We start from the raw sequence: 72,089 nt of genomic DNA, 5'->3' as shown, positions 1-72,089 counted from the left end.
ACAGAGAAAAAATGCTTGAGATTGAAATAATTTTCTCCATTTCTAAGAAACTAAGCACATTTTCTGAGACTGCCAGAGGGGCCTGTCACCAACTGGGACTTACTGCTTTGAGTCCCTTTTAAAGGGAGGCTGGAGACTTGAAGATTGTACCAAGGTATGCTCCTAAAATGCCACTGGGAGGAGTGTCCTTTTTTTCCACTAGTTCAGTGATTACATTGCTTACTTGACATGGGGAAGAATCTTGTTTAATACCTGTCACAATGTAAGTAGTTCTTAGAGTACTCTACAGACAGACTTTAGTCATCTGAAGAAATACAATGGCAAAAGCCTACAGCATAGGTTGGTGTTAATTGATCAGGACCTTGAGGATCTACCAGCTTTTTGAGAATGTCAACACCTCCAGGGTAAGATGGGAAGGGATTAATGCTTCACTGCCAGAATATGAAAAGTATCAGCCACATTAGCCATGGAAGGACTTCTACAACTGCAAAATGTAGACAGCTTGTGCATCCGTGGGGTTTTTGGTTTGTTTCTTGTTATTATATTTTATAGTATCATAGAATCATAGAATGTCCTGAGTTGGAAGGGACCTACAAGGATCATGAAGTGCAACTCCTGTCCCTGCACATGACAGCCCCACAGTTCACACCATGTGTCTGAGGGTGTTGTCCAGTCTCTTCTTGAACACTGTCAGGCTTGGGGCTGTGACACCTCCCTGGGGAGCCTGTTCCAGTGCTCCACCACCCTCTGGGGGAAGAACCTTTTCCTAATGTCCGACCTAAACCTCTCCTTGCACATCTTCCTGCCATTCCCTCAGGTTCTGTCATTGGTCACTAAAGAGAAGAGTTCGGCGCCTGCCCCTCCTCCTCCCCACGTGAAGAAGCTGTAGGCCACAATGAGGTCTCCTCTCAGTCTCCTTTTCTCCAGGCTGAACAAACCAAGTGACTTTAGCCACTCCTCATTTGGCTTCCCCTCCAAACCCTTCACCAACTTTGTGACCATCTTCTGGACACTCTCCAGTAGCTTCATATACTTTTTATCCTGTGGCGCCCAGACCTGCACACAGTGCTCCAGGTGAGGCCGCACCAGTGCAGAGCAGAGCAGGACAATCACCTCCCTTGCCCAGCCGGCAATGCTGTGCTGGATGCACCCAGGACACGGTTGGCCCTCTTGGCTGCCAGGGCACACTGTTGGCTCATGTTCAGCTTGCCATCAACCAGAACCCCCAGATCCCTCTCTGCAGAGCTGCTCTCCAGCATCCCGTCCTCCAGTCTGTATGTACAGCCAGGGTTGCCATGTCCCAGGTGCAAAATCTGGCACTTGCTCTTGTTGAACTTCATGTGGTTGGTGGTTGCCCAGTTCTCCAGTTTGTTCAGATCCCTCTGCAGGGCCTCTCTGCCTTCGAGAGTGTTGACAGTGCCCCCCAGTTTTGTGTCATCAGCAAACTTGCTGAGCAATCCCTCAAGTCCAGCTAGTCTGGCTATTTTTTGATGTGTTGAGATCATTAAGTCTACAAGAGGGATTAGGAAGGGAGGAAAAAGTAATCAGTCTCCTAATTGTCCTTATGTTCAGAAAGCACTTGAGGACCAAACATGCATGAGGAATTCATGAAAATATCCAGCTCAGATTTACCTCACATGTCTGAAAGTGGTTCACAATGTGCACTCCTAGAAGCTGTAGTGTACCTAACATTACAGTGCAGTCTCATTACATCATAATAGCCATTGAAGCCAACTTTTCAGTTTTAAGTACTGATTTTCACTGGCTTTAAACGAATCTGAGATTCTCCAAATTAAGGTGGAAAACTGTGAGTCTTTCTTATAATTCATGTTATTTCTTGCACATCTCTTAAAAGGATCAAAACCAGTGGGTTTCTGTGCTATCCATATGAAATAGACAGCTTGGTGTGAATGATTTCATCACTTTCCACCAGTGTGAAAATTGCAGCCTAAAGCTAAGTTCTCCTAGCCTCAGAATTTGTATTCTTTATGGTGCAATGGACCATCATCAATAGAAAGAGGAAAGGCTATCCTCTCTGAAATAGTAAAAATCCTTTAGGCAGTCTAGGACACAGCTTTCCTGCTTTAAGCCCTGGGCTATTGTGTTACAGTCAATCAACTTCGTTAAGTACCTGTCTTCTGAAAGTAATCAATGCTTCTTATTGTGATTAAGTGTATCGGTGAAGAAATGCCACGTAGTGTTCCTGTGCACTTCAATCTCTACTGCATATACTGTTAAGTGTTCCAGTTTCCAGCATTCAAAAACACTAGGAGCCATTTGAAAGAGTTTATTTAATGAGGTCATCTTATTTTGAAGAGTTTAGACATTTAATAGTATGATGTGAGCGGTTCTGTATTAGTTACTTAGATGCCAAAGAACCGTCCTAGGTGTTTACTTCTGTAGGCAATAGCCTTACTGGACAAAGTTGCTTATTTCAGGGGCTTAACTCAAAAGAAAGCTTGGAAAAGAGGCACTGTGCTAGATCTCTTTCTATTTAACCAGCTCTAGTGAAACTAGACTCCCTGTTCAGTGTGCGTTCCACCAGTTGTCATGTTGGTCGACTCTTAGTTTTCTTAAAGCTTAATTACTCTTGCTATATTGCATGTAAAACTGTTGAATTAGGGATAATTCCCATGCTGAAGAGCTAAATGAAGTTGCAGGTCAACAAAAGCATTTTCTTCTTACATTATCTTTCAATCTATTGTATAACTGGCACAAGCAAGATCCACTTTAATTACCAGTAAGACAGGTGATGTGATATACTATTTCTGCAATTAGGAGCAGCAGCAACAGATATTGATTGATCAGAGTATGACCCTCATCATGGAGAGCCAGCATGAAAGCTGTAACAAAAGGCCAGGTGAGCAAAGACACTGTGCTCTCTTTGATGAGATGTGACAAAAATACCAATAGTGAAAGAAACCAAAGCTGATATCTTTGCCTATTGCTGCCAGTAGCTGTACTCATGTAATATTTCACGAAACACAAGAATTAATTCTGAGTCTCAATGGGGTTTTTTTGACAGAAGCAACAGCAAGTATTGTGAACATTGCTTGGCATTTTCCAGGGTGGAACTGACTAACAGAGCCGGAAATGGCTTCTGCATGAATGTTGATTTTATCCTAAGACGACTCATCAACAACATTCCAGCACTTCACAAACAGATTCATTTCTGTCTCAAATAAAAAAAAGCAGCTGCTTTTACTTCAACAACAATATAAGCAGCAAATTTTATTGTCTTGCTGTACTTCAGATCAGATGGATCTTGGCCCATTTAACCCCAGGAAAATGTTGTGATTCCTCCTTTGTCAGACAGATTTTTGGTATTTGATTGTGAATGAATCACCAGGGTTTAGAATCAATGCTAAGTTACACAGCACCATACTTCTTCTACAAGCCTTTTTATGTGTTATATATGTTTATATGTGTATATGGAGAGAAACATATCCATTCTTCTGCTGAATAAAAAATATAACTGTAACCTAAAATACATGCATGAAACATTAAAAAGGAAAAAGCTCTGAGACTGATTAATAATTCTGTGACTTTTATGTTCCTTGTTTACAGATGTCTCTAAATTTGCAATCATCAACACAAGCAAAGCCTGATAAGATGATGACATTACTCTGAATCAAAAATTACCAACTACGATCAGTTCAGTTGAGCTTAGCAGTGGAATAGTTCAAAACTGCTCATTTCCAAAATGTGTAAGTATTTGCAGCTCTTCTTGCATCCTCATTGAGCTTGTCTCTTATTTTTTCTGCCAAGGAAGTTATATCAGTTAGGAATTATATGTGATAATCACTTTGAGGCTAGTGCGAGTTCACAATAAGGTATTCATTTACCAGAACTTGTCTTAGGGACTTTCTTATATTTAAGATCTGTTGTGAGATTTCCATCTATAATCACAGTTCTCTGGTATCTGCTGTGCTACAAAATTCATCTGGTTTCTACGTAAATGTGAAAAATAAATTGAGTGGACACCTTTGACTTGTATTCCATAGGACGCAATAGCTTAATTAAAAATGCCTCTGTTTCTGACGTTTGGAAACGTTTATTTTATTTTTTCCTGTTGAGTGAGGACTCTCTGTTCTTTGTGTGGCACTAAAAATTTCCCATTTTCTCTATGTTTACTCTTTCGCTGAGGATCCTATGAGATCTTTTGATGTCATCCACCCTTCTGGCCAAAGGCAACAATCAGAGCAACTCAGAGCTGCTTCATAATAATCAATATTTTTGTTCTCCAAATTAGAGGAGTATTACTGCTAATAAAGTCAGCAACAAAACAAAATCTGTAAAATATGAAGTGGAAACTAACATGTTTCATGCCCAGAAAAAAAAAAAAAAGTCAAAAACTCCTTGAACAAACAAAAAAACAACCAAACAAAAAAACTCTCCCCCAAAAAATCCCAAGTACTCGGAAAGCTGTGGCTACTGCATGTGAAACAGAAACCTCAAAAAGTATGCTCCAGTTATTACTGTAACCTGAGAATCACCATAATTGTTCTTGTGAAGAAAGGTATTGAACTTCCTGAAACCTCTTTGCCAGCTAGGCTAATTGTATTAGAGCTGGAACAGTCTATGTGACTGGGCTGACTTTCAACAAAATAAAATACAACCTTTTAAAAGAAGATTTAATCACCCTATAGAAGTGAAGCAGTGATATGTACAGCCCCTGACAAAATGAGTTATCTGGGTGAATACATTGCTTAGTCATTGACTGCACTGCACATACAATACATATGTATTTTCATGTCTATAGATAGTACTTTTAGAGTATAGAGAGTGCAATGCTCAAAATCTTGTTATGGACGGAAAAGAAACACACCTCATAGATAAACTAATTTATTGTTAGTGTATTTAAAATCTTAACAGTTTCATTAATAAGTTATCATTGGTCCAGGTGTAAGTCTTAAAAAAAAAAAGAAAAAAAAAAGAGTAATATAGAAGGAGAAGAGTTAAAATTTTTACACACACTACCCCTTTTTATAGCATCATAGATTCATGTAGAATTACAGAGTCACAGGATGGCTGAAGTAGTAAAGCACCCCTGAAGATCACCTGATCCAACCCCACTGCTCAAAGCAGCGTGAACTACAGGTTGCTCAGGGCTGTGTCCAGTTGGGTTTTGGATATCTCCAAGGATGGAGACGCTACAGCCTCTCAGAATAGCCTGTGTCAGTGTTTCCCCTCCTTCATTTTGAATAAGTTTTTACTTACGTTTAAGTGCATTTTTCTGTATTTCATTTTGTGCTTATTGTCTCTTGTCTTGTCAATGGACACCATTAAGAATGTTCTGGCTCTGTCTTCTCTACTTTTCTTATGAGGTATTTGTAGACATTGATAAAGTCCTCCTGAACCTTTTCCAGACTAAACAGTCCCAGCTCTCTTAGCCTTTCCCTTTCATCATCTTCATGCTCCTTTGCTGGACTCAGTCCTGTCTCTTGCTCCATATCTCTCTTGTACTGAGGAACCCAGGACTAGACTCAGCACTTGATATGGTATCACAAGTGGGTTTTTTTGTTTTCTTGTTTGTTTTCTTGTTTTTATGTTGGTGTTGTGGTCACCCTTCCAATGCTCTTCTGGATTCTAAGATGAATGATTTAATTCTGGCATGTGTGGGAGGCATACAGTCAGCTCTCAGCATCCCAAAACCTTTGTTGGGAAAAGTATGACCATAATGATGTTTTCTTCTTCTTGACTCTAGGATCCATTTGGGCTCTTGTTTATTTACTTCCACTATACCTTGCTCTTTTGTCTCTGGTGTGCAAGTTCACATTATATCAGAATTTTCTTTATATTTTTCTATATATTTTAAGATAGCTGCTTTTTCTTCTCTTTGGTATTCCTAAAACTATTTTTGCCCAGCTTCATATCTGCATTTCTTTAACTGATCATTGCAAAGTTATTTTTAGACTTCCAGTTTCTAGATTTCCAGTGCAAGTCTGTGCCCATTTTCTTGTCACCCTCTGCCTATAACACCTTTACAGTGCATCTTGTGTCCTCAATTTGAAGCCCCTGCTGCCATACTGGGCCCATATGCTTCTACACTCCGTCATTATGGAAAGAGTGACTACATCACTGAACAAAGGAAGGGCTACAGATGTCATCTATCTGGATGTCTGTAAAGCCTTTGACATGGTCCCCCATCTCTAAATTGGAGAGATATGGATTTCATGAGTGTATTGTCTGGCAGATGAAGACATGCCCTGTTTCTGAAAATATTCAAGGCTGGATGGGGCTCTGAGCAACCTGATCTAGTTCAAGATGTCCCTGCTCATTGCAGGGGGGTTGTGCTAGATGACCTTTGAAGGCCCCTTCCAACCCAAACTATTCTACAATTCTAGGATTATTGCAGTGTCATAAATATTTCATTCTGCACAGACCAACTACTTGTTATTACTGTCTTTATAAATTTATGCTTATACCATACAGAGTTTAACAAAAGTAAAATAAATTATGCTTAGCCACCTGCTCATTAGAAAGAAATCTGCTACATCTAAATAAACTAAAACAAAGTGGCACACAGATTAATAAAATTTCAGACAAAGCAAGCCTTACAAACCTCAGTCCTAAGGAGCAGCAAACCCAGCATAAAGCCTGTGGTATGTTGCTAGCAGTGGCAATATATGAACTCCACTTCAGAGGATCTAGAAAGAATTTCTGGATCATGGTAGAAAGTTCTAAATGGTGGAAAAAAATCTGAAAAGTCAAGAAAAAAATTTAACATATCTAAAGTTTATGATTTTTCTCTGGCTTCAAATCAAAGTTTGCAGTGTGTTCTATAGTGCTGACTTGCTGAGAATGTGAAGAGGTCGTTGCTGTGAGATTTAGAGAGCAACCATCCATAGTTTAAAGATTAAACTTGATTTTTTTTTTTCAAGGGAGAACTTGAAGGACTGAAAAATCAACATGACTTGATTAATCAAGTTGACAATGTCAACAGAAGAGCCTTTTAGGCATCGTACTTGATGTATGTATGAATCACAAGCAGCAAAAGGTACATAGACTTGCAGAAAAATGCACGAAAGCCATTGTTTTGAGTTTTACAGCCTGAAGGAGATATCCCAACAGGACCTTTGTCAAATAACAGTGTTCTGCAGTGAATTAATTACATAGCTAAGTATGTCAATGTATTTATAGGGGTGGTCCTTGGTGCATCTGTTTCAGCTCACTTGGTGGAACGCATACTATAAACATCTCTAGAAACAATGCAAGATTTATATGCCTACAGGGATTGATCTCTGTCATTCTGTTCCAACAGTGCTAAGGCAAGATAAGAGCACCTCGGGCACATAGGTAAAGAAAATCAAACCTAACAACTCTTGTGTTGACTTTCTTGCAGTCAACAAAATTCTTCCCACCATGATCATGTTTGGAAACTTGTATTAAGGATGGATTAAAGGTGTGGCCTTTCATAAGGGCATCAGAAGTTGTTTGACTTACTGGAATTGCTTCATGGTTAGGCTATAATACTTGTGTGAACAACTTCTCTTTGCCATCAAGCAATAAGGCTGTCAGCAGAGAAGGTCTAACATGATTCTTCGAACCAGGCTGTAGGCTTTTCTAATGACTAACATTTGTCCTTAGCTGCTGATGCCTTCAAGAAGTCATTTTGTGTTCTGCACCTAATCTACCTTCTTGACAGCTCCAAGCACCTAAATGAGCAGAACTTTTCTCTCCTGGGGCTGAAACTGAATCTTTGTTTACATGTAACTTGATAAAAGCATTCATCAGAAAACTTACAGGCAGCTATTTCCTAGACATATGGAACAAGTTTGTCTTGTTTAAGACAGAAACCAAGAACAGTGCCTGAGAATGTTATGGACCCAATACCCAGTGGCAGAATTGTTTTCCTGATGGGATGGGAAAGAAGCGATCATATGTTGATTTATCAGAGCTGCTATTTGCTATGTTACATGAGTGGGTCATTTCAAAACAAATAGTAGACTTCTCCTAAGACTGTGCTTTCTAGGTGACTTTTTATTTCCCAGAAGCTCAGGAGTGTTGTCTCTCTCTGAATAGGAACCCAGGTTTCTTTATAAAAGCCCTGGCCATTCTCATTCTGTCTTCTGAATCAGGCTTCATTTCCACCACAGTGCCAAAGAAACTATCTTGTTAATATTTTTGGTCAAAAGGGATGATGGATTACATATTCCTGCAGGTTTATCTTTGTGTAGAATATCTTTTGCTGTGTGGAAAGATTTATCCATCGTCATATTCTTACGGTGTTTTGAAGTGTTGTTACTTTAAAAAGATCTTCCTACCTTCAAAAGGCTATACTACATTTTGTTCTTATTTGCAGTACTATAAGAATCTCAAGAGATTTACAAGAAAATATCCTTTCCCCTACAAATAGAAACCTCCATTTAAAAAAACTTGGGAACTCTTGTTCTGTTATGGCTACAGCCAGCTTTGTCTTCTACTAGAGCTAATTTAGCATTTAGAGGGCAATCTCTCAGTATGTACAAGTACACAGAAAGAAAATCTGACAAGGAATGAAGCTCCAGACTCTGACATAGCTGTACTAATGCCTCTTCTGTTCTGCCAGACCAGTTCAACTATCTTGCTTTTTCTTCTCTGTAGACTGAGAAGCTCAAATCTAATTAAATAGCAGAGAAAAATGAGACATGCAATTGATCTGTAAGAAGGGAAAGGGGAATAAATTAGCCCTGAAAAGTTTAAACTAAAAAGTAATTTCAGTGTATTTATCAGATTGGCATTTGAGGCAATCCATTTGTTTTGGAAGCCATTTTTACAGTTAGCCAAGACATAATCCATCATTTCACCCCCCACCATGCTTCTTACTTTCAAAAGCAGAAGTCTTGATACATCTTCAGAATTTATTTTACAGAGGAAAACAACAGCAAAAAAGAGCTTTCCTAACATTCCTTTTTCTTGTCCTTGCCATGTATCCAATATTCTCCCACAAGAGACATATCCTTGTCAAGACCTCTCTCATTCAACTGTGTTTTATGTCATTTCTCTTCATGAAGTGCCACCTGGCCTCTTAAATTTTGCTTTGGCAGAGTACTTTGAATATTCAGATAAGGTATACGTAACTCATTGAAGGGCCAAGTCTGAGTTTCATGATTCTTCCTGAGAAGCGAAGAATGAGATTAGAAAGAGCTTCGTATTATCATATTGTCATGTTTGAAGAATATTTAATATGTAAACACAATCAATCTTATTCTGAGTATAGTCTGCAGCATTATCTTTACAGATTATACAAGCAGGTGCACAGTGCACGTCAAAGTCCCATTTTAAAGGGGCTGTAATTCAATTTCTGCTTAGTGACTCAATGTACATCAACATGCAAATAAGGACACAAATCTTGAGAAGTAAATGCACAAAAACTTGGCTGTGAATGAACAAAGTTTCACAACCAGTATTCACAAGCAGTATTACTCAATATTTGGCACATCACAGCTGCTTCTAGTCTCTCTAATCTCAGCATGTTCAATGTCTCCAGAGCTTTTATTTGACTCACTCATGACTTATGATCAGAGATGTCATGAGATGCAGTTAAGCAGTGCAAATGAGCTCTGGGTGGGGATGCTCTTAGGGCTGTGGTAAATCATACTCTTCTTAATGTTTCATAATGTCCCCTTGTAGTGTCATAATCTCAGTGTCAAATACTATCAAATCTTCAAAGCTATGGGGCATAATGGATTGCCTCTGCCTTCCCTTGTATCTTTTAGAATAAGATGTTTTGCAAACCTCACAGACTTTCTTCAGCTTTTTATGCTATGAACACAACAGGATCTTTTGGTGCTTCAAGTAAGTTACCTGGGCAGTGGTATTAGACAACTCTTAAAAATGTAGACCTGGCTATTTTTCAGGACTTCCAGTAATTCATATTAATTCATTTAGAGGTGGAGGTAGAGCACAAACTCTCATACGTATGGAGAAAACATGTAAAAATATACTTTTCTTCTTCTGCCCTTGAAAGGAAAAATATTCCGTTTTAGTGATATACTGAGATGAGTTATGCAAAGATTGGCTGGAAAATGGGGGAAGAGGCCTTTACTCTCTCCTTCTAAGGGAACAAGAAAGAAATACAGGTATCTGCTGCAACTGTGAAAATGAGATATTAGCAAGGATGAATTACATACACAATTGGTGAATCATGCCGGAAAGCACTACACTGTGGTGGTGAAGAACATGTGGGCACTGGCTTTTGGAAACAAAGGGAAAAACAGATCGGAGGAAACCCTGAGCTATAGCGCACATATATCTTTGATTTGGGAATTTTCCTAAACACCACTGTTCAGTTCATATTCAGCTCCCAAAGGAATGTGCAAAATAATCCCTGAGAAATTCTATAATGAATGTCTCACTGTAGGCCTTGTTTTAATGTATAGAGTTTTACTTTGAATGTTTCTTACTTGCCTTTTTCACATGATGAAGTCACAAAACCAGTGACTGGAACTGAGAATGAGACAAAATTGTGGGTGTTATCACATTAAGGCTATAAATATCTACATTTATAAGAAGGAAAATGTTATTTTTCTAGTGATAATCCATAATTAAAAATTTTACATGAACATGAAAAGATGCTAATAAGATTTTCTTGTGAGTACAGAAGGGTGAGATCTTACTAAGGAGGCTGCAAAGATGTACAACACTTGCAATGATGTGCATCGTTAAATGAAGTTACAAAATATTTAAGTGGGTGCATACGGAATAATAGAAGACCCCTGTGGTCCTACTGCTCAGCTTTCCACTGTAAGTGATGAATTGTTATTTCTGCTACTGTGAGTCTCTGCTGGAAATCAGAGAATAAAAATATAAACCCTAGATTAGTCCAACATGAACTATAAATTTTGATTAGACTCATGATAATATAACACATTTTCAAGGGAATGGGATAGCATTCTTCAGACAGTACTTCACACTTCACAGGCACTTTTGATGTGTCTGGGTAGTTGCTATTGGGTTTTGATGATTTGGATAAGCTTTTCATCTACCTATTAGACTATTGAATTCGCCAATGAGTGTCCTACTATGCTTCTTTTACTGAAGGAAAGCTAACACTGTTTCTTGCCTTCTTCAGACTATTTCTATGGTATAGTCTCTCTGTTTGCTACTTCTTCCTAGAATTAGGAACTCAAGGTCTACCTGTTTTAGTCATACAGATCAACCACTGCAAATTTTCTAATAAATTGAAGAAGAACAGAGTTCACTTATCGATTTGCATGCACTGACACCATTGGTTTTATCTGGATATGTGAAAGAGTAGAGATTTGCCTTGGTAGTTTAGATCATAGAGTAATAACTATTTCACAGAAAATTTAAAAATAGAAAAAACCCCTTCTAACCTCTAAAATCAAGTGGATGATATATCTTCATGGTATAATTTTACTCATAACTGAGCTAGTGTAGGTGTGGGAATTTGGGATCAGCTTTTAAAATCGAGTCCCAGAGACTCAGCCAGAAATAACTACAAAGAAATAGTTTTTAAGTTTGGCTGCAACTGAAGATTATGAGGATGGAAAGGTAAATTTGTAGTACAGCTAAAACTGCATCGAAAATTAATAAAGTCATTAATATAAAAATGCACCTCCCCCACCAATATATTTTTTGGGTTATTAAGTTTCCAGGTGGCTTTCTTGCTTTCCTATATACCAAATAGGTAATGATGACTTGTATTAACTTGCTTATCACACAGAATTAAAAAAAAAAAAAGATACTTCTGAAATACTATTTTGGGCATCTACTGCTTGCCACATAATAAGTAACTTGATTGAAATGAAATGCTTTCATTATTAATGATTTACAGTGTTAGGATCTCTTTGTTTCATTATCTTATGTAGGACTTCACTGAGACCAAATAAATGTGATGTGCATATGCTGCTGTACATATGAGCTCACTTTGCTAGCTTTGACTCTTGGTAACTCAGTCACTTTAGGTGGTGATGCACTAACCGGAAGGAAAAATCTGATGGAAATGTTATGCATTGAAGGACTTTACACCAATGACAGAGGTGATGTTTTGCAGATTCATTTTGCTATTTACAGTATCATAATGTTAGGCAATATAATTTATAGTTTCGTTATTGCAGATGGTCAGGAATATATTTTGGTGGCAAATGAAGTTTTTGCATATGCACACACACATGTAAGGAAATTTCAACTTTCCACTATGAGAATTGCTAGAAAATATTTTCAGTCAATTTGATGTCAGCCTGAAGAATATTACTCGTGAACTGATGCGAAATGTTTTGTTTCAAATTATTTAATCAGAACATTAAACTGTATTTCTTTGTCAGTATTTATCTCAATCAGATTGTAGTTTGGTCATGACTTATTTTCAAAAGCCCATAGCCCCTGAAAACGAGTATCCCTCCCTAATGAATGCAGACTTTTCTTTCATAAGTGAGGAGGTCACAAGATCCATGAAGCTTTTGGTCTATTTTGAACTTGGCTTTTAGAAGAGCATGGAGGAATTATCCTCCTGTACTATGATTCACATGAGAAAATATACCAGAATGTTTAACCATGTTTTATGTTTAACTGACTAGAAAGGAAGTAAAGAATAAACATTTTAATTTCGGGTGAGATTTATTTTTGCTAGAAATTTCAGAAATGAAACTCTCGTATTTTCAAATCAAATTGTTGAGATTATGCATAAGAAATTTCATTTTTTTTCAGTTTTTACCCTGTATTGGAATAAAAGTCAAGGTCAAAATTCTCCCAGATATAATTTCTGAATTTTCTCTGAAGAGAAACAGTAGGATAAAAAATTAAGAAAAGAAAGATGTGGGACACAGAAACATAACAAAGGAAAAGTTGTAATGATTTGAGCAGCTTTAAAAACCTCGGATATAGTTTTTGTAACTGATAGTATGTTGAAGTTAAACTTGGACCTCTCACTTTATTCTAAAACAAAGACATGCATATTTTAAAACATTCTCTTGTTACTGTTGCTAGTACTGCTTATTGTAGGATTTCAATAGGCAAAAGAAAAAAAAAAAAAGATGGAAGTTAGCTGCTGAAACTTCCTGCATGCTTATAAAGAGAGACCCACCATACCTTAGGGCAGCATGCCAAAATGGAGGAGGTATTTCTGTGAACAGCTACAGACCAAATGGGTTCTGGAAAGCAGAATGTCAAGTGGGAAGCTCAGGCTAATGGATGAGATTCTGAACAGTTGTTACTGTAGGCGTATGCATCTAATGAGGAAATCAACAATAACATCCCTTAATTAAATGGACTATTTTTGAAAATTAGAGGTCAGACATTCAACGTGAATGGCATTCAGTGATGTATGTGGTATTTGCATACCTATTTCTTTCACCCAGTATAATTGTACCTCCTCCTGGGTTGAGAAATCATTATTCTCATTTTTATTTGTTTGTTTGCTTGATTAATTTGAAAATATTTTCTTTCTATATTGATATTTTTATGGTTTGCTTTACAATACTGTTAGAAACTCTAAAGGAAATCAGGCCCTCATTTTGGGATGTAATAAAACAGTCATAGAAAGGAACCTTATCTTCTCGAAGATATCAGAGGAAAAGAAAGAAGATTCTTTCATTAAGGCAATAATATCATTTCCAATGCAAAAATATTTATTTGCCCTGCTCTTGCCATTTTCGACATTACTTCTATGTTGAATGTTGAACAGAGGCATAAGCAGTTGCAGAGTACAGTTCAGGAAACTGGATGAAAAATATGTGTATATAAAGATAATAAATGCAGGCAACACTTCCATAACCACATAATGCCATTTTTTGAGATGTTATCAATCTTTGACCTATGCCTAATTTTTTCTTGGGGAAGCTAATAAACTTTGATAAACCAGCTGATGTACCTGGAAAAAAACAGACATGCTTTCAAGCAAGCAAATTTTCAGAATTTGAAGAAGAGCTACTGTGTCTGTTTTCTCTAACTGTGTCAATTGGTATAACAAAAGACGTTATTTTTTCTTATAAACATGGCCTTACTTATATCCTTGAAGACAGTTCGGATAACATTACTAAATTGTTTCTTAGGATGCTAATAATTTCCTTCAAATATTCCAGGTTTGGCTAGGTATTGCACTGAATTTCCAAATCATAAATACATTCCTTTTGCAAACTGTAGATTCCTTTTTGTAAGACTGACAACATGTTCCACCATTGAATACATATTCTCATGAGATGAGAATATGGATCATAGTCCATCTTGAATTTCTCTGCTGTAAAGGGAATATTACATGTGTTGTTCTTAAGTGGTTGAACATCTGAATTCCTTGGACAATAATATTTGACAACGTGTTTTTTCCCTGACTGTTACCAAGCTTATATACATACTGATATACTTATTCTAAGAAATAATTATAATAAATCTTACAATTTCTTTTTATTCAGTCTTTGAAAGGAGGCATATTGTCCTAAGAGAAAGTGTAAGTCCTTGGCAGATAATACCAACCTAAAAATAAATGGGTTTGAAGAAATATAACAGAAAGAGGGATCATTAGGAAACCAGAAAGCTGTTGAAAGAACAGTCAGCCAGACACTGTCATAAAGATTTGAAAGGCTGCAGTGTTTTCTTTTATGGCAGTTCCCATTCAGAAAGGTCATGATGGTATTGAGGATGAAGGGTTATCTTTTATGATCTCTAGCAATTTAAAATAGTGTAAACAAATAAATCTGGAGAAAGATAAAATAGTTATTAGTCTTCAGAGCCTTCACAAGAGTTTAGTTGCTACTGACGTACTATGAGTGTCATAGGAAGTGATGAAACGATCAGTAGCTATAACTATACTCTGCATATTTTAATACCTCAGAGGAATGTTAACACAAATTCCCCACAATAATAGAAGCAGATATCTAAAATCAAGGTATCATTACATAAAATACAGGGTGTTTAAAAAAGATGGACCCAATTTCAAAGCCTTGTGATTTCAAATTGGATCCATCTTTTTGAAACACCCTGTATTTCCTGAATTAATAGGCAGGAGGAAAGAAGAGTAGGGGTTACAAAATGGATGACATTCCTATGTAGGAAAGGAAGGAAGGAGGAGACCCTTGATAGACAGATGGGGTCAGACAATCTGTGGAGGGTAATGTTCTATTGATTATTTTTCCACAGCTTCTCTCTAATAAAACATCGCCATGGGTAATATTGGTAGCAGCTTCCTACTTCTGGCTATCAGTTCAAAAAAATTTGGTCATGTTTCAAAGGAGTCAAGTCCCTGTTTTGAGCATGGGCATAGGCTCAGGTGGTTGATGAGCTGTAAATACTTTTCTCAAAAATAGTTCCCCATTCCCTGAGCATGTAAAGCATATTTAAGCCCCACTTTAAGTAACTTCCTTAGCAAAATCGTGAGGTTGTGAGTTCTCTAAATGCAGCCAATGACTTATCATGCATTTAACATTAGTGGTTTGTTTAAGCATCTGTTAAACCCTCACCATCTGTCTCTAAAAGTGTTGTGGTCAACACTTTTGCAAAACTACCTGCAGAGAAAGGGAGGAAATTTCTTGAGAGCCTCTTCCTCTTCTCTCACATGCAGTTGCTGCCAACCATCCTCCCTTCACCTGGGCAAATTTTATACTTATTCATAATGTGGAATGACTAAATTCTTATGAGTACAGAAGGATAATGTTAACCTTTACAATTTTGTTCTGGAAACATTTTGAATCAGGGAGTATCTAATCTTCTATGAAACTCAAACTACTAAACTAAGCATAACAGGTATGTTATGGTACTGTGAGCATAACAAGCAAGAAAATAGTCTGACATGCAAATTTCATAGCTAGGTTCAAGTATGTCTTATAAATCAGGTTTTAAACAATGGCAAAACATACAGGTGTTTGTCTATATTTTTGTTGTAGAAGATATTTTTTATCTACAAATAAATTATGAGTGATAAAAAAGATTAAGCCTATAAGGCTGTATCCACATACATTTTCTTTTTTCTTTTTTTCTTTTTTTTCCTTTTTTTTAAAGAATGAAAAACTTCATTAATTCTTAATAGTGAGATTTGTATTTTTTGAGTTTACTGTTTTTATTGACATCAAAATAGCTGCGGTGAGTGGACGCTGTCAGCAAACCTACTCCAGTGTGGGCTCCTCTCTCCGTGGAGTCACAGGTCCTGTCAGGAGCCTGCTCCACCACGGGACGTCCATGGCGCCACTGACTCCTTCAGGCATCCACCTGCTCCAGCGTGGGGTCATCCATGGCCTGCATGTAGATATCTGCTCCACTGTGTTAATCCACGGACTGCAGGAGCACAACTTGCTTCCTCATGGTCTTCACCAAGAGCTGCAGGGGAATCTCTGCTCTGGTGACTGGAGCACCTCCACCCCCTCCTTCTTCACTGACCTTGCTGTCTGCAGGGCTGTTTCTCTCACAGTTTCTTGCTTCTCATTCACAGCTGACATGCAGTGTTTTTTACCCTTTCTTAAAAATTTTGTCACAGAGGTTCTACTAATGTTGCTGATTGGCTCAGCTTTGGCCAGTGGCAGGTCTGTCTTGGAGGAGGTTTGGAATGGGCTCTGTCCAACACAGAGACAGCTCCTTGTGTCTTCTGACAGAAAACACTCCTACAGCCCCTCATCTCGCCACATAAACATAATAAAACGGCTTTTAAGAGTTTGTCTGTGCTTGTAGTTTATTCTTTCATAAAACAGATGTATAATGTTTGTGACATCACTCCTCATTTCAGCAGACAGGATTATGTTGTTCTATAATACCTAGAAGACAATGACTTAAAATGACGAATGAATACATAAACTTCCAGAAACAAAGCTCACGTTTTTGTGCAAATGCCTCTAATAATAAAAGTATTCAGAAAAACAAAGTTGCAGAAAGCCTGAGACATACACATAGTTTTATCAGAAGAAAATATTTTTTTAGTGTCATCTGGGCTCCAGGAAGAATACATCTGAGTATACTTAAAGCTTTCAAATAGCATATGTATCAGCAGAATATCAGTATAATATAAGCAAAATCGTATTATGTGATTTTTCTGATATCCAAACAGGGAGTAGTCAGAGAAACATAGATTTTGATGTTTTCACAGACTGAAAAAATGTGAGGGCTTGTTAAAAAAATAAAAAGTTAAAGGGCAAGTGTAGAAAAGAGCTCATTACTGGATAGGTTTATGCGGCAGTGCTGTGTTGTAAGGAACCTGATCTGTATTTAGTTAAGCACTGACAGTTTTGTCTTTGAGTTCACCTCATATAACTTCTGTGAACATCTTAGACTCCTTTTCATTTATAGTCATCCTTAGTATCTTGAAGATAAAAACATTATAATGCTTATTTTTAGCAGACTACCGATTGTATTTTTAACCTAGTGTCAGCATACAATCATCATGATTACAGCAGAACCCTGTTCTGAAGATTTTTGAAATTAAATACTTGAATTTATGCTGAATTTTCATGGGAAGTAGATTACTCAATAGCAGAGAGAAGAGAGATTTTTTTTTTTTAATAGCCAAGGTACGTGGTAATAATCTGCCCTGACTAGAATCTTTTATGCACCCTCAAGGGAGACTGTGATTTAGTCACCATGTCCCTCCTGTTTCTTTTTGGTTGAGTATAATATTGCTAAATGCAAGATTTTCCTAATTCAATGGAAATTGTTGAGACATGGGATACTATTTTTTTTTTCTCATGTGCTCTTGGAGACGAATAAACAGAAATCCACTAAGATGCCTTTCACTGCCTATGCACTTGCATGGTTTTAATTTGTTCAATGTTTTTGCCCATTCCACACCACTGCCTTATTGATTTCTCTATATATGTTCCTGAGAGTATAGTTCTCTGCCTTGCATTCGCATGTCAGAAATTGACTCTGTTCCATTGAAATCAATAGCAACTCTCCTATAAATTTAAAATTGAGATGGCAATAAGTCTACTAAAAAAGAAAAACCAAAAAAACCAAAAAACCAAGAAACCTCTTATGGCTGTGTTGTTGTGTTCAGCCACTCTTGTCAGCCAGCCCAATGAACGTGAGTACACTAGTCTGCTTCCTTCATGCCTGCCCTGCAATATTGACTGTACCAGCCATGCCCAGGAGCATAGAGCAGTCTTGGACATAAGATTTGGTCCATTAAACTTGTGACATCTGCAGCAGAGACCTTTAAGGAGCAGTCTCAGTGGACCTGTTTTCCACAAGTCCATTGCTGGATACATACTCTTAGCCAACATCATTAAGAGGGGTTCATGATTTACTCTGATTGTTATGTCATACTTCAAAACCTCACAGATGACTACGGGTTTTTATGTATGAATGCTGGGGACACCAGTCTTATATATGATTGCCAAATGTTTTGCAACTGCAGCCTCTGTCTCCAGGGCAAAAATGATGCTCTGTTCCCACCAGACTGTTAACATTCATTGAGTAGGGATACCTGTATCATCACATCAGCTAGCTCTCCAAGTTATCTGTGTCCCCACTTTGATGACCAGAATATTCATATAGACTTCAACCACTCTTTCTTGCAAGCTGTTCAATGTATCTTGTGGTAACTCAAGACCTGTTATTTTTGCCTAGATGATCAAGTCTATAGGAAGACAGTCATGAAAGTCACTGTAACATGAGGTGCACTCATTTAATCTGTCCAGAGATCATCTACAGGGCAGATACACTACTGTTCCCAGCCCCGTGATAACCTTTGATATGGAAAGCCATGTGCCATCAGCACATACATCTGCTAGGTCACCCACTGCTGTCTCTCAGAATTTCTCTTAAGATCTACTCCTCCTCTTGAATTTCTTAGAGCTGTCCAGGAATTTTGCTTCTGCATGTACCTACAGAGCAGACATAGCAGAGTGAAAATGGAGCCCATGTGAGTACAAAATTAGTGCCTGGACTATTTTTCTGTTATAGAAATGAAAGTAAAGTAAGAATCTTGCTATATCTATTACCAAGTTTAGAGAGGCAAAGAATCCTTAAAGTTAAAATTTATATGTTTGTATATATGAGTTCTGCTTTTTGCCACTATGTCTTATATACAAAAATATGACTGGTGCCTAAGATGAATACTTTTAAATAATGAAATCTGAACAATTCTAAACATGATTCATGAATAATTATATTTATGGTTTGTAGGTACTTTTAAATAACTCATCTCTTGCACCTCGTGCATTTGTTCTGTAGACAGTTGTTAAGAAGACTTAATGCTGCTTTCTGCTTTAACCACATTTATCCTTGCAGATACAAATTAGTTTAAGTTTTGCAAATAAGTAATCCAATAAGCTTTGGGGAGCTTCTAAGTGCTAACATCATCTCAGGTATTATTCTTTTAAAAAATCAGAGTTAATAATTAATATATAATTATGTATTTTTTTCACTTTGAGGATGAACAAACTGATTTGGACAAAATAAAACTTTTATTGTTCTCATTTGAAGCCATCTCTTAGGTTCAAAACACATGTTTGGGAGTTTTGAGATGTCCAGATGCAGTCCTTCAGCCTCTTTTCCTCCTGGTGCAGAGATGGGAGAAATCTAGCTACTTCATTTCTTCTGGTGAACATTCGCCCAAAATGACTCAGAAGTATTATAGAAGCAGCTTCAGCGTGAAATGCTGGGAGGGGAAACAGAGAAGAAAAAGGAGAATTGGGGTAAAGAACTAGGAGTAAATAAGGAGGCAGAGGGGAGAATGGAATCCATCAGGCTGTATCAGCTGAATCTCCCTGATGGCAGGCATCCCCTGATGGGCCAATTACTTCATCTCAGCAGCAGGGGACAGACATTTTCTGTGGATCCCAGGCTAGTAATGCTTTACTGTTGCTGAAACTCGTCAGGTGGCTGCGCATAGCACAGCTGCGTTCAGAGATACAATTTCTGCCTAGCAGTGATTGAAAACCACTCACCCATGGAAGATGTGGTAGAGAAACAGATCAGACAAGCCTTATTTGACAAGCAAAGCAGTCTGAAACAGATGAACAAATTCTGATTCCTAAATTTTCTGGAGAAGATGGGAGGAGGGAGAAAACAGGGCTCCTCTAAGTCTGTACTAGCAAATAAATGAGTCAGAGGCCTCTTTGTCTAGCTCTGACGCCAAATGCAAATGGCATTTGTTAACTACACACCAAAGATCATACCAAAACAAGGTGGCTACACCTAAACCTCCTAATGGAGCAGTCCTTGTCTTCTGCTGTCCTTGAAATGTGCCCGACATTGTCTGGGAAACAGATAGGTGGTGTAGGCCAGGACCCACACCTGGGAGAGAGCAAAAGCAAGAAGTTAAGCAGCATGGATATCTACAGGTGTGTGCTCAGCCTCTGCCATAGCCATTTCCTTTTTTGATATGTTCATATAGAGATTTTCAGCAAGTTTCGTGACGGCTGGGATCTTTTCTCCTAAGTGATGGTATTAATATCAGATGGGTGTTGTCCCTGCCTTGATTACATACGCTAAAATAGAGACATGCCATCTAAAGTGTGTTTAAATGCTTACAGCACTGAAGTGAGGGGAATATTCTCCCATGCATGGACAGATGTGGACAGTACAAAACTTCTTTTAATTATCTTTCTAGGTTGTTACACCTGTTACACCTAGGTTGTTTCCAACCTGTATTAAAAGTATTATTTAACATTTTTGGATACAGGCTACATGTAGAATAGTAGTATATTTATTTATAGCTGTTTTAGTGAAGGGACTGTTGTGCATAATTAAAAGCAACTCCTATGCAAAGTTAGAAAAAGACATGTAGAGCCTTAAGAAGAATATGTCCTCCTGGCCCGTAAATCTACAGTATTGACTTATAGGTCCAATCGCAGTTGCTAGAATGCAGTTCCGTAACCTCTCTTTAGTTGAAGAAGTTTGTGCAATTTATTTTACAGGGTAGTAGAATTGAATACTTGAATGCATACTTATTTAGTATGCAGTATTCGATAAGAACTTTTGAGTTATGGTAAAACAACTGTTAATTGCTGCTTTTCAAACTAATTATTTAGAAAACAAATTTCCATGAGCAATGTGTTACTATATGGCCAGGCAATTACATTACTTCAACAAGATCTCAGAGACAAGAAATATGTATCACAGAGTTTTCTAAACGTACAGAGCACTGAGATGAGAAACTCTTCTCCTGTTCTCCCATTTTGTGGGCTCTTCTTTGTTCACAAAAAACCCTTCTGTTTTGACATAATATGGAAAATTTTAGGAACATTCTTATTGAAAAAGGTCTTCCTTACAAACCTTTTAAAGTGTGTTTGGAAAATTCAGGAAAATATGGATCGCTGGAAAATACTTTGGTTAAAAAGCTTGAGTTATTTCATAAATATTTAGAAATAGAAAAGCTTTTAGGGTATGTTTATTTGCTATATTTCTAGTTTAACAGGCAGTTTCTATAAATAGTTGGATGGTTAATTTATAAATAAAGTCACCTGATAGTATTGTTTTTTTCTAAAATAAGAAACCTCAGTTGAGACAGTTTATTTAAATTTCAGTATAACTAATTATATAGCAATGTGAAACAGTTTAGCTAAGAAAAAAGATGCTTCTCCAAGTGCTCTGTATGTCAAAAGTAAGCTTTTTCAACCGTTTAACTGTAAAAAAGAAGTACGTTTGCAACTACAAAACTGAACTATCACTACTTACAGAAGGCTTACCTCGGGAAAGAACTGAATATACCAAATTGCAGTTCTGAACTGTAAATATCATGTGACAAGTCATACCATGTGTATAGATTGTATATTAAGAACCAGAAGGTGGTATCAGCTCTAATTCATCAAGGTCAGAGCGACCTGCGGTTCCCTCTTGACTGCTTTCTTGCTTCATTAGCTACACAGTGGCCCAATTTTGAAGGCACAGTGCCATGTCTTCCCTGGAAATCCCTGGAGTCTGTGGTTGTGGCCTTCCTCCTGAGCACATAAGTTTGGAGCCTGAACCAAGGTCAGGCAGGACTTGGGCCAGTAATCTAGGCTATTATGTAAAATGTGGAGGATACTGATTTTGCCATCTTTTCAGTCAATATTTGTACTCAAAAGAGAGTAACATAGTCATAAGACTGCACAGACAGATGTGTGTGTCTTTTTTATTCCGTATAAGCCCCTATTCATACTCCACACTTTATACTCATGGAAGAAGAAATGTAGTCACCTAGAGCAATCTAGTTTGCTTACAGCAGGGCTCAGCTTCCTGCACAAGAATACCTAATTTAATCGGCCTGAGTTGCCCTCCCTAGGTTTCAAACACTGTATATAAATGATGTGATAGAGAAGCCATTCCCAGCTGTCATGTCAAGGTGTATAACAAAGTCACACCATTTGTCTTGTGACAAGGCCTGGTGATTTTCTCTTTTAGTCAACTCCTTGAAGAAAACCAGGCACACAAATAAGGCAGCAGCCCTGGTGAGCTCCATTAGGTCCTGGTAACTTCACACTCCCATCACCTTAGATGTAGTCAAGTGTGACCTCTCTCCATTGACTATAAAGGGATAATAGAATGCTAATCTAAGAAGTAGCAGCTCCAGAACCAGCTATGTATCTTCTGCATCCCAGAATTTAAGGCATCCTTAAATTGTTACACACTGGTGTCATGATTTGCATTTTCTTCTCCCTGTTACAAGTAATTTTTTGCACGAGTCCGTATTCTGAATGTGGCCCCGTTTCTGTGCCCTGCAGAGCTATACAGTTGTAGTAAGGCACAATTGGGCTTGAAGCTGGTACTTATGTTAATATCCTGGACTCTGGGCATGGTTTATAGTAATTTTTTTTAGGAAAATAATGACAATTTGTGAAAACCAAAATAATTATGAAAGAGGTTTGTACTGCCAACGGATATGGTGAATATCTCAGAGATGGTCCAGCAATGCCTCATCTGCCATGCGACCAAAGCATTTTCCAACCAAATAGTGTTTCTACCCTGAGATGATCCCAGTACAACAAATTACATCAGTTTTGTGGACAGAATCCATTGGCAAGGAAGTACCAGCAGAACCAGGGCTGGGATTAAACCCAGTGTTCACCATTTCCTCAGCAGCCATATGGGGTTTTTTTTATTTTCATGGCACTAGACCAAGCTCATGATAGGGTCAGTGTTGCATTCTCAGCTATAAGGCACTTAATCTTTTTTCGCCTCTTAGTGGCTTGAGATATAGCAGTGCCGCTAACTGAAAACATTAGAGGAGAGAAAGCTTTTTAGGCCACAAATGTAAAGTGACACAATCCAATCATGAACCTGCCTTTTCACTCCTGTAGCCAGAAACACAATATGTTGGTAAGATTATTTTTTTTATTTTATTGCTTAAATATGCACTGTCAGTGCTTACATAATGTTTTTAAGTTTTTATTTTCACAATGAAGTTTTCACGCCTTGAGTTAAATAGAAATGTGTAAAATTACTGTGAAATCTTACTGAACCATATGTTGAATTTAATATTCATAGTATTTTAATTTTTCTACTGAGAAAGAAAATGAGAAACACTTAGTAGGGTTAATACAAAACAGTTTCATACTAAAAACAATAACCTATGCTATCTGTCCCTCATTTATGGAAGATCATTAACATTCCTATTTATTATTTGAACTGTAAAAAACTTTGCAATAAATTTTGTTATTCAGATTACGTGTTACCATTAGCAAATCTGAGGTACTAGCTTTGACTTTCTGACACATTCCAGAAATGTGAATGAGTGAACAATACCATGGCATAGATAGTGAATTCGCTGGGTGGAAATCTGGACATAGATTCAAATATGGGTGCAATTCACCCCATAATTTTTTTACAACTACACTGAAATGCTGTCAGCTTCTATTCTTTTTGCATGGCTGCTGTGTCTGTAGCCCTTTTGGGATGCTGCATCTGCTGTTCGATGCGTCCTGGCAAGGACAGCAGATTTCAAAGGGAAGCTGAGGACAGTGATAGCATCAGGAGGACTAGCTGCAAGGTATGGCATGTCAAAACAGTTTGAAACACAGGCAGGAAGAAAGTGCTATGAAGAAAATTATGCAGCTAGATGACAGAGAATGGGAGAAAACATCAAGTGTATCATGTGGGAAAGAGGTTGGGAAACGTGAGAAGTTAACACTGAAAGCTAGCTGAAGGAATGGATTAAGAAAAAGAAATTAGGTGTGAAAAAGGGAAACCAAATCTGTATATCTTAAAAATCACTGAGGATCTGCTGCAAGACATTTTGAAGGAATGAAATGTGATTTAACTGCATCTTTAATGAGAAAATACAGAATTTCTGTAAGCATTTTCCTTGGAACCCTTAGTCTTCATTTCAGATGGCTGGCAAATAAAAGGCTATACATATTAAGACTTGATAGAATTAATGGTAGGATATGTGGTATGAGAAGCAAATATGAAGGTTTGCAGGAAGTACACCTGGTTTGTATTGAGTTTTAACTGAGGAAAATAAATGGTCAAATCAGTTTTAGTTAGACAGAAAAGGAATAAGAGAAATATGAAGTAATTTTGGATACAAAGAAGGTCAAAGGGTGACGTTTAGTCTAGTTTCCTTTGATTTAAGGGCAAGACTATTTGCTGAAATAACTGAAAAGATTTTTACATATCCCTGATTCTGGATTTATCTAATTTACATTTCAGTTGTACACATTGTTTCCAAGTAAATTAGGTTATTTAACTTGGAGATTGCAGACATTTAAGTCATGATTTATTTAGATTGCCTTATGCATGCCTAATGAGTTTTACATCTTTACTGTGCTAAAACGAAGGCTAGGCTGTGCACTATGGGCTTCATTTTAATGAAGTTCAGTGGCAGAGTTTGAAAAGCATTCGGGTCACTAGGGAAAGAAACAGGAAGTTGTAACGTAAAAGAAAGTCAGTTCTCACAAAAATTTCATTTATAGATAGATGTGATGTGTATGACTGATTCCTCTGATGTTTACTGAGTTTTTCTAGCTACACAATATGTTGCCATTTAGGCCGGATGCATGAAGATTTTTTTTATAATATTAGTAATGTTAATATGAAATGATCCTTTTTGTTTTATTAGTTTTGTAGAAAAAGTCAGAGAGAACGTCTAATTCTGTGATGATAACTGGTGGGACTACATATATGGCATTTCCAACGAATCTTTTTAACTGTCACTATGTAATTGTCAGCAGTATTCCATTGTACCCTTAGATAACTAAGAACAAAATACAGCAAATAACATAGGAACATTATTACACCTGTAGCTTTAAAGTGTTAATTATTGTGAAGCCATAATAGACACATTGATTGTTCTATCTTAACACGTGCAGATCAAGACTTACCCATTTTTACTGGGAAAGTATTTAGAATCTACTAATATTAGAGTATTTTTTTTAATTTCAAAACCAGTCATAGAATCATAGAATGGTTTGGGTTGGAAGGGACCTTCAAAGGTCATCTAGTCCAACAAAGGTCCATCTAGTTTCTGCAATAAGCAGAGACATCTTCAACTAGATCAGGTTGCTCACAGCCCTGTCCAACCTGACCTTTTATGTTTCCAGGGATGGGGCATCTACAGCTCTCTGGGAAACCTGTTCCAATATTTCACCACCCTCATTGTAAAAAGCTTCTTCCTTATATCTAGTCTATATTTACCCTCTTTTAATTTAAACCCATTACCCCTTGTCCTGTAGCAACAGGCCCTGCTAAAAAGTCCATCCTGGTCTTTCTTAAAAGCCCTCTTTAGGTACTGAAAGGTCTCAATAAGGTCCCCCTGGAGCCTCCGCTTCTCCAGGCTGAACAACCCCAACTCTCAGCCTCTCCTCATAGCAGAGGTGTTCCAGCCCTCTGATCATGTTTGTGGCCCTCCTCTGGACCCTCTCCAACAGGTTCATGTCTTTCCTACACTGAGGACCCCAGAGCTGGACACAGTACTCCAGGTGGGGCCTCAGCAGAGCAGAGTAGACAGGCAGAGTCAGCTCCCTTAACCTGTTGGCCACGTTCCTTTTGATACAGCCCAAGATATGACTGGCTTTCTGGGCTGTGAGTGCACATTCCCAGCTCATGCCCAACTTTTCATCCACCAGTACCCTCAAGTCCTTCTCTGCAGGGCTGCTCTCAATCCTTTCATTCTCCAGCCTGTATTGATATTCCCTCTAGTGAATCAATACCAACACTGAGCTTGATGTCATCTGCAAACTTCCTGAGAGTGCACTTAATCCCACTATGCTGTTGATGAGCATATTAAATAATATTTGTCCCAGTATGGACCCTTGTAGAACACCCGTTGTCACAGGTTTCCACTTAGATGTCGAGCCATTGACTGCAACTCTTTCAACTATTTTGGGAAAAGAGATTGCCATTGAAAACTAAGGCAAAATATTGTTTTGACTACCTCATCCTTCTGTTTGCCAGTTGTCACTAGTTCTGCTGTCTTATTTATCCAAGGGATGCACTTAATTGTTAACTGTTATTGGTAAACAAATTGCATGAACACAAGTCCTTGGGATCACTCCATACTCAGTCATATTAATTTATTTTGTATAAAACTGAAAAAGAAATCTCAAGGCATCCCCTAATATGTAGCCCAGTGAAGAACAGAGTATACAAATTTATGGAAGAGTAGAAGTGCTGCTGCCAACATGAAAAAAATATTCTAGAGTCAATTTTGTAGGAAAATCTGAAGGTTGTGATCTGTTAAATTGTATTAGCAATATTAAGTAGGGAATCATCATAGAATATGTTATGACCATTTGTCACAAATATTCAGTTTAATTATTAGTAGATGAAGCAAAGAAGTAAGCCACAGGAAGAGTCCAATGCTCTCCTATATTTGACTAACAACCAAACAAACTGAAAAACTTCTTAACGGATCAATATACAGCAATAAATACAGTACGCAGCAATATTTAAATTACCACAATTACTCTTTTAGATCTGCCTAAGCATACACTAACAGTGTAGAACTTAATACTACTTCTCTGCAACTTTTTAATTATGCTTCTCCCTTAATTTACTATCGAAGAGGTTTAGTCAGTGCAAGCAATTTGTTATTTCAGGAGAGCTGTTCTTCACTTTTTCTACAGAATATATGTAGAATTTTAAAATAGCATGATGATGCCTTGCAAAAATGGATGTTGAGAATCTCATATAGGCCACTTCGCATATTGTGCAGAGCAAAAGAATAAACTCTTATTTTATTTTTAAAGTATTGATAACTAAACAACTAAACAACAAACCAGAACATTTCACCTCTAACATGCTAGGTCTTAAATTTCAGGTGAATGGAGAGACTGAGGAGCTCATTGTGTGGATTAGGGTGTTTATTTTGATCAGAACTCAGAGAGGTTGCAGGACAGATTAGATGACTGTGTGGTATTGCGCCAGATAAAAGCAATTCCTCCACCTTTGAGTAGGTGCCAGGCAGTTTTGCAGTTTTATCACCAAAAACTGATTGAAATATTTTGATGAAGCATTTTTTTTAATGGAAACTGAAGCTTTGTTGTAACTGAATCTTTCAATTGGACATGTCTATTTCAAGAAAGGAAGAGGCTGAACAAATAATTATAATTTTAACTTTTTTTTCCCTTATTTTGTTAATGCTGTTTTATTTTGGGTTCTCTATTTTCTATTTATTTCATTTTTGTTAGTGTGTTACATGATATATGTTGTGTCGTACGTATTTTTGACACTACACATGAAAACTTCCAATGAGTTCAATGAGTCTTTCTGAGAATATTTACATAGACTACTCTACTTTTTATTCCACTACAGTTTCGTTTCTTTTTTTTTCTTTTTTTTCCCTTTAATATATTAGAATTTTCACCTTCTGATCATTTAAATAAATTCCAAGCTCACAAAGTTCTTGAGCCTAATGTCTATCAGGCTGTATATAATTTCAATGAAGACAGATCTTTGCACTATATTTATACTTTAGAGTCTTGTCGTGTTTGCTCCCAGTTTTGCTATTTATGGTCAGGATACCTGAGTAATTGTCTTTTTTCCCTTACTAGACACTTGCAATAAAGGCATCTTACTTGAATACATATATATATGCATGTGTATGCATACACACTACTGTAGCCTTCTGAATAGGCACATTATGTGTATGGGTGTGTGTTTATTTTCATAGCTTGTCCCTTGCAGTCAATGACCTGCAGGCCATGATCTGGTCTTGGGTTAAATTAGGGATATAGTGGCTCCTTCTTATCTTTATGTTATTCTTTTTCTATGAAGGATTCAACAACATGGCTTCTGTCATGGTATTATGACAACACGTTTTGGTTTTGTTTTGTTAAAAGTAAGAGTTTAGCATAAACAGAAGATCTGGCATCATAAAATTGATAAAAAACATAGATAATAATTTGATAAAAAGTTTAGTGGTTTAACATGTTCTTCTGAAATACTTTTGAGCTTCTTCAAAACTTGCTATATTTTGTCTATGTCTCTGGCAAGGACTCATAATTCTGTGATAAAAAGTGCAGCATTTGCACCCTTCCTGGATTTGGCTATGTCAGCATAGGCATCCCATCAAAGTAATCAGCAAAACTTTTGTTTCTTGCCTCTGAATGCTTCTACTTGCAAAACTGGATTTTGCACTAGGTTTCTCTGTAATATTCCTCTCACATAGAGGAAGAACGTTAAATATTTGCTTCTTTCACCTAAGACAAGCCTCTCATATTTTATTTGTAGAATCATGGACTCATAGAATTGTTTCTGTTGGAAAAGACCTTTAAGATCATTAAGTTCAACCATTAGCCTAACACTACCAAGTCCACCATTAAACCATATCCCTAAGCACCAAATCTACACCTCTTTTAAAGACCTCTAGGAATGGTGACTCAACCACTTCCCTGGACAGCCAGTTCCAATGCTTCATAACCCTTTCAGTGAGGAAATTTTTCCTGTTATCCAATCTAGAACACATAGCTCTGTCCCTTGAAGGACTGAGATTTGTTCTTTAAGATCTGCTCCTGTCCTACTGCCCTTCTTGCTGATTTTATAGGAACCATAGGAATGGGTCTGGAGCTGAGGGTGGCCACAGCACAGGCAATGCTCCCACCGAAGGGGTGCTATCCAGCAGGGCTTGAGCATGGTGGACACAGTGTAGGTGGTGACAGAAGGGTACATTGAAAGCCCCTGGGATGGCAAGTGATGCCCCAGGTCCAGGGTGCACCCAGGGGTTCCAGTCTGAAGCAAAAGGAAAGTGGGCAAGAGACAAAGCTATGATGTAGGCCAGAGGCCCATCTGGGAAGCAGAGCTAGAGACATGGCATCAGCATGGTGCTCTGACATGGTTCCTGAAGCAGGAACTGACAGCTCTGGGATGAGCCAAAATGGGGTGCCGGCACATGGGCAGAGTGGTAGAGGCCCTGGAGAAAGCTGGAAAGGGACGATGAAGCCTATGAATGACCCCAGGGTCCTAACACGTTGACAGGGCCTGAGTTCTTGTTTCACGGACAGTGTGTATCTCTGGAGCTATATCCCCAGTTCAGGATGAAAGGCTCAATTTCCATTACTGGAATTTGCATGTGAATTAAAGGTCTAAATTTGCTGGTAGAAAGATGAGATCTGATCTGTTAAGATACCAGATAATGAAATCTAGAGCTATCTTAAAATTTGCATTTGTAAGTTTTCACACAAGGTGTTCTATAGTCTCCTTTGGGAAATAAAACTTTGTTGTACTCTAGAAAAGTGTGCTGTCATTGATTTTATTAAGATTAATCTAAAACTCAAAAGTTATCTGTATCATAACTTTCCTGAAGAAAGTTGAAGAGGCTTTTTTTTTGTGAAGAAAATTGAATATTCTTCTTTTTTTTTTTTTTTTTCTCTTTAACATCTATTTTCAGCTGTCTTACTGCAGATAAATGTAAGTATCCAGGCAGTTATCTATAACCACTTAATAGAGTAGCCTTCTTTTAATTTCGAGTTATCTAAAAATTCTTTTTTCCCAGTTATTCATTTTAGTGTAAGATGATTTTTTTTTTTAGTATAACGTTAGCTATCTAAAGGTTGAAAGTCTAGACTAGTGATCTAGACACTCTCTAGAATAATAGAATCATAGAATGTCCTGAGTTGGAAGGGACCCACAAGGATCATCGAGTCCAACTCCTGTCCCTGCATATGACAACCCCACAGTTCACACCATGTGTCTGAGGGCGTTGTCCAGTCTCTTCTTGAACACTGTCAGGCTTGGGGCCATGACCGCCTCCCTGGGGAGCTTGTTCCAGTGCTCTACTCCCCTCTGGGTGAAGAACCTTTTCTTAATGTTCAGCATAAACCTCCTCTGGTTCATCCTAAAACTCCCTGGGAGGGTCTAGAGTCAATGGAGAGGGATAAACATATGAAAAGTCATTTAATCCCATGTATTTTGGAAATCAGAGCTACGATGGCTTGAATCATACTTGAGGTAGCCTTTCACTGCACTAATTGTAAATAGCCTAAATGATAATTTCAGGATTAAATTTAACAGAACCAAATGTTGGATTCTGCACATGGGACAGAATGATGCTGGGCACAAGTATAAATGGAGAGAAGAGTGGTTGGAGAGCAGCCTTTCAGAAAGGGATCTGGAGGAGTTGCTCAACAGCAGCTCAACATGAGTCAGCAGTGTCTGTCCTGGCAGCCAAGAAGGCAAATCACATCTTGGGGTGCATCAAACACAGCTTAACCAGCCCATCAAAAGAGGTGATTATCCCACTGTATTCAGCATTGGTGTGGCCTCCTTGAATATTGTGTGCAGTTCTGGGCCTTCCCTTCCCTTCCCTTCCCTTCCCTTCCCTTCTCTTCCCTTCCCTTCCCTTCCCTTCCCTTCCCTTCCCTTCCGTTCCCTTCCCTTCCCTTCCCTTCCCTTCCATTCCCTTCCCTTCCCTCCCCTTCCCTTCCCTTCCCTTCCCTTCCCTCCCCAAAATGCGCTATTTTTAAATGGATAAACTTATATAAGATAAAAGTAATTTGAAGAATTTTTTAGTTTGAAATATGGATATTTAAACTGCATTCCTCCATAGCTCTTTATATGCCTGACATTCTTGTATCCACTTGTAGTAGAATATATTTTTCTATAGTGTACCTTTTCCTTTTTTTTTCTTTTTAATATAATTAAATGTATTTGTTTCTAAGGTGTATGAGAAAAAAAGAGTGTGTATGCTGCAAGTATAACTAAGTTTTAGCTGAATTCTCTTAAATCCATTCTAATTCTCTTCTCAAATAAATTTCCCACTAGGATAACTTACAAAATTACATAAGAACACTCTCAAATCAAAACAGACAAGGCAAATGGAAAAATGCACTCCAGTAAGGATAGCTGGACAGTATCTTATATTATGAAATATGACAAAATAATGTGGATTTTTAAAGAAAGCTGCATTACATTCTTTTTTATTCCTCCACTATACTATATCATTGTCACTTTTAAACTAGAAATCAGCCTTTGGTGGTTCTGATTTAAGTAGCATGATTTGTTTGTGCTTGCTATAAACTAGCCCTTAGCTATCAAACTAAAGGACCTAAGTGTATATTTACATAACTAAATCATCAAGTCTAAATGCAGAATTCTAAATTTAAGCATAAAATATGAAAATTGGTTTCCTTAAAATGCATGTTAAAAGTCAGACTCAGAGATTATAATATGTTTCAGTTTTACTAAAAATGGTATTTTAAATTACTGTCTTTTGAGAGTAGATCTCTTGCATACACTTTGTTGTGCATAAATATGATTTGAAAAATATCCATAATAATACTTTTGAGAGTACAGAATGTTTGTTATTCATGGATATCACAACCCATTCATGTGTAACAAAAAGTTTTGTGCTTACTTGGTACTTTAGTGTTGTATGTTTTGCATTTAATGAAAGCTGAGATGGGTTATTTCTCAGCCTGTTGTTTTATATAACAAAACATCAATAATTCAAAGCTAAAGAGCTGAGATACTTTCCTTTTCATTTCTTCTTTGTCCTGCGTGTGCTGATACTGAGTATACACAATTCCAAACATATTGTGCTTGGGTCATCAGTAGTTCTATGACAAAGAAAGGTCTGCAGAGCCAGCTACTCTAGCTTTTATGGTTTAGTGATATTGCATCAAAGCTATAAAAGATGACCCAAATCCACATATATACTCTCTGTTTTTCATAATTCAGAGGCAGATGCCCAAGTTAGGATTGCTTATAGTCTGGACAAGGTCTCTGTTTACACCTGGACACTCTGAATCTAACATAGAAAAGGAACATTTGTGGGACCCTGCATTGCTGCTATGTATTCAGTGGTGGAGCATTTTGACTCTCACATTATGTTCATCCTTGGATGGACAAACTCTAGTGATTTCAGTCAAGAACGGAATGCAGCTTGCATAATATTACACAATAGCTTTTGAAGGAATTCTCCTCAAGGCTTTCTTTGGTTTGATCCACTTGATAAAGTGGAAACAAATTCTGAACACAGCTATTTCTGTGGTTGTTTCCAGTCTCTCAACGTTATTTCCATTTTGTATGGTCACTTCACCTCTAAGACCTCTTTTAGGTAGTAAACCCTCCCCTTCATATAATACTTAACTGCTTGGCTAATTACAAGCTCTTTACTTGTTGACCAGCAAGGTAGTTCTGGGTATCTCACCCCTCCACATTTATCAGCATGTCACCTAATGACTTGGTTCCTGCTTTTCAGTCTCTCGCTATAACAATGATAGCCTTGTGGCTTTCACAGCTACTACTACTGTAACAGTTTTATTTTTTTTCCCAAGAAGTAGTAGATAGGATAAAGGCAGGGAGAAAATAAATAATGCATGTATTTTGCACTGTGCTGTTTTATCTTCCCAAGAAATTTAAGGTTTTTCTAGTCTTCAGATAATTGGTCCATTACAAACGTGTCACTCATGCTAAAAATTGCACATTAAAGAACTGAAGGCATTGCATAGATTAAGGCTAGCCATTCTCTTTAATAATGTTACTTCTGTTTTGGAGCACAAGAAATTGCTTTATCTTAGAGAATCAAAACAAAAGTTCAATCAGAGACAATGAAGAATATATTGTGAACAGCCTTACTGAAGAGTTAGTCTGCCCAAGTGCATAAACTACTCAGAATAAAAATTGAAAAATATTACAACAGAAAATTGTGCCAAACCATTTTGTTTACCCAAAACGATGAATTACCTGAAAAGATTAATTTTCAAATATTTTTGTCTTTAAAAAGCTGATTTTACCTCTGTTGATATTTTATATCAAAATATTAAAATATTTAGTTTTAACATACTCATTTTTGAGTCATAACTTCTCCCCAATTGTGAATTTTTAAGTCATTGTAATTATTCAAAACAATTTATTTAATCCATGTATGGTATGACTACAAAAATGTCCTTCAGATTTAATTAGATGATAGTTTTTCCAAACACTCATTTTCTGTGTGTATTTTTATGTCCTATTGAAAGTGGCCCATGTCTAAGCTTATTCCACCTAATTTTATGTACTTATCTGAGGTACTTGTTGAGAATGTGGCATGTAATCAACCAGATAGTCTTCCCGTGTCTCTAAAAGAAGCCTCTGAAAATGAGTAATACAATCTCAAGAGTGCTGAATAATCTCTTGTAATTATCTGGTTTTCCATTTGCAAGAAAAGTCAAGCTAACTGAGCTCCTAACTCTGAAACCTCAGTCTCTGTAAAGGACAAGAAAAGCATGTCACTGTTTTCAGCAAGAGAATTAAAGTGTCTGGGAATAAAGGAAATAAATACCATATGAAAGAATTTTGATATTCCCATAGTTAGGAACACTGCAAAGACTTGAGAGATTGTTTAGTTTGATGAACTTTTCATTTCTCCTTAGTTACTGAGAAAGAACCCACTCTTTAGGTTTATTAAATATGATTTAAATATAGAAATCTTTAATTTTGTTGAGTGAAAGTAGAGTTATGTCTTCAAGATGTGTACCTCCAGATATGCATGGAAAAGAAGGTTCTATTGGCAGTTGCAGAGTGTGATTGGGTGGACTATACCACAACATCTCCAAGATCCTGCCTTTCCTGTCCAAGCTTTGCAATTAATTACATAGTGAAAGACAGAGTCACATTTTATTATTTTTAAATGAATTGCTTGTCTTTATACGTTAACATCCTAAAGAACCTGAAAAAAGAAGAGACATTATATAAGCTTTGTAAGAGTCATATTTCCATTCTAATCTTGGCAACCAGATGTACAGAGGTTGTAACTGTGTAGAATTATCCATTTTCTTCAAGATGTATCACTTATCCTTCTATCAAGAGAAAAAACAAGAGGTAGTGACTTCGTCTTCCTGATGTTAAAAAATAAAACATCTTGCAGAAACATTGTGAAAACCTCATTCCATGATATAATGACAGAAATCCTCTTTAAACTCTGCCAGCTGAAGTTATCAGCTGTATATTCTTGGTATCCTACATCTTTTCCTTTCACAGTGCCTATTATCAGCCCAAGTTTGTGAATTGCCATTGAAAATCAGGATTTATCATCTTTAACCATTACTATCTATTACTGTTTTTCCTTTTTTTTTTTTCCCTTTTAAATGGAGAGTTGTAAAATTTTATGTGATCCTTTATTTGCTATATGTCAATTTCTTCAAAAATGAATATTATTTCATTTCCCTCCTTTATTTTTCCTCCTGTTCTACACCTGCTGCGTTCCGTTATTTTCAGGCTCATAAATTCATCATTGATCTACATTTAGTTGGTAACTATTTTTAACTTGTTCTAGTTCCAGTTTCTACTAGTAATGTTAATAACACTAAATAAATAAATTAGTATTTGATCAGAATCTCTTTTGGAGTAGTACAGTCGGAAGTCTCAGAATGATGCTAAAGCTCTTCATTTACTGAAGCAAACATTATATTACAGTATTTGCAGTTCTCCTGTCAAGGATATAAAACACAATACAGTAGGCAATATTTCTGTAATTTTTCCCTGTGAAATAATTGTATGTTTATAAATCTAATAATGGTGTTCCAAAGACCCCAAATCTGCATAATTTTCATGTCAACAAGGTCTGATAATAAGCTTTTTCTGTCCTTACCCAAACACACGTGACAGTTTTAAGATGCAGTATGAAGGTCTTAAGTAGTTCAATTGTACTCCTCTACACCTAAGTGGTTCTATTCTTTCCCACTATATCTGTAGAAAAAATCTTATTATGGTTACAGAGGTCTGTGGGCCTCTGTGTTAATAACCTAATTTACTTATTCTGCCCTTAATTGGTTAAGATAAGAAACCTTGTAATGGCAGAATAATTTAAGTGGTTCCATTAGTCTCTTTTGAAGGAACCATTGATTTTTTATGCTATTACTTCCTAAGCTCATTTTACCAAGGTTTTATTTACCATTAGCTTCTAATTCTTGCATGTTAATGCATTTATTAACCTCTGGAATCTTGTGAGAGTCTGCGTTAACAGAAGCAACGAACGAAACTTAAACTGTTTGTCTTGGATTTTACGTGCTCCATGCAAAGCATAATTCAGGAATATTCATTTTTAATATTTCTGAAATTAAAGAGCCTCTGTTCTTGGAACACAAATGTGGGACTGCAGAGCACTACAGAGGAGGATGGATTTTGCTATATCCTTTTTTCCAGCCCTTCCCATTTCACTTCTCTGTTTTGACCTAGTCATCAACCAGAGGATTTGGAGGAGTTAGAAACCTGCGTTCGGTCAGGAGATTATGATCTGGTGGCAATTACAGAGACATGGTGGGACAGCTCACATGACTGGAATGTGGTCATGGATGGCTATGTCCTTTTCAGGAAAGACAGGCCAGCCAAGCGTGGTGGTGGAGTTGCTCTTTATGTGAGAGAGCAACTACAATGTATAGAGTACTGTCCAGGTGCGGCTGAGGAGCAAGTTGAGAGTCTGTGGGTGAGAATTAAGGGGCAGGCTGGCAGGGGTGACACTGTTGTGGGAGTCTATTACAGGCCACCAGATCAGAGTGAGGATGTTGATGAGGCCTTCTACGGGCAGCTGAGCGTGGCCTCACAGTCACAGGCTCTGGTTGTTATGGGGGATTTTAACTACCCTGATGTTTGCTGGAAGGACTACTCAGCCAGTCAGCCTCAGTCTAGGAGGTTCCTCCAGTGCATTGACGACAACTTTCTGATGCAAATGGTGGAGGAGCCGACTAGGAGAGGTGTGCTGCTGGATCTCGTCCTCGCTAACAAGGAGGGTCTGGTTGAAGCAGTAAAGGTGGAGGGCTGCCTTGGTTGCAGTGACCATGAGATGGTGGAGTTCAGAATCTCCTGTGGTGGGAGCAGAATACCGAGCAGAATTGCAACCCTGGACTTCAGCAGGGCCGACTTTGGCCTTTTCAAACAATTGCTGGAGGAAATCCCGTGGGCAAGGCTGCTTGAAGGTAAAGGAGCCCAAGATATTTGGTTAACATTCAGGGACTGCTTCTACCAAGCTCAAGATCAGAGCATCCCGACGCGCAGGAAGTCAAGGAAGGGAGCCAGGAGACCTGCGTGGTTAAACAGGGAACTGCAGGGCAAACTCAAGTGGAAGAGGAGGGTTTACAGATCATGGAAGGAGGGGCTGGCCACTTGGGAAGAATATAAGGCTGTTGTCAGAGGATGTAGGGAGGCAACTAGGAAAGCTAAGGCCTCCTTAGAGTTAAACCTGGCGAGAGGGGTCAAGGACAACAGAAAGAGCTTCTTCAAATACATGGCAGATAAAACTAACACCAGAGGCAATGTAGGCCCACTGATGAACGGGGTGGGTGCCCTGGTGACAGAAGATACAGAGAAGGCAGAATTACTGAATGCCTTCTTTGTCTCTGTCTACTCTGCCGGAGGCTGTCCTGAGGAGCCCCGTACCCCTGAGGCCCCAGAGGAAGGCAGGGCAATGGAGGAGTTTGCCTCAGTTGATGAGGACTGGGTTAGGGACCAGTTAAGCAATCTGGACATCCATAAATCCATGGGTCCAGATGGGATGCACCCGCGGGTGCTGAGGGAGCTGGCTGAAGTCATTGCTGGACCACTCTCCATCATCTTTGCCAAGTCTTGGGAAACGGGAGAGGTGCCTGAGGACTGGAGGAAAGCAAATGTCACTCCGGTCTTCAAAAAGGGCAAGAAGGAGGACCCGGGCAACTATAGACCGGTCAGCCTCACCTCCATCCCTGGGAAAGTGATGGAACACCTTATCCTTGGTGCCATCTTAAGACGTATCAAGGATAAGAGGGTCATCAGGGACAGTCAACATGGCTTCACCAAGGGGAAGTCGTGTTTGACCAACCTCATAGCCTTTTATGAAGATGTAACGAGGTGGATTGACGATGGCAGAGCAGTGGATGTGGTCTACCTTGACTTCAGCAAAGCATTTGACACAATCTCCCACAGCATCCTCACAGCAAAACTGAGGAAGTGTGGACTGGATGATCGGGTAGTGAGGTGGACCGCAAAGTGGCTGAAGGAGAGAAGCCAGAGAGTCGTGATCAATGGGGCAGAGTCTGGTTGGAGGCCTGTATCTAGTGGAGTGCCTCAAGGGTCAGTTCTGGGACCAATACTATTCAATATATTCATCAATGCCTTGGATGAGGGAATTGAGTGTACTATCAGCAAGTTTGCTGATGACACCAAGCTGGGAGGAGTGGCTGACACGCCAGAGGGCTGTGCTGCCATCCAGCGAGATCTGGACAGGCTAGAGAGTTGGGCGGGGAAAAATTTAATGAAATATAACAAGGGCAAATGTAGAGCCTTGCATCTGGGCAGGAACAACCCTAGGTTCCAGTACAGGTTGGGGAATGACCTATTAGAGAGCAGTGTAGGGGAAAGGGACCTGGGGGTCCTGGTGGACAGCAGGATGACCATGAGCCAGCGCTGTGCCCTTGTGGCCAAGAAGGCCAATGGCATCCTGGGGTGTATTACAAGGGGGGTGGTTAGTAGGTTGAGAGAGGTTCTCCTTCCCCTCTACTCTGCCCTGGTGAGACCTCATCTGGAATATTGTGTCCAGTTCTGGGCCCCTCAGTTCAAGAAGGACAGGGAACTGCTGGAGAGAGTCCAGCGCAGGGCCACAAAGATGATTAAGGGAGTGGAGCATCTCCCTTATGAGGAAAGGCTGAGGGAGCTGGGTCTCTTTAGCTTGGAGAAGAGGAGACTGAGGGGTGATCTCATCAATGTTTATAAATATATAAAGGGTGGGTGTCACGAGGATGGAGCCAGGCTCTTCTCGGTGACAACCAACAGTAAGACAAGGGGTAATGGGTTCAATCTTGAACACAAGAGGTTCCACTTAAATTTGAGACGAAACTTCTTCTCAGTGAGGGTGATGGAACACTGGAACAGGCTGCCCAGGAAGGTTGTGGATTCTCCTTCTCTGGAGACATTCAAAACCCGCCTGGCCGCCTTCCTGTGTAACCTCACCTAGGTGTTCCTGCTCCGGCAGGGGGATTGGACTAGATGATCTTTCGAGGTCCCTTCCAATCCCTAACATTCTGTGATTCTGTGATTCTGTGATTCAGAGAGAGCTGCTAACATATTATTCTCTTTTCCCCTGGTCAATGTTATGATAATGATTCCTGGCCTGGCACACAACCAGACTGAGGGTTAAAAGAGAGTTGGTTAAGTAGTAAATTCAGCCCTCCTCCAATCATCACGTTAATCCCCAGCCTATGCAGTCACTCTGTAAGAGGTAAAGATGTGGAATTAATAACTGCTTTTGGGATATCTGATGTGGTAACTCTCAGAAGGGGTGGACTGCTACTGCAGATTCTTACGATCAATTATATTGTTCATTAGATTTCGTTAGATAACAAGTTCCATATATTCCACTGTCAGTACAAATTTTTCACTCTTTGCTTAGCAGTATCTTGGAACCTGTTAGCTCTATTTTATTTGGAACATTGTTCCCATTCTCCTTGGAGCAGGAGCCCACTGTCTGCAGCCCACAGTATAGCCCACCAGAAGTGATAATGGGGTTTTGGGAGCTGTCATAAAATGCATTAATAATGGTTGTTATTGTTCACTTCTCTGAACAGTGTCATTCCTTCAGGAGCTGCTTTCCTTGCCCAAATCCTGTTACATGAGAGTCATTTGTTTCATTCTTGTGAGCTACACAGAAAGTGCTTGACAATCAACTGGCAATTGCTGAGGACAGCGTGAGAACTATGGCAGAAAATGCAAATTCCTTCCCCAGGTGTCTCAGTCATTGTGCTACTGAAATGGGTTCCATAAATCTGACATAGGGAAGAAGTAATTTTTGCTGAACTGTGAATGCAAGGGAAGGGATGAGATAACTGCCTGTACAACCTGAAAGGCTGGAGAGTGGTATGTGTCTGCAATCCTGATGTTTGTTGAAAATTAAGGCAGGCTTTTCTGCAATGCCAATATAATGCCCCATCTGATATTAGGATTGAGCACACAATATTTTTTTTTTTAACTATTTGTCATTCTCCAGAATGGCTGATTGATCTTTACTTTCAGCTCCTTGGTGGCCCAGATAAGTAATATTGTAACTGAAGCTAACATAGAACCTAGTTCTCTCCCATGTTCAGAAAAACACTGTGACTACAAGTCTTCCATATAACAGCTGGGAACTCACATCACTTCCTTTCATACTTTTGAATGAAAAAGGCACAAACAGATATGCTTTGTACTGGATTCAATGACTTGTGCGTTGGTGGGTGCAAGTGTACACAGCAGTTTAGTCTCTTTAGGAGATGTTGATGTAAAGAAGTCTAAACGTCAAATTTGCACATTGTTAAGATAGTTGCTGTGATGGTCAGCTTATCCAAGATGGTAGCACCTTGTACGTGTGTAAAGCTTTCAATTCCTAATTAATTATACGGGCAAAATCCTAGATGATATAGAATCTTATCCTAATATAGATGCCTTGAGTTAGATGAGCCATACCCTGAAAGTGACTGTTTCTCTTCTTTCCCTGGGAAGGGAACCTAGCTGACAGGTTTAGACAGACATGTCCACTTGATAGGTAGGATACATCTCACTCTTAGTATCCAGAAGGTGTCTTTTTGTATCTTGTTCTTGATCAAGTAAATTGACCATCCAAGAGCTGAAAGATATTTAAATAGTAACAAGCCACAACTGGAAGAAGAAATTTGGAATAAGATAATGGAGTCACAGTGTCTGAATGACATTTGTTGAATTTGATTAGACATTCTTATCTGCACAGAGTATCTGGGCAAAATGGAAAGAATTATTTTCCTCAATGCACAGGTACTACATGACCAAACAGATCAATACCTGAAACAAAGACACGTGCATACAAGGTTGGGGTATAGTGTAGGTTATTTCTGAATTAGAAAAGTTGCAAAGGCTTAACTCAAATAGCTTAAAATGTGGGCACTTTAAATTGGTTTAGTTTAAAATGAGTTTTGCTTAAAAATTAATTATTTAGTTTTAGTGATTTCTACTTTTCTTTAAATGAATCTGTGGATATAGGTATACAACTGACAGACAGTTATCAGCTGCTGTCTACTGATCTGGGGTACATGCCTGTTCAGCTTAAGTGTAAATGCTCCTTATTACCTTGCTTAAATCATGGACACAAGTTACCTGTGCTTCAGCAATGCTCATCTGACAGGATAGTTTAGTAAATGTTCACAGTTTAGTTGCAGCTCTGAAACTCAGGAAATTATCGCCTACACTGGTTTTAATAGAAGCATATTTTCAAATTAATTAGGACAATTTTGAGGGTAGCCTTGAACTGATAATAAAGCAAAGACTAAGTCTATGTTAAATAAAAATAAGGGTGGTCCATACTGTCTAATCCTTACTGCAGTCCCTGTGTCGCTCCAAAAAGCATTCTCCAAGAGCAAACTGCTTTAGAAAGGACTAAATCCTAAATGATGAAAATCAAGTCAGTGCCCATTAACCTTGACCTCTTTTATTCAGCAGTAAAAACCTAGCTTCTGGCTCTACAGATGGTACTGACTGGCTTAACTAAGTTGTCTCTTAAACTAATTTGCATTAAATTTGTGGCTGTTTGGACCATGCTGATGTTAATTCATTTTATTTTCCTTCAACGAAAGAATAACTGTTGGAATTCAATCTTCCCTGACAGCTCAGAAAGCGTATCATCTGTAAAATTTTGACTTTTTTTGATTGACTCATTTATTCCTGTTTAAAAGGCTCATTCATAGTGTAAGCTGTCATGTTTGCACTGTTTTTTTATTTTCATATTCTGAGGATTTATTTGAGAGTTTTCAAATCTAATGCCAAATTAATATGATTTATTTCAATGCACCAGCTTCACAGTTCATCAATTTGTGGTTACTCTTATGAACTTTTCAATATAACTATTCCTTGAAAATCACCAGACTCTATAATATCCAATAAAATTATATAGCAACAGAAAACATAATCATCTGGATTCAGGGCTTCTTGTTGCTTGTGCCCAATTTGCTCACTACAGGAAGTCACAAAGTTATGAGGTGAGAAATACTTCAGAAATACTTACAAACTACAAGAGGCACTTGCAAAAAGCTGTGCCTGAATAGAAAACACAGTATGAACTCTTGTTATAAATGACTTATAGATTTTCAAGTTTTTTAAAGTTAAACTTGCTTTGGTATCAGACACACAGTGCTCTGAGGTACCCTGAATGTTCTTGGTAGAGAATGGTCTTCAAGACTATTGGGTCAGCTGGTGACATTGATGCAAACTCTGTATTACCCGTTCTGAAAGGCACACCAGCATGCTCTGAACTAGCACAGTATCCAAGAATAGTAGCAGGCTTCAGACTGCCCAACATTTTTGCACCAAACCAGTGCTGACATGGAGAAAAAATGATCTAAACCTCTTTTTATAATATGAATTAGCACTTCTAAACCTGACAAACATTTTTCTGGGAAGTGTAATTAATTTGAGAACAACAGTATGAAAACCAAATGTGAGATTTTGAAAACACATTCCACACTGCTTGTTTGCTTTTTATCATTACAGGAATTTCACTTAAAATTTTCATTGTTGGTTACTTAGAGGTAAGCAGTTACTTGACTTTCAGAAGTATGGAGTCATTGGACTGATACACATCATTGGACCACAGAAATAATTAGGGAAAGAAAAAAAACATTTTTAATTCTAGTTCTGTAATAAACCCTGGGAACAGGTAGTGGAATATACAGAATAAAAAAACTCAGACCAACAAAATCACCTTTTCTTTATCATTTGTTAGGGAAAATACAAAGAAAAAAAATATTGTAGTGATGTGTGTTTTATTTTATTTTTTAAACTATCTACATTTAAAAGAAAATTAGACCCAACCGTTACTCTTCAATAAAAGTTTTAGTGTTGAAAACTGGGTACCCCAAAATTAAGATGACATATATGACTGTGTTAAGTTAAAATACTGTGGTAAAAGATATGCAACAAGGAAATTCTGCCAGTAAGCCTTTTGTGTCTTGGCAGTCACATGTAAGTCAGAAACAGCAGAACAAGGACACTTCAGCTTCTCATTTCTGCAAACTCAGTTGCAGAAGAGTGAATAGGTCACAGGTCACTGCACAGTCTTGGCACTAGTCCAATGTACTGGTCAATAAGTCATTACCCCAATTTATCAACAATGTGATCTCTGGTTAATATGTCTCAAAGTCCATATGATGACAAGAAATTAAATATAATTCAAGAAGGGAGGCGTGGTGCTTCACCGTGTGGTGATCGAACTCTGTTGGAATGACTGTTCAAGGCAGTAGAACTAGAGCAGAACCGGAGCTTCAGAGAACAGAAGCAGTAGGCTATCGGGAAAAATGCTAGAAACTTTTCACTATGTATACTCTGATAGAAGATCTCAGTCCTATTTACACACGACTGTAGTAATACAAACAGTCTGGTTAGAAATGTGATTTCTTTGTGTGTCCGTCTGCATGAAAGCATTATACTCAATATGTCTTGAGTGAATTTATGACATATTATACTGGACTAGAAATATATGATACCATGTAACTTATCTGCCTTACTTCAATTTGTCTACTGTATTTTGTCCAATCTGGACAAACATAATTGCCTCCACACAGGGAGACTGTGATATATAACAACAGCTATGCAGCTAGCACAGTATTATGTTGACATGTTGAAGATGGTTTATGATTGTGAGGTAGGAGAAACTGGGCTATGATGAACACAAACTAAGTTCAATTAAGAAAAAAAAAGTAAGTAAAAGAAATCTGGTGCATCAGTATACTTCTAATTTTTCTTTTAGTTACTATGAGTGGGCATCAAAAATTCACACACAGTGCGTTTAAAACAACTAATATTGGGTTTTATCTGCCCTTTTTTGTGCCTTACAAGGGAAATGAGGTTATTTATAAGCTCACATATTTTTCACCAAGATAAAAGACAATTAGCCTTGTTCATCCAAATGTTAGCCATTTGAGTTTAGCTTTTATGGAGTTAGGATGTGTAGAACTACACCTCTTTTATTTCAAAAGTATATTTCCTAGAAAGACGGATGGACTGGTTATCCCAGAGATACAGATGCACCCCATTGTACTTAGTAATATTAAGTTATACTGCAGTTTACAGTTCAGCTGTAAATGTGAGAGGAAGTGCTTATTTCCTCTTCTGCTTCAGTTACATATATAGGTATGTATGTAGGCACATTTTAGCAAGCGAAGTATATTTTCACAAAAATTTTGCAAAAATCTAAGTAATTTTTTAATTGTGATTTAGTACCATAGATGAAAAGCTACTGACTGCAATGCAAAGCTTTTCTTTCTTAGGCTAATACCATGAAGATGAAGTAAAGAACTTTGCTGAGACCTGCTTCAGATTATAGCTTCTGATTTTCAAAACGACTGACATATGCAATCTTTTGGCACACAAATCACAGTGTACTAATGTCATTTGTATCTCAGTGCATTAATACTTTGTTCTTACTATCCTGAATCAAAACCCTACTTAAAGAAATGTGAAGTGTCCTGTAGGTCTTTGGATCCAGCACGTCTGAAATTTGTAAACATCTCTAGTTGAGAGGAGCGAGAATTTTTGTTAGATTATCTTCTGTGATCGAAGCTGCAAAATTCTTTGTGCTTTAAGTGATGGCAGGGCTTAGTTATATCGCAATTGAGATTATTACAGCTGTGTTTTACAATGCTTCTAACAATAATCTGATATTTAACTTACAGTATCTGTCCTTGTAAATCTTAATTAAATGCCTTCTCAGTTTCTAAATTTAAACTCATCCATCCTATCTTAGCAGTAGCATCTCTGTCTATGAAACCTTCCTCCCCATTAAGATGTGGCATATACTAGCAATGAATTTCATGCTATGCTCACTTTCACAAGCATTGGCAATACTGGAAATGTGGAGGTATTCTGGAAGCATAATATTCTCCGTCAGGAAAAGCTAGGTTATTGCCTCCCTTCCCACCCCTGCATACTGCCTAGAATTTCTGTTCTTCTACCTGACTAAATTGAACATTCACAATGCTTTGAACAATTGATACAAGACATGATTTGAAAAGTAGATTATTGGCCAAGACTGTGTAGTCATGATATATAGGACCTATAATTGCCTGATAGTATCAGGATGAAAGGCAGTTAAAGCATAAATCATGGAATGCACTCATTGTGAAAAGTTTAACTCTCCATAAAATGTATTTATCATAATTTTTTATAACGAATATGTCACAAATTTGGGGCACAGATAGGAAAAATGAACTTGAGAAGGTGAGGATTTAAAAAAAAAGAAATGTGAAGAAGATAACTAGCAGGAAGGTTAGGAGTGAAAAATCATGAATTGGGAAAATAAAGATTCTGAGAGGTGCTATATTTTAAGTTATCATTGCAGTCACACAAATCAAAAAACAGATGGAGGATTTTTGTCATGAAAAATGGTAACAAATATTATTCTTGAATGTAAATCCTTAATATGTGACAGCACTAGTCCACTGGAAAAAGCCTCAAGGTCATAAAGTTATTGTTGTCAACTTAATGTAAAGGGTTAAAAAGCCACAGAGCCAGACTCTCCAGCACTGTGAGGTTGTGAGCAGCTTTTAAAGAACTGGCAGGTAACAGCTGTGAAGAGCTGCAACATCAGTGGAACTAGTGCCAGGTGCAATGACTAAAAATGAGATTCAACCAGACAAAGTTGCTTCTGCATTACTCATAGTGTTTTTTCATTTTGTTTCTTCAGTCCGTTCACAGCTATAATAATTTCATATTATCATCCTCTTTCTCCAGAAAACATTTGATGATTTCAGTAGAAGTGACTCCAAACTGTAGTCCACTCTCCTGCATGTTACTTAATAGCATGTTCAGATAGGTGATGACAAGCAGGAGTAGCTGATAGAGTTCTACTGCCACACACTTGAATAAATGCTTGTCTAATTGTGCTTCAGGTGTGGTTTAATTTTTAGTGAGCCTAATTCATTCCTTTTGAAACAATCTGTGTACGTATCATGTGATTGTTAGAGCAAAATAATGTGTGGCCTGAACTTTTCACTATCAAGTTTATTTTGCAGTGTTAGAATTTGCTAATGCTTGTACAGATGCTCTGGTGCCATGCTCAGGCTTGGCAGTCCTCCAACTATGACTTACTCATTTGTATCTTGCAGGAGTCAATGGCAGACTTCCATGTGACTTCTTTATTTTTCAGGTTCATATGGATTGTGTACCACCTTCCTATTTAAAGAGTCAGATCGGTTACGACAGTCAGATTTGGACCATATGTTTGCATGTTCCTGGCATCAATGGCATTGATCCACACTATTACAATATTATATACTACTGTTTCTTATGCCCCTGCGTAACCTTCTGGAAGAGGATTTTTTGCTTTGGTCATCAGAGTAAGAAACTTAATTACAAATGGAATAAGGAGAATATCACCTCACAAAAAGGAGAGATACCTGGAAGATCTAGTAATTGGCAAAAATGTTTAGCATTATATCCAAACCTCTCCTGTTTTTGTTATTGTGTGTTGTCTGACTTCTTTGTTTTGTTTTTCTTGTGACATGTCTTGTGTTACGGAGAAAAAGATCTTTTATTGGGGAGAGGAATGAGATGAGCAAAGAACGTAGGTATATCTAGGGCTCTCCTAAAAGTAAGAGAAAACAGAGTTGTAGAGGACCTCAAGAAGTTAGCTCTGTCTGTGCAAGTAACCTTATGCTGAACACAGATGATTGTACTGGCACAAAATGGACTGTACAGTGACTGCACATGTTCTGAGGGAAAATTTTGGTGCAGCCAAGGCAGCACCGTAGCTGACAATGACCAGGAATGGTCTAGGGGAGAGAAGTGGCCAAGGAACATTCCCAACTTGAGGTGCAGATGTGTAGTTTGGTGAGGCAAAAGGGTTTAGATGTATGAAAGCAGGACATGCCAGGCAAGCTGACATCAAGAGAAGTTTCTGATTTGTTTTATTTGCTGATACAGGTGCTGCAATTTATTTCATTCTCCAACCCCAAGACAAATTTTGATAAGAAAGAAATCTTAATAGTGAGCTTAACTATCTGACAAAAGTCTGAAGCAATGCAGAAGATGGTGATGTGGTCATCAAGTATGCACCATTTTGTGACATATTATGGTAAATTGCAGTGGTATTCAGAAATATTATTCAGAAAATTTTTGGAGTAGTATAAGACCTGGTCATTGTTTGAGAGATGGTGGTTGGATGTAATCATTTTGTGCAGAAGTAGGAGCAGGTTCAAGTTTTTTACCCTCAAACTGTGTGCTTGAGACATGGATCGGAGCAAAGAGATCGTTTCTAATACACATATGCTTTGGAAATTTTTATGTTCTCTGCCCGGAGCTAGCTTTAAGTCCTTCAAAGACATTTATTTCTCATTATAATTTCTTATACCATCCCCTTCTTGCTATCATGTAACACCTTCTCTCTTACCAGAAGTCCAAGTTGCAACATACTATTTATATAATTGAATTTGTTACTGTAAAAAGAAAACACCATCCAAATTAATTTTCTTCACTGTTTGGTTAGTGCTATGGCTGAAATTATTAACTTAATAGAATTTCTGAGGCACATTTCATGGCTGTGAATACAATATTTTACATAGCATTTATTGCACAGCGTTTTATCTGGAATTTTTATCTGGTATGAAGATTAGCATTTCAGCAGTAGATAAACTCTTTTTGGGGAGCATATCACTGCTTAAACTTCCATATAGACGAAGATTTACAGAGATAATAAGGCACCAAGGGAACAAATGGTGGAGCATATTTTTAGTTCTTGAAGTTCTGAGCACTAATTGCAAAAAATCTATTACTTTGAGCATTGCACAGGAGATAAAATGGTCCTTAAGCAGAGTTACACCTCTGTTTTGGTTATATCTTTTTCTAGATTTTTTTTTTTTTACCTGACTCTGAATATGCAGTTATAATTTCTAATATTCTGGAATGTATTCCCTGTGAGGAGAGACTGAAGAAACTGGTCTTGTTGAACCTGGTAAAGAAAAGGTTTCAGATAGGACTTAATAGCCTTCCCCCAAAAGGTACTGGGAGGATGAATCCAGGCTCTCTATAGTGCTGAATGGTGTAAGGATGAGAGACAGTGGACATAAACTGAATCAAATAAGGCTCAGGCAGAATATAAGGAGAAATTTTTTCACCATGGGGACAGAAAATAATGAACAGGTTGTTCACTCTTCATCCTTAGAGTTTTTTCATGGCCTGACTGGTTAAAGCCCTGAGAACACAATCTGATCGCAAAGCTGACCCTGCCTGCTGAAGGAGGAGGTTGGACTGAGTATATTTCTGGTCTGAAGGGGCTCTTTTTTTTTTTTTTTTTTTTTTTTTTTGGTGAGAACTTCTATCAGCATAAGCAGTTTCTGCAGAGACACATGTGTGACTTCTAACCTGATGTCCACAACTCCACCACAATTTCCAAAACTATCATGTCAGCCATGACCCTTCTGTAGCTTGGAAGTTCATTCAGTAACTTGGATTGACTGGCAGGGAGCGACTCCTGCCAGTCAACCAACCATTTCTCATGAGCCAGTCAAGTGTATATTTCCAGACTCTCCCAAAAAGCAGTGCATAGAACTTGTATTCATTTTTCAAACATTATCAAATAGTAGCAAAAAAAGTTCATTGCAGCATAGTTCCAGAATGTGACATAAGTAAGGTAGAAAATGTCTTACTGTTTCTTTATTATTCTAATATTGGAAGGAAGAGGAGCTGAAAATGTTATACCAAAACTTAGGGTGATATATTCTATCTTTCATGCTAAGAAAAATGTGTAAAGAGTAATAGCTTCTTGTTACTTTTCTCATCTCCCACAGGCCCAAAATCTTAAGTGTTCTGGTACTCAAAAATAAGTGTGTTATTTGTTTTCCAACCCCTACATCTAGATAGCTAGAAGAAGTGAGAATGTATGTGTTTGCTGATATTTCTAAGAGTTTCAAAGGACACTAATGAGGTGTCTCTGGAAGAGAGTTCTGCAGGGTCACAAGAGGAAGAGTAAAGACCTGATTCGATAGAGCTCAAGACATTATAGAAGTGCCAAGGACAAATAGAGGCACCTGTTGGAGACCGCTTTACCTGAAAACAGTCCTAGCTGTCTTCTTCCTGTCTACCACTGAAAGGCAACTCAGCCTATCATTCTTGGTAAATGTTACATATTGTTTCTTACATCCTCCTAACACCAAATAGTATGAAAGTGTCTTTGCAACCAAGAGGTACATTTTTCTAGGGTGCATCACTTCACTACTTACTATAAAGGCATCATATGTAAAATCTGAAATACACAGAGCAGTGACTTTGGTGACATGTAATTGTAACAACACCAGTAATGGGGGTGAAAAGGAAAATAAGCAAAGACGACATTTTTTAAGCACTGTCCCTAGGTAATTCCATGCCTGGATGCAAGTTGAATTTCCTAACAGACATGTATTTTCACATTCTGACAATATATCTGGCTGTGAAGGTTCTTGGATGTATTTATGCTGTCACCTTATTTATGTCAAACTGCCATCTAAAAATACCTGAGGAGATTAAAATCTTTGTGCTTTGGTGTTTTATTTGTTTTTAGAAGTTGCATATTCAAAAAAAAAGTTTGCTTGGAAAGTAGTCAATAAGTATTTAACCTAACTATCTCTGAAATATCATAATTTCCATAAAAACTTGGATAATATTCTGGAAACAGTCATGAAATGTTTGATGATATATTTTGTCCTCAAGCATAAGGAAGTTCATGAAATGTCATAGCAATGCTCATGAAATATTTCATGAAACACTCATGAGAAATATATCTGAAATTGTCATATAAGATTTATGATATTTTCATGAAATATTAAGCAATGTATGAAGAAAAAAGCACACTGAGTTACAACTACAGTGAAATACCACATGAAACAAAATATCCATTCATGGAAAGTTCCAGAAGAACTGTTCACAGAATCACAGAATAGCTGAGGTCAGAAGGGATCTCTGGAGGTCATCTGAACAAGCACTTTTGCTCAAGCAGGGTCACCTAGAACAGGTTGGCCAGAACCACGTTCAGATGATTTTTGTATGCCTCCAAGGATGAAGACTCTACGGCCTCCTCAGGCAACCTGTGCCAGTGCTCAGTTACCCTCACAGTGAAAAAGTGTTTCCTGATGTTCAGAGGGAACATCCTGTGTTTCAATTTGTGCTCATTGCCTCTGGTCCTGTCACTGGGCACCACTGGAAAGAGCCTGGTCACGTCTTTTTACACCTTCCCTGCAGGTATTTATATATACTGAGAAGATCCTGCCCTTGAACCTCCTCTAGGCTATACAGTCCCAGGTCTCTCAGCCTTTCCTCATAGGACACATTCTGCAGTCCCTTACTCATCTTTATGGCCCTTCATTGGACTCTCTCCAGTATGTTCATGTCTCTCTTGTAGTAGGGAGCCCATAAGAGGGCACAGTACTCCAGGTATGGCCTCATCAGTGCTGAATAAAGTGGGAGAATCATCTCCCTCCACCTGCTGTCAGTAGCCTGCCTAATGCAGCCCAGGATAGCTGTTGCTGCAAGGGCACATTGCTGGCTCATGTTCAAATTACTGTCTACTAGTAACAACAGGTTCCCCTACATCCTCATTTTCCCAGCCTGTCTTTCCTAAAGATCTTGTATCCTTCCACTGGAGCACTCCAGTTATGCAACCCATCCCAGTTCTTAAACATGAAAGCAGTTTGTTGACATAAAACTATTTATGACATTTCTTACAAGTATCTATGAAATTGTTCATGAGCTATCGCATGGGATTTCTATGAAATATATAATAAAATATAATGCAAGGAAACCTCATAGCCAGTTGAATAAAGTGTAAGTTTAAAATCGTGAAAATAGCTCTAGTCCTTGGAACAGGAACACTGGGCATCTCTGAGTTAGTGCCTTTGGCATCTGTCACTTGGAATGAGAGAAGTTTTTTTAACTCCTCACAACATTTTAAGAACTTTCCCTATTGAACCTCTCAGGATTCACAGGGAAGCTCTTTCTCTTTTCCCCTTGGGTATTTTGGAGTATGTGATGTACAGTCGTGTCATAAAGCAAGTAACATTCAGCAGGAGGCAGCAGCAGCTTCCCCTTAGTCTCCCAAATGCACCCTTTACAGTCATTTGTTGTCAGATTAAGCAAGAGATAAAGAGTTTTTTTCTGTAATCCAAGCGGAAATTCAAAAAGTTTAACTAGAACTAGTACTGCAGAGGGCAATTCATCCCACTTAGATATTTATTTTAGCCCATGATATTATTCCTTATTGGTTATAGAGGGAGGTTAGGTGATTAGTGGTCTAGAGAGCTGAAGTCAGAGTAAATTAGTCATAACCAATGACTAACTACTGTCTAATTAAAGATTTCATAGATCAAGTAAGCAGAGAAAAAAATGAATTATCCAAAATTACAAGGGAATTTCAGCAGCACTTAAATCAATAATTGTCTAGAAACAAATATACTTTTAAAGTTAAATAAAAGAGGTGTCAGTTGACATTCTGAATCCTTTCATAATAAACTTTGAATGACACTGGTAAAATTGCCAATGTGATCAACCAACTTTTGAATGAAGAGAAGCAGCAGAAATAAGCATGTGGATTCTGTCTGTTGTCCTGTGCCATGTGGGAATCAAAAATCCATACAAAGTCATCCACAACCTCTGAGAAATTACAGACTTTAAAATCTATACAGACAATCAGGACTGGATAAGCTGTTAGTTACTGCTGGGCAGTTTGGTAGTTTAGATCTGATGTTTATGGTGATGTCCGTAGCGGTGAGCGATGGCCATGATTTTATAAATAGACAGAGGAGGTTTCATGCTGCCCTGCACTGTTGAAATCAGATCTGCACAGAGTTCCAGAAAAATGGTATTTGTTTTCTTGATATTCTACATCCATTGCCACAGATATCTTTTCCTCCTAGAAATGAACCCATAAAAAGTTTTGAACCAAGGCCATAGTTCTGTGTTCAAATTATTAGAAAAGGAGTTGATATCAAATCAATGCTTGTTGGGGTGGAATGTTTTATCCAGCACCAGGAGTGCTAAAGTGTCATTTACTGCTGTGGTTGAATCACAGCCTGATCCATGAACACAACTTCACAAGCTGCTAATGTATATATCAATTCTAACTTTCTTGCTGCTATCAGGCAACTATAGGTACTACTGCCAAAGCTCCTTGTCCAAACTGACAAACACTCACTGACTTTAAGATGGGAAATATTTTGTGTTGGCAAGTCTCAGCTTCTCTATTGGAAGATAAAAATGAGGATCTGTATCAGAAAGAAGAGAAATGGATGTACAGTGGAGCAGGAAGCATAGAACAGTCAAAACTTGAGCATTCGACTTTCCACTGGAGGACTGTGGTCCATTAATATACACAGTTAAAGGCAGAATTAATCTGAGAAATACAGACATTGCCAGTGCAAATGTCAGTATCTGAATATGTTATGTATTTTCCTTTCACAGGAAAACACTCAGGATGACTGATTCATCTCACTTTAACTTAGATGTGATTAAAAAGATCATATAGGTTGTGTCCTAAAAGTGCCCATTAATTTCCATTCACGAGGAAGTAAATTAGGGCGTCCATCTTGAATGTGGATATCTAGATTACTGGTATCCAAACCTCAATCTGAGACCACCAAAATAGCTGTACAGAATATTGTGGAGAGAGTAGCTTTATGTAGGACTAAATTTGTGTTGAGCGACCTACCCATAGAAATGACTGTGGAACGTTCATTCCATTCTGAACTAGAGTACCACAGCTCAACACGAAATAGTCTCCTTGTGTGTACAAGACCTAGCTTCAATGAAAAGAAGGTGTCCCAATAACATTTGCAACCCATATAGTGACTTACCTGCACAGATCTTCATCTACTTAGTATAAATAGCATTTGCCCTTGTAACACTTGAGAAGTGGAGAAGAATAATTCCTACTTGAAAAACTAAAGATACAACACAGGTCTCCACGTTTCAAATTTCGGCTTTAATGGATAGATTGCACTTGCACTTCTGACATTTGGAAAATTACCCTGGAAAAACTTAGTCTGTGATGTTAAACTTATGTCTGTGCCCTACAAATGTAGCATCAGTTTTCCCCATTAGTACTTAGTAGCAAGGTTGTAATAAAAATAAAAATAAAAATGTTACAAATAAAAGGAGTCTAAAGAGAGTACTGTTCATAAATTTGCTCTGTGGAGCTATTAAATAGAGGTGGACAATCAAGATCATGGTTCTGCTTTATGTCTATGAAAGGTTGGCTTATTGCTGTAATAAAGAGGTCTTAACTTTATTAACAGTTGATAGCTACTGTCCCAAGAATATGGTACACTTGGGAATAGACCATGCAGTGTTAACCGGAGATGACTTTCCTTTTGCGATGATCTTATGATAAAAGCATCAGACCCGAAGATCTAAGTTTTATTTCTTGTTCTCACAGAAACTTCCATTATGACCTTAGGAAGCCACTTATTCTATCTGTACCTCACTTTATCTTTTTTTGTGAATTTCTGCTCCACAGTGCATAGGTTCTTACACCGTACTCACATCCTAGTGCCTCTCAGTGCTGGGTTAAGCAATATGACTGATGTCAGTCCTGTGTTTATTCCTGCCCACCTCTGTAAGGAAGAAATGTGTTTAGTACAGTATTTCAACCTGGTAGATGTATGGAATAGAAGAAAGGGCATGAAAAGCAGAAAAAAACCAAAACAAAACCAACTTATACTTCAAAAACAAATGTGCCAACATTCGTTAACTGTCAATTCTTGATTTAATAATTTCCCAGTCCCATATGAAAACCATTTTCTTGTAGGAGAGTTCAGATCTGTCACAACATTGAAGCTGTCTGTTGTTCTTTTCTGAGAACACTTGGAAGGAACAGTTTCTGGAACAAACAGAACATGGACGTTTTCATAGGAGGTAAAGACACTTTAAACATGCTTTGACATGCAGGGTCATACCTGCTAGAGATGACAAACTTTGATAGTGGCTTCTGCAGGTTTACAACAGAAAAAGTATGTAAATCTGACCTCGGGGGTATTTTTTAGAGGACGCTTTAACAATGTTGCTAAATAATAAGGATCAGAAACAAATCCATGACCCTAAGGCCAGTGGGCACCAGATGGGTTATGTCTACGCTGCCCAGGGCTGCAACATATTTACCTTGTAGACAGCAGATTTCATTCCTGAACTCTGACTCCTTCACGTTGCCCTTGCCCAGAAATTTGTTACATAGGAAATGACCCCAAAGCCAGGGAGTGATATTAGGAAAGAACAGGTAAAGGGACTATCTACTGATCAACTTCATTCACTGGCTTTCTTCCATTAACACAGAACTCAAATTTTTGTGGTTATAGAGTGCTTTCATGGTAAAGAAGACATGATGAAGATAGAATTACTGTAGGAAGTCACACCAAAAGATCCTGCATCATCTTTCTAGTATTAACCAAAACCAGATATCTATAAAAGTGTATAGGAATAGAACAAACATGGTTAAACTTTCTCAGCACACTCTTGCAGTCTTTAGAAACTTGCAGCACAAGGAATTTCTGAACAATAATGTTGATTTGTTTGCAGTTAACTGTTGTTGAAAATTTCTTCCATGAGCTTGTATAGTATCCACTTGAATTCAAAAACCCACTTAGCATTTACCATGTCTTGTGTCAACAGATTACTTACACAGTGTGTGAAGATCCACTCTTTCTTCTTTTGAATGTCACACCTAGCTTTGTTTGACAGCCTGTGGTGCTTTTATTAAAAAAAAAAAAAAAAAAAAAAAAAAGAAGAGTCAATCATTACTTACTTCTTTGCAGCACTCATGATTTTATTGACTCCTATTATACCTCCATCATTTTTTGCCATGCTGAAATTCCTAGCCTATTTACAGAAAGCATTTAGAGGCACTGAACTTAATTATTAATTCTGTAAGCATGCACTGGTTACCGCATGGCAGGTCTGATTAGCTGTAGCACACTATATCAGTTGAGAATACCAAGGCACTGAAGATGTCAGTGCTCCTTAAGCATCATTGCACTCTCTGGCTGAGCAGTGATAAATAAATGAGCACAGATCATTTTCCATCAAGACAGGTCAGAGCCTTTTGTCAGGTAACAGCAGAGATACTACCAACCCAAGTATAGATGGCAGAAATATTGCTGAGCTGATTGGATTCAGCTTCAGGTCACATCTGAATCTTCATCCAACTGTTTCATTCAAGAGGTAACCTTCTACCAGCTCTTTAATATTACAATTATAGTAATCAGATATGGTGAAAATTAGGTAGCACTGTGTGTCTTCTGCCTATAATTGGCACTTGACTTTGCACCAATGACTGAAATTAGACTGTGGCTGTGTGGCATTTATATGTATGCTTGTTTCTCTAGACCAGGAAAACAGCTGGAGAGCACTGTGACTTTCACTCTATCCATGCCAGGGTTTCCTTCCAATGGAAACCAGAACATGGTAAGAGATATACCAGGATGTAAGTTTGCACTGGGGGAATCCCACAGTGTAGCGGCAACTGTGGTTGCCTGTGTCTGGGGGCTAAAAACCAGTGGGAAGACAGCTATATTTAAGAATTAGTAAATCAGTTGAACTGAGGTTCAGTTTCTCATCATTATCTGTTAGTATGAAGTAGAGGGGTTTCAGAACACTTTTAGATACAAGTTGCTTCTTTCTGGTGAGATTAGATTTTATTAGTACATGTTGCAAATAAGATTGGGAAGATAAAAACCTACATCTCTTCTATACAAGGGAGATCCACAACTTGTGATCTTATTTCGGTGTTAATTCCATGACCTGTCTGAAGTGCAGTTTATATAGTAAAAAAAAAAAAATAGGCTTGAAGGTAGCGTTTGGGCATTTTTTGGGATGAAAGTTTTGTGTGCTGCTAGGATAAATTTTACTGTGTTTACAAAGCATTCATGTACCACTAATACAAGTTAATAGAAAATAAATAATATAATATTATTATATGATCTTTTTGAAATCAATAGTTCTGAAATGATGATATATATTGATAAATGATTAACAATTCTGATGATAACCAAGATAATTTTAAGTTTAGTGCTATCAAAGGAAAGAAACATCTGATTCTACTGCACTTAAAGACTCAAGTAGCCTGAATTTATGGATACCTAATGCTTAGTGAAGCCTAATATTATTTCTAGAGTACAATCTTGCTGATATTGGCTAACAGTTGTAGAATGGAGACAGGTCTCAGTGAATCAATGGTGTATTTTCAGATTATCACTTAGAATTCAAACTATGAGAGTAGGGACTAAAATCCATTTTCTTATGAGATCATGTTGTTTCTTTGTATTGAAGGGACCACTATACATACACACTTGATAAAGAAGCCAAAAGACCTAAAAGAACTTGGAAACAATATTTTTATCCAGTACAAGGAAATATCTTCCTTACTGGTGAAGTAGTATGTTTGTGGCTTTCTTCATACTGTATGCTGCTTAACATGAAAAGCTATTTAGTTATGAGGACTGCTAAATTTGATTTTTTCTTTTTAAGAGAGCAAATATCTTATGACAGGAAATGCAGCTTCAGTCTTTTCAGCTGGATTCTTAGTCAGTGTGGTAAAACCAATTTTTTCTTGCCCCATGTGTAATAGTTACAGGATCTAAGGGAACAAACCCATGTCCCAACAGGCAATATGATTCAAAAGAGTTTGAGGGAGTAACATGAAGTTTGAAAAAAGAGATTCCTTTGAGTATTTGGACATCAATCTTCAATAGCTGAGAACTGCGATGAGTTTTCCTCTCACTCAGTGATTCAGGAAAAGTGTAGTATGTAGGATAATACTGGTAAAAACTATTACTTCATCAATAGCTCTTACAGTTTTTATGCGTGAACTTGCTTCAGAAACTTCTGTGTGAGTCATGGGAATAAACTGCAAATGGCCTGAGATTGCCTGGAAAAGACATGAGAGTATCTATAATTATAAAGTATTTGAGCCCCTGTGGTAGCTTCTGCCTTCAAAGAAAAGTAATTAAAAGTTCTAAAAGAATGACAGGAAGTTGAGAAATACTGTGTACATCTCAGGCTGCAATTTCATGATCTTGAGAGGGTGTTATTACCATTTAAGTCTCTAACATGAGAAATTCAGTAATAGCTGTAAATGGTGGTATAACTTTCATTCTCAAATGTAAAAAATGTTATCTAATGAATGTACAATGATCTTGACTCAGTGCAGTGTGCATCACATTTTTCAAGCTTTCCAATGAAATCTGCAGCATTGTTAAATTCAGTTTAAAGGTAAGTGATGCTACGGTGATAGTAGGATTATATACTGACACTAAATCAAGTACTAGACAATAATGAAGCACTGTACTGTGGCTGTAATGTTAACAGAAGTAAATGTATAATGAGGAAGTGAATAAGGCTGCCTTTCAAACAGTCATTAGTTGCTTTTTTCTTTTTAAAAAATTTGAAAATCCATTTAACATATGCAAAATTATTTTTCCAAATTTTTTTCCGAAATTCTGATAGGTGACATATTTGACCTGCTCTCAGGTTTCTTGAGAAAACAAATTCAACACCATATTGTAATATGCTTTTCTTCAAGAGGTATAGTGCATTAATTGGTTTTGTCCAGAAGAAAGAAATTAAAGGTTGTACCTTTTATTTTTTCAATAAACAACTCACATAGTACATATATGACACCAAGCTGAGAGGAGTGGCTGAAACACCAGAAGGCTGTGCTGCCATCCAGCAAGATCTGGACAGGCTGGAGAGTTGGGCAGGGAAAAATTTAATGAAATATAATAAGGGAAAATGTAGAGTCTTACATCTGGGCAGGAACAACCCCAGGTTCCAGTATAAGTTGGGGAACGATCTGTTGGAGAGCAGTGTTGGGGAAAGGGACCTGGGGGTCCTGGTGGACAGCAGGATGACCATGAGCCAGCACTGTGTCCTTGTGGCCAAGAAGGCCAATGGCATCCTGGGGTGTATTAGAAGGGGGGTGGTTAGTAGGTCGAGAGAGGTTCTCCTTCCCCTCTACTCTGCCCTGGTGAGACCTCATCTGGAATATTGTGTCCAGTTCTGGGCCCCTCAGTTCAAGAAGGACAGGGAACTGCTGGAGAGAGTCCGGCGCAGGGCCACAAAGATGATTAAGGGAGTGGAGCATCTCCCTTATGAGGAAAGGCTGAGGGAGCTGGGTCTCTTTAGTTTGGAGAAGAGGAGACTGAGGGGTGACCTCATCAATGTTTATAAATATATAAAGGGTGGGTGTCACGAGGATGGAGCCAGGCTCTTCTCAGTGACAACCAACAGTAAGACAGGGGGTAATGCATTCAAGCTGGAACACAAGAGGTTCCACTTAAATTTGAGAAGAAGCTTTGTCTCAGTGAGGGTGACGGAACACTGGAACAGGCTGTCCAAGGAGGTTGTGGAGTCTCCTTCTCTGGAGACATTCAAAACCCGGCTGGACGCCTTCCTGTGTAACCTCACCTAAGCGTTCCTGCTCTGGCAGGCGGATTGGACTAGATGATCTTTTGAGGTCCCTTCCAATCCCTAACATTCTGTGATTCTGTGATTCTGTGATATAGTGCATCAAGAGAGAAAAAATAAAATGTGAATCTTCCCTAATATGTTATATCGTTGGAAGAAATTATGCTATATGCTCATCTATGTTTCCAGAACAAATAATCTTAATATTTAACATCTTTGATGCAAATTGAATGCTGTATTTGGATGACGAGAATTTAGGAAGCACAAGAGTCCTTTACTTTTAGTATAACAGTATTTAATTCACCTACAGAGTTTATATACAGATTTGAGTTTGTGTTTATATTTTATCCAGTTTAAAGGAGAAGACCAGATGCTGATGTCTGTACAAAAGAATCATTAGATGTTATCTTTCATCTTAAATACATTGAAGCACCAAAGTTATGTTCTGACGGCAGTCTCCTAAACTTGAGTGACCTTTAGTTGGGAGGAGTTTTAGGTGACTGCCTAAAGTGTTTCCTGAAAAATGATGCAGTTGGGGCCAAGCTGCTTTATAATAACTATCTAGATAATCCTTGCAATATTTGAATGCTGTAAATTAGTAATGTTATCAGCATTTTACAGTTAATGAAACTCTGGCAGACCTCTTGTGAGTTAAAGGCAGATTTTCAAATTGCCCTATTTCCTCTAAGTGCTTAATATAAATTATTAGCTTTTCAAAACATCTCATTTTTTTTTGAGAACTCTTGTGCATGCAGTGAGAGTAAAGGGAAACATAGAAGTGGAGATAAATCAGTCAGACTGTGATGCTTAAAGAAAGTTGCTTAGTGTCATTTTAGTGCCTCCACTATGAGCACCTGGATGGGCAGGGTGAATTTAACCAGCTAAGTTAGAGTCATGGGACTCATACATACATAGTGAGAAGCACTGCCTGCAAAAGGCTGTTTAGAAGAAACTAATTTCTCCTGGATAGTTTCGGAAATTTAAGTGACTCATCTCAAATAAGATGTTTGGATAAGATCGCCCCAGATTTTGCACCCTTTGCCCTTCAGAACTATTCCAGGAGGCTTTGCAACTTCAAATGCCAACACAAACCCTGCAGTATGCAACACGGTCACATCTTTGTGCTTTCAGAAAACAACTCTACTGGGCTGCTGCACAGTCCTGAAATTATTTCAAAGACTTTGAACTGAAAAGAGCATCCAGTCTCTCTCTTTCTCACTCAGTTTCTTCTTATGGCAATAAAAGCACAGTACGAAGCCAGGAGACCCAAAGCTGAAACCTATGAGGTCTTTATGCAGCCAGTCTCCTATGGATGGGACTAGCCATGAGCAAGGTGGGTGCAAACTTGTGTAAGCCCCTCTTGGCTTAGGATCCCATGGTCAACATATTCAGCAGCATATATGCAACTTCAGTAAATGTTTGTGTTGAAGAAATGTATGGAGGAGATGTGACGCAGTTTCTTTCTGATTCAGGGCAAAACCAGGTATCTATAATATTTAAGTGTTATATGTAATGCTGAGCATATTGTAGAATTTATTGTGAAACTTTGAGGAATTTTCTGCAAAATCTGATAAAAACTACTTTGTCAATTAACTGTTTTGCATTGTGCATTTTTCCGGAAATATTTTTTTGGAAGTGCTCAGTTTGTTGGAAAGATGTTCACCTAGGATCATAAGTTTGTTAGAGTACAACTCAGTCTGCCATGAGTCCAACAGCAGAAAGTCCTTTCTTATCTGGAAAAGTGACCAAACCACTTCCTCCACACCCTCAGCCACCAATCCAAACATGGTGTTTATGTGCAGTTTTATTCCTTGACAGCTAGCTAATCTGTTACTGCAAATTACTAAAGACTAAATTAGAAATCATGATGGAGAGAATACTCATTAAGGGTAATATGTTAAAAACAATGAACCAGTACCGTTCATAGTAATCAAACCATTAAACATTTAATCTCAAATTAATTGTGCTTTACATTTTTGTGAAATAGAAGCTAGCCTGTTCTTGAGAAATCATGGTGAGGTAGGTAAATAAATCTAATGTACTTCTAAAGCATTTACTCAAAAAAAATGAAACTTTTTTACCTCACAGCAGAACAGTATAACAGGGGACCTTGTACTGACTTTTAACCACGGTTCAGTATTTTTCTTAAAAAAAAAATTCCAGATTACTTTTTCTATGCAATGGTCACATGACCATTTTTTTTGCATGCATTAATTGTCAATTAGGTGCATATCTTGTCGTTCATATAGAAAATCTTGGTAGTTTTCACAGGAAATTGGACATACTTCATACTGATTATTGTAAGTGAGGATTTTTGCAACTGAAAGATGTCTTTTGTTTGAACTAAGTAAATGATGTGAGGTGTCTATTGCATTACATGCATTGAATATCAAGTATCCATGTTATTTATAGAGTAATAGCTGATAAGAGGAAAATATAATCTGTAGTTCCTTCCAAAACAATTATTACTGTTGCATTGATTTATTTGCTGGTTTAGATAAAGATCATATATAATAATTATTTGTAAATAAAACAAAGGTAAATAAAGAAGTATTAAAATTTCTGTGTTCTAATACTAAAAGTTTAGTCTTGCTTCTTTCATCACTATTATATTATGATCTGTCTAATTTTATATAAATTTCTGGGAAAAAAAAATCACAGATATTTTAAATGCTTTGACATTACCACTTTATAGAAGACTAGCAGTAATTTTCCTCCAACACATCTTTACTGGTCATCAGATTTCCACATCACATGTTCTGTGAAAGGAGAGAAATAAACAAAGGGAGCACAAGATCTGACTCATTGACAAAGAGATACAATAAAACTCCACTGAAGATACCCAGAACATATTATTCTAAAAGGCAGAACCTGATCCAGTTCTTTTGAGATTAGTAAAAAAGACATTCCTCTCACTCAAGTTCTGACATCTATAATGTGTTTACATCTGAGTGATGCTTTTAGATCCCCTTTGACTGAACACTAATACAAATGTAAAAATAGATCAGATACTTGATGTTTTCTTCTGGGGTCTATCAAGATTTTAGAGGTTTTTAATATTTTGCTTGTTTTATGGCACCACAGCTAAATATATCTAAATATAATTTATACAGAATAATTAAGATTTAAATATAAAGTAAATGCTATAGCATACCCAAGGACTGGAATTCACAGAGAAACATAACCATTCATGAAATTCCTGTTTCAGTCAAAAGGAAAAGGCTGTTTTAACTCCAAGGTAAAGTCTTAAATGGGTTAAACAATTCAATATTTACTTAGAATTAATAGAAATAATTTTCATCGTAAGAATTATATCATATTGGCAATTAGTCATATTTCTTATTTGTTAATGTGTAACAGCTTTCCTTTCAAAGCTAAATAAGTGTACATCTGGCAAATTAATTTTAAAGCTTGATGTGTTTAGGGTTAGATAGCCATTCTTCAGGCCAATCTCTCCACTGCTTGCCATGATATAAACATCTGGGAAAAAAAAATTCAACATTTAGTGCTAAATGCTAAGAATTTTACTGCACAATGACTATCATCACTGTATAATAACATCTGATGAACAGGCTATTACCATCAGAAGGGAGGCTTTTAAATCAGGCCTTAACTACTATTATTAAAGGCTTGGAAGGTAATCACTGAAATGACTTTTTTTTCTTGTGTGTTTATGCTTCTGTCTGGAGTCTTTAGAGATTTGCCAGTTACAATCTATCTACTACCTGTTGTGAAACACCAGTAATGAGATAATACAAGCAATTAGAGAAACATTGCTCACTCCTAAGAAGTGTTATTGCCTTAAATGAATGTATCCAAAGGGAATATACAATAGTGTTTCAGTGACATTTTTTTGTTCCCATATTTTCCCCAAGACACCTTTTGTCTCTTACATATCCTGTCTAATCAGTAACTCACAGGTGGCTGCAGAATAGTGCTAGTGTAGTAAATATACTCCCTTGGGAGTAAGTAACATTAAATCTCAAATTCACAGTAAACAAGGTCAGTCTATGATCCCTTTATACATGATGTCAAAACAGAGTATCTTAAAAACGCTTCTTGGTTAGATTTAATGTTATGTTTTTTAAACATTTCAAAATCTGTAGTCTGTAACTAGACTTGCCACAGTTCACTAAGGGTGAGAGTTACATGGATGTATCTCACTTCTTAGCATCCAGATGTAAGACCATCCATCTCCCACTCGCCATCCCGTGATGCATGCAGCTTGAGATGCAGTGTGATGGTCCCAGCTGCTCACTTCACTCTGTGACTCTCTAAGAGCTTCTCGTACATGGACACAAAATGTGGGCTCTCATAAGGCAGAGTTATGAGGTGAAGCCTATCACCTTGTTCCCTTGTCTGCTAAGGGCTTTTCTGCTGTTTTGCCTCTTATTTCTGACAAGATAAAGTGACTCTAAGGTTTTCCAGACTGTTAGTGATTTCTAAGACAATACGAAGGCATCTGCAAAGTGGTTACTAGACATAATAATGAAATAAATTAGGAAAAAACTCACTCTCTTATATACATCACCAGTGCCTTTTTAACGGTTTGGTAAGTGCCCCTTCTTTCTAGGAAGGATGATCAGTGGGCTCCTGCCCCATTCTGGGAAGGCGTCCACCTTGGACAGCTAGCTCTGTAAGCCAACCTGGTACAGGTGAATTCTCATGTACATGTTCCCAAGGGAATTCCCCCTTCCCCTTCCACACAGGCTGGACACATCCACACTGTGTAGGACTTGATTGTGCATCTCCTCTGGGCCACAATGTAAACTCTAAGACATAAACCCCACTTTCAATGTGCGGCTTTACCTATTTTTATTTTTATTTTTTAATTCAAAGTGCAGCACGGCTCACCAGAGTGTAGCCTTTTTTACATGAAACTGAAGATGTATCTTGCTTAGCCTAATGTCTGACATGAGGATATGTGATGGCATTTGTAGAGTTGAAATTTGCTGGGATGTTGTGGGAAGATGGTGTAGGAGAGGAAAAAAACCTGTCTGCTTTGGTATTCTGTCCATGCCACTTAAATCAAAAAAAGGGAACAAGTTTCAAGGGTAAATTTGAGTGCAAAGTTATTTGATAGAGTAGATGTACCCTTCATTTGTTTTTAAATGTGTCTACATCAAGTTAGATTATGCCTCTGAAAAACTGAAGAATTGAGTTCAGAAGGGTACCAAGGAATTTATGTATTTTTCTTGTCTCCTTCTTTCCACAATTTGCAAAAAATATTTGCAAAGTAAATAGACCACGTAACACTTTTTTTTTTTTTTTTTTTTTAACTGAAAGGCCAGGTGATCTTTACATAAAACTATTGAGAAATTCTGTTCAGGAACCAGAAGTTTTTGGGGTTTATCAGTAACTCTTATTTATTGATGCTAAAGATGAAGAAAAAGTGTGTATTCTTTTCTTCATACTCAGCCCTACAGAACATACTTTACTCAGAATAAAATGCAGCAAATAATTAAAAAAAAGACTGCAACAGGAAGAATGTATAATTATTATGTAGACTACTTTAGGGTTTGTTTTTTTTCTTTTGATTTTGCCTTGTTTTATGTACTACTTTTCTTGACTTTTCTTGTAATTTGTCTTACAGCTTCTCTTACAAGGACACTATTAATAGTTTTCAGGCAAGTAAAAAAGTATTTGTTTTCCCTTTAATGTGTTTGTTAGTTTAACAAACTGTTGATTTTATGTTTGATATTGACTACTGAAGGTTCAATTACAAGAAAAACAGCATTCATATCAGAAGAGTGAGAGGTTTTTAGCTATAAAAGAAGGTAATTTAGTTTGCAAAATCAAGCAGCATGGTCAGCCCAAGTCAAAGCTCCCAAGCATATTTTTCTCTCTGCTTTGATAACATGCAAACAGGAAAGCTAACACAAGCTGCAAAATGAAGTAGGAACCTATATAATATACCATAAAAAATACAGCAGTTTACTTGTGCTGCCAACCTGTTTTCTTTAAAAAAATGAACAAAATATAAATTTGTTAAAATTAATAGATTTATACTGTGTCTCATGGAAAAGAGAAGCAGTAGCTGCATTTGCAGTCAATTAACATGCTCTGCATGGTGAGGATACAAGTGGCATTTATCCCCTTGGAGCCTTTTACCTTATTGATAAATTCAATGCCTGACTGGGTAAACCAGCAAGGAAATCAATGTCTAGAAACTACTTCATATTGTTTGCTACCCTTGTAGAGATGATATCTCTTCAAGCAAACCTATGGGTGGTACTTGCCACATTAATCTCCTGCCAAACCTATTCCACAGCCTATGCAGTTGAAATCAAAATGAGCTCAGCTGATAAAAAAAATGCAAGAGGGTAAATAATGAAGAGCGTCAATTAATAGGGACTACAAAAAACTTCTGCCGTTTGGTCTGTACAAAAAAAATATTTACAACAGTGCATACCTAGATAAGCTCTTTGCAGTTATGCAGGCCTTCCTCAAGGAGATTGGTACTTAGCTGGAACATTAACATCAGAAACTCAAGTTGACCTCGCCATGCACTGAATGATGGGAAGATTTGTCTGAATTACCCTTTCCTTTAGATTTATTTTATCACCAAAAAGGCATTGCTTCAAGGACATGAGTTGGCATTGGCTGAAAAAAGGTGTATTGTTGTATAGGTACATTTGGAAGCAGATGGTGGAAGCAATGGAATAAAGAGTTTAATATAAGCCATCTAAATTTTAAAAAGGAGTTAAGGAAATTTCAAGTAGCAGTGGACATTTAAGTCAGAATTCTGCAGTATGAATACACCAGAAACACTAATCAGTGACAGTCTCTCGGGCACTATCCAGTAAGCAGTAATTTAATTAAGCGTAGTCAGTATGTTTCTGGAAAAATGACTTTGTAGCAAGTATTTGATATTTTTTTTAAAGGGGCAACAAAAAGCTAATGAGAGAAAGTCATAGACATAATATGTCCATGCATTAATTTAGAATTACATTTTCAACATAATACCCAGGATCTTAACTAATCAATTCCTGTTAAAGATGGCAAATGAAACCTTATTTCCTGCTTTCAAACTGTGGGTACAAGAATGTTTTTTGAAACACACCTACAAAGCTGGTGAATACGTTACAGTGATGACCTACTGACTTGGAACTCCAAGAGGGAGAAAATGTTTTAAACAAATAGGCAGAGAGAGTGAATGTCTATGAATGAGCACTAAAGCAATTATATTCACTTTGTAAAGCAATGACCCAGAGAAGAAGATGTGCAGAAGAGAGATAGAACTTCCTGATAGTAAAAACTAGAGAAGCATAGTAGTCATTGACAGAGAAATAAAGTGTAGTAAAAAATTACTTCAATAGACTAATTGCCTGAATTGATAAATACAGTTCAATACTGAGAAATTTAAACTCCTGTAGATAGAGCGAGTTTCATGCTACAAATAAGAAAACATAATTTAAATGACTAAACACAACAGAATTCTGAGAAGTGTCTGAGGAAAATAATTATGAAGAATAAACAACATTTTTTTTTCTTTTCATATCTAGAATGACAGTGCATCAAAGTGTGGTGTGGACTATCCTCCATGTACTGAGAAAAAAACTGCGTGAACATGGCTAGTTTGGTGTCTTGAGAGTCTTACTGGCTGTTCTAATCTCATCTGGCAGTTCCAAAGCTGGTGGCCTAAAATTCACTGCACTCCCAGTCTCTGCCTGCACATTGCTGCTGTGTCCCTGGGGAGTCTCAGTCTGTCTTGTTGTAGGAAACACAGCAATATAACAAATATTAATGCTGGACTCTACAGGATAAGATGGTTTTATTTTTAAGCAAAATTGATTTCAATCATTCATTCACACTCACAATCTCCTAGCCATGTACTCATATGCACCAGGATACTTGTATGCAGGCCATCTGTCCAGATTTCCCTTCAGTGGTCTAGGGGACAAAGGATGCCAGCTGTCAAGTCTTCCTCACATCTCATGATTCTCACTTAGTTTGGCAGTCATATTGTTTTGGGTATGCTTTTTCATACCTTTTGGGAGCTGAGAGTGTTTGGTTGCTGTATTGTGTACAAGATGTGTGAGTTTTCAGGCTTTAGTCACTGTACTTAGTTTCTTGATTTGGATGTCTGTGCTCTTGGTGACCTGCAAATCTAGTGGACATTAACGTATGTCATTCTCATAAAACCTCTCTTGGTGTTTGTTCCTTTCATTTTTTCTATACCAGATGTTAAATTTCATCCTTCACGCATGATAATCTGAATATTTCTGTTACTATCCTCTGTATTGTTAAGTTGCTGTTGATAATATGACCTCATATCACATGGGCAAATGGGACAGAGGGGTGTTCTTGATCCAAGAACAGTCCCTTCATGGTGGCAAAAAATATACACTAAAGCAGGCCCCAAAGAACAGGGTGAAAGAGAGGATTTCTTTCTTGCAGCTCCCAGAGCCAGCCAGAAGGTTGTTTCACTGTATCAGAAGAGCAGATGTTAGGGGTTTTGGCTCTGAGCTGTGCCTCAGTGCTTGTGGTATCATAAAATAATTCAGGCTGGAAGGGACTTCAGGGTACCGTCCATCCTCTTGCTGAAAGCATGGTCAGTTACAAGGTCTGACCGGGTTGCCCAGGGCTTTATTCTGTCTGGTTTTGAAAATCTCCAAGGTTAGAGAGCGCACAACCTCACCAGGCAAACTCATTCAATGCTTGACGGTCTGTCTTTGTTGTGAAAAAGTGATTCCAAAATGAGGTAGGTGATAGATATTGCTAATTGAGTTTTGCAGAAGCAAGTTTCAGATTTTTCTGACAAGAAAATATATGGACTGATTCAGAAACAGGAAACAGATGATCATGTAAGGTGTCAGAAAGATTTATGTGAGTAAGACAAATGGCTGCTTTCACAAGGCAATCATGGGAGTGAGATGTTGCAGCAAATTCTTGCACTCATGAAGAATTACAGCCATGGCAGTGGAGTTGTTGCATGGACACTTTAGGTTGGCAGCATGGATCCTAAAATCAGGCCCATAAAAAATAGATATCTGAATTAAATTTCATTAACTCAACATGAGAATGTTGGCCCTCTGTGGCAAAGAGTAATTGTGAATCAGGGAAAAGTAATAAAGGGAGTTTCTCAGCTGATGTTGAGGTAGATCTCCAGACTGCCTGATGCTGTGTGAGTTATATCCTCAGAGGAATTATTCTATTCAAGATAAATCTAAATGACATGATTCCAATCTCAAAGGAAAATGAAGTCATGATCTGAAATGAGGTTCAAGGTGATAAGAGGGGTAAGAGGATCTGTTTCATAGATGTGGCTGCATTACATGATACAGAAATTTACATTTTGTTGCATGTCAGTGTCAGGAGCAGTCAGACTGAACAGTGCCATTTGCACTGGTAGAATATTGTATCTATTTTTCAGGTAATCAGAGACCCTGTGGTTAATTTTTTCTCCCTACTTTCACAGGCTGATTAGCCTAAGTAGTTTTAGGGATTCTATGAACTCATAACATACAAAGAGCAAATAATGGATGTGGTTGATGAGCTTCAAATTCACACAGATATTTCAATGTATGTCAGGCAGTTCAGCCCCCATGTCATTCTTTCAAAGCTTTCTATCTTTCAACTCTTTAACTGGGAATGCTATATGAGGAATAATGTCATTAAAGCTATATAAATTTACTGTCATTTTGGTACTTGCTTAATTTTTGCAGGATTGCACACCTGACAGTTCTGCAACAATGACATGAGTGTTCCTTACATGTAGGAAGGGATTCACCTGCCTTTAGATTAGATATCTAGAGTGAAACATTTGTGCCTAGGCTAAGAATGGCAGAATCCTTTTATAGCCAAGCAATAAACATCTTCAAAATGTGAGTCATTCTAAGGTTGATACTTTAGATAACTATCTCTGGAGGAGATAAATTCCCTTCTAGATGTGCCTGTTTCTTCATTTTCTATTAAAGCAGACAGGATTTACCTTATTCTAATCCAGGTTTAGACATCTAACTTGGATTAGGGCAGATAATTTCTACCATAATTTTTTTATCATTGCATTTTCACTGTACTGCTTTCCATATAACCATTTCCAGCTTCACAAAGGTGATCTGCATTCCTTGTCCTGATGCATAAATGACTTTTCCAAGTGATTCAGATCTGTTTGCGTATGGAAATAGATAGCTTCAACACAAAATAACCAGAATACTAAAGGGAACACAAAAACTTGGAACTCCAAAAATAGAGAAGCTGGGTATATAACAAAAGTGATGGTGCTTAGCCCCTTGAAGAAATAGCTTAAGCACTGTACGTAACTAACTCAGGGGATGTATATTATTATTGTTCCATAAAAGAAGCTGGAACTATTATTTAATTCTTCAGGTAGCAAATTACTATCCAACAGCAAAAGTAGTAAACAAAGGAAAAGGACACGTAAGAAAGCAAAGCTGAATTTCAGAGGGAGCCCAGCAAAAGTGATCCTTTTCAGTGACTAAGGACGTGTTCTCCTTCTTGTGTTTATTTTTTAAAAAATGTGAGGAATTCCAGTTTATGATGACTTAATTTTTTTTTTTTAACTAGAAACCTAATTTGTAGCTTTGTCAGCTCACATCTATGAGATAAGAAAGGCAGCACTGAAGAATTCTAAATGAGCATTAGCTGTAGGAAATATTCTCTAGTCAACAAGGAGGTTTGGTCTGTGTCAGCTCGGTTTCACTCTTGACTCAAATCATAATTAATACTGACATGCTGCAACTGATGCTGTGCAGTATAAAGCCTCAAATACTGCAGTATTTACTACAGCAAGAGGTGGACACTATGATTCTGTAATCTACAGGGACTTCCCAGGGCTAAGATGAAGCCGTGCCTCCATTTCTGCTCTCCTGCTAGTAGCTTGGCCAATTCCCTGACCATCTGCAAAACTCTTTATTTATGCCACTGTTTCATTTACTTCTTTGAAGTGAGCTCTAAAGAGAAAGCAGAAAGATGATTTCAGCCTTGCTGCATAATGTCCTCACATCTGTTGTTCAAACAGGGCAGACCTAATCTAGAAAGCTGAATAAAATCCTACCTTAGACTGATTGACTAGCTGGCTGGTAAATGATATCTATGAAGGGAAGGCAAAGTTCAATGCCTTTAAGGGCCTTTTTTGCACTCTGATGATATCAAAAAAAGAAACAGTTGTGACTGTTACAGCTGTGATAGTCTGACGACAGAGAAAAGAAACAAGTTTGTAGGTGGAAGTAAGAGGATTTATTTGACCAGCTAGCCAAAATGGTAAAGAAGAATCAAGCTCTCAGGTATGCACAATCTTCTGAAGTGTATGCACTGGGGAGTTACATTTGAGAGAAAGCAAAGCTCCTCCTTGCTGTTGCAAGGTATTTCTGTGTACAAAAGAATGCAAATATTTCAGGTTAGTGAGAACCATGGGCATCAGAAATGTGATTTAAGTTGTATCTTGGGAGACTCACCTGCTGATGTTTTAGCTTCCAACACAATTTGCACAGATTTGTTTCATGTGCCTTTCGTTTTGACAACATAGTATCCACTTGGAAAATATTTACTGTTTTAGACCTCACACTAGCAGAACAACAATAGCCCCTATTTTAGCTCTCTGCCTTCACCTCTAGCTGTGTCACAAAGACCGATGGAATAAAGTTAATCTCCTTCCTCAATTGTTGTCTTTTCCTTTGTCTGTGCCTGCCTCCAGAACACTGTTTTGACAACACAGCTATGTTACCTAGAAGATACATATGTGGTTAAATGTAACACTTGACATTTACATGCCTATTTTCTTTCTTAGATCTCAAAGGGAACTGTAAAGAAGTACAAACACTCCTGTTGTCATTTTATATAGAGAGAAAGTAAGACACAGTCAGAGGCAGAACTGAGAACAGAACCAAGCCTTCTTATCTGTAGACATGAGCTTGTGATTTTATACCAATTATATTGTCTAGTTTTGGGTTTATGGGGAAAAAAAACATACATTTGAGGCTCGAGCATGCAACACACAAAGCTGCGTGTATTTATATGTCTCATTAACAGCTGCTTCTTTGCAGAAATAGCCCATCTGAAAACTTTTATTACCCTGTACAGTCTTCTTGGAGAGTTTCTGCTCAGTGTTCTTCCCGAATAAATAACAAAGGAGGTTATTTTCATGTCTTGGTTTCTGACTAAATTGCTGATAGTAGTCAAAAACCTTTCAGGGGAAAAAAACCCAATCTTTGCTGAGAAAAGCATAAAGGGAGTTTGTATCTCCTAGACTAATTCTATAACCTTTTGGATGTTGATTTGAATATATTTATGAGCGAATATGTGATTTATGCTTCAACTGAAAAGGAAGGTGATAAAGATAAATTAAATCATCCATTCCATTTGATCACCAAGTAAGCTGTAGTGGTAATTCTTTGGTAGAGAACAAAATCATATTAAAATCATAAGAATAAAATTAACAGGGAACACAGGAGAAATAAAAAATGATAAAGGACATAATTTTAGGAGACTAAATAACAATAACAAAAAAATCCTTGAATTGTGAATAAAAAATAGCTCACTGTGAAACAGAGGCTCCCATTTTGGTTTTGGGAGCTTAAATATCACACAGTACTATAGAATTTCATCAAAAACAGTAGTTCCACAAGCAGGCAACCACAGTTAGGATTAGGAACATATAGTCAAAAGACTGCATATTAAGCTCTTATTTGTAATTAAATAACATTTCATTAAATTATTGATGTGAATAGAGATACTGCAGGTCACATAAGGGTTTCCAGTTATGCATATTGTTTTCATAGACCTGTTTCATCATTTGCAGAGTGAGACTAATGCATGCCTCTTTCAGGAAGCATTGTGAATTTCATCAAAGAAATACAAATTTATATTTTTTTGTTCTGGTGTTTGTTACAGATTTGTTGTGGCACTACTCAGAAATGTTTCCCCCTTGGGAAAAAAATGATGAAAACAAAACCTGAAAATCAATTTAAATATATTTTGTGTTTAAAGAAGAAAGCATTGGAGGTCTGAAGTATTTCGATTTGCAATGGAAGGCTAAAATGAAAATCACATGGGACTTGGATCCAAACCCCATATATACAAGTTTCTGAATATTGAAAAGGCAGGGAATAATTATTTTTCTTCATTCTCTGGGGTTTAAAGTGACAGCTGGGTTTCAAACAGACTTAATAGGTGTGACTGACATAGTTTATTTAAAATTCTTAAACAGAAAAAGCTGCATTGTGTTTATTATTGGACAAAAGAAAGACTGTCAGGAACACTTTTTTATTCCAACATTAATGATTAAGATCTTCCTAATTTTAGAATTCTCAGCAAAAAACCCAACACCAGACATCTTACAGGCTATGGCTTTCTCATAGGAAATACAAAAATTTAGTCCAGTACTTGGAAAATGACTTTACCCTTTTGAATTAATGTTGTGCATTCCTGTATTACAACCGCCTGACTGTAAAATTTCCCTATTAGAACTTTGCTTTTCAAAGAAAAAAACAGAGTGGTTTATCTTGCTGTGTAAGCTGAAAATGTTGGATTTTAGATACATTATTTGACTCTTCACAGTGAGAAGCTATTACTAATTAAACAGCTTTGTTTTATGAAGTTTGTGAACTTCATAAAAAGTTTAGAAAATACTGTCTACACTTAATACAAACAATCCAAGGTTAGAGGGTAGACACTTATGTATTCACAAAGCTCTTGGGCTTTCAGGACCTTTTAGCTCCATTTTGTTCCCTACTCGACTACTTTGGCCTGGTTAAGATTATTTTATTATTTTATTTTATTTTATTTTATTTTATTTTATTTTATTTTGTTTTATTTTATTTTATTTTATTTTATTTTATTTTATTTTATTTTATTTTTTTACATTACAAATTTTACAAATTCTCAGGATAAAATTGGTAATCTCTCCACAGTGTTTTTCTTTTAATGCTTGACGTTGATGCTGTATGACAAGAGTTAACATCAAGTCAATGATAAGTTCAAGTGCAGTAAATGCCTTAGAAAGGAGATGACTGAACTGCTTTGATGGAATCTGTTGGTAAAAACATACAAGTAAAACACAAGGAAGACACAGAAAAGGAGGTCAGTGAAAAAATAAATGAGAAACAGCAGAGAAAAGGAGATGGTAGAAGGAGATCAGAGATGCATTTAAGGAAGACAGACATCACAAACAAAGCAAAGGCTAAAGAATTCTACTCAAAAAGTGGTGCACATTTGAATCACCTGCAACATACATCATTTCCATATGTCTGTTATGGCAGGACTATCATCCACAAGCCCAGCTTTAGGCAAATGTTGTCTTTGAATACTGCATTTCTGGGGCACTCATTGCCTATGTAACTTCCAGCTTGCAAATCAGTCCTCTGATTCCTGTATTTTCTATTGTGTTTCTAGCAGAACTCCATTTTTGCAATTCCATTGATGCATTTTGTAACCTTTTCTTTGAGGGGAGAGAATTTCAAAGCAGAATGAGGGGGTGAGGA

The sequence above is a fragment of the Caloenas nicobarica genome, chromosome 1 (assembly GCF_036013445.1).
Source record: "Caloenas nicobarica isolate bCalNic1 chromosome 1, bCalNic1.hap1, whole genome shotgun sequence".
Classification (NCBI taxonomy): Eukaryota; Metazoa; Chordata; class Aves; order Columbiformes; family Columbidae; genus Caloenas; species Caloenas nicobarica.
This window is presented reverse-complemented; position numbering follows the sequence as displayed.